The 72,089-nt window shown below is 42.0% G+C and overlaps 1 protein-coding gene across 5 annotated transcripts; it reads right to left on the bottom strand.

Moving 5' to 3' along the window:
* Positions 1–24,456: 24,456 nt before the first annotated feature.
* On the bottom strand, positions 24,457–71,428 carry scn8aa (sodium channel, voltage gated, type VIII, alpha subunit a; the record flags this gene model as incomplete). 5 transcript variants are annotated; one of them, XM_080534903.1, is made up of 26 exons in its annotated part: positions 24,457–25,610; positions 25,918–26,188; positions 26,478–26,582; positions 26,784–26,921; positions 27,045–27,098; positions 27,460–27,744; positions 32,352–32,474; positions 37,546–37,719; positions 38,512–38,666; positions 38,814–38,931; positions 39,595–40,053; positions 40,229–40,585; positions 40,869–41,042; positions 42,478–42,716; positions 42,965–43,100; positions 44,702–45,016; positions 47,527–47,814; positions 48,544–48,762; positions 51,303–51,444; positions 51,587–51,650; positions 52,005–52,226; positions 55,285–55,376; positions 58,411–58,539; positions 58,755–58,835; positions 59,937–60,070; positions 71,150–71,428. In XM_080534903.1, 26 exons carry the CDS (start codon positions 71,426–71,428, stop codon positions 24,457–24,459), a joined length of 5,907 nt encoding a protein of 1,968 aa, XP_080391029.1. The 5 variants fall into 5 exon arrangements, with proteins under 5 accessions (XP_080391029.1, XP_080391030.1, XP_080391031.1 ...); XM_080534904.1 differs by having other exon boundaries at positions 48,556–48,762; XM_080534905.1 differs by having other exon boundaries at positions 42,965–43,097; positions 48,556–48,762.
* Between the last annotated feature and the right edge of the window lie 661 nt (positions 71,429–72,089).

The following is a 72,089-nucleotide window of genomic DNA, read 5'->3' as shown; positions in this document are numbered from 1 at the left end:
TCCATGGGTGTCCCCCATCTTCCAGGACTGGGAGTTTTTCGATCACTTCAGACAGATCTGTATGACCCCAAGGACGATATTCTATCTTGTTATCTCGAATCAGCACCGGGAAGTTCCCCTGAATTTCCTCTTCCTCCGATGCCTTCCCTCTTGGTCTTAGGCCATAATTGCTTACTAGTGGCTTCGTTTTTTCGTCCCGCCTTGGTGTCGCTGTAGACCTTGGGAGGTTCGGCTGGGATGTATGATGTGATGTCACTTGAGCTACCTGTTCTTCCAGTTCCTCTATCTGTCGTCTGTGACTTTCCTCCTCTCTTAGGATTCTCTTATGGAGTTTTCTTGCCTTCTTTCTTAACTCCTCCTCATCCTTTTTCACCCTTTCTTCCTCCTCTTTCTTCTTCTCTATCTTCAGAGACTCCTGCTCATCTTCAGAACCACTTTCTTCTTTTCCCTTTTTATAGCGTCTTGTCCCTCCCTGTTTTTCGGCCCTGGCTATTAGTTTTCTGATCTGAGCACTGTAACCTCCCTGTGCATTGCTGTCAGCACCTGAACATTCGCCATCACCTCCACTGCCATCTTCACTGTCATCTGTCTTGTTCTCTGGTTCGAAATCCACGGTCACTTTCGCTCTTCCCCTCTCTAGTACATTATCACCCTCATCTTTGATAGTGAAGGCTCCGTTCGTACTTAGGACGGGGACCTGAGGGTAGATCCGCTGAGAATTGTCCTCCAGTATCTTGGCATAGGGAGGAGGACTGGAGATTGGAGCTGTGTGTGAGAATGGAATGTTCACTTTCTCTTCCATTGCTTTGGCCAATTCATCTCTTTTTTCTGGATCCATGTGAGCTGTTTTCTCATTCCAAGCTAATGCTACTTTCTGCCCCTCTACCTTGAAGAGGTCTAAAATAGCTAACTCTAACCTGCGTTTCTCTGATCTAATCTTTCCTTTTTGATGCGCCTTATGTGCATTGATAAGTATCTCCAATGTTGCAATTAATTGTAAGTCAAAGGTGCCCTCTTCTGGCCATGGTTGTTCAATGTCTGCCCAACGAATATTCCATTTCGTTGACATTTTGCTAATCTCCTTAACAAGAGGATTCATTTTTTCCACTATAGCCACAGGGGATGAATTTGCTAATATTCCCTTATCTGTATTAACAGCCCTCACAATTTTACTGGATGCGGCTCCCATGCTGATTGATTTATACTGCTCAATATGCTGAAAGTATGCTATAAGGTGTACTTTTCTTACAACCCACCTTCTGTTGCCGTATCTGCTAAACAGATGCTAGTCCAACTTTTAACTGTGTCAACTGTCTACACAGAACATTACAATTCAGAACAACGGATTGTTTCAGTGGTATTGTGTATTATTGACTTAAATGTAATCTATGTGTGTGTGTTTTAATCTAAATGTTTTTCCCTTATTGTGTATGAATGTGTGTCACTTAATTGCTCAATCAATACTAATTATAGTTCAGGTCAACTTAATTATTAAACTACAAAGGCTGTTCAACACAATTATCAAATTACAAAGGCAGGTCACGCTCTAAGTCTTTCTGATCCACAAACCCTTGATTGATCAATCCTCAGATAGAAACTGTTCTGCTATTCTTTAATCAAAAACTGTGAAAAAGAACTTAACTTGACATAAAAAAGATGTAAAACACGAATATTAATTACAACCTGTAAAGAAATCGACTTGTTATTTGGAAGGAATAAAATGATTAATTATTAATTACAATCTGTAAAGAAATCGACTTGTTATTTGGAAGGAATAAAATGATTAATTATTAATTACAATCTGTAAAGAAATCGACTTGTTATTTGAAAGGAATGCATAATTAATTAGACTTAGTCATTGACACTTCATTGATGTAAACCTGTGAAAGAAAACGTTATCATTGGACTATTACAATCTGTCCACTAGATGGCGGCAAGCAACCGAAAATGTCTTATCGTGTTCTGTCCACTAGATGGCGGCAAGCAACCGAAAATGTCTTATCGTGTTCCGTCCACTAGATGGCGGCAAGCAACCGAAAATGTCTTATCGTGTTCCGTCCACTAGATGGCGGCAAGCAACCGACTTGCGTATCGATTGCGCATGCGCCAGCTCCTCCGTGTAAAATGGAGTCTATGAATGTTTTAACCGTAATTCTAAACTATTTAAAATACCCCGCTGATCAATTCACTTTATCTCTAACTTTATAAATACTACAATCTATGTGTAATGGATTCAACCTTATCCCATGAGATGAGCAATGCAATCGATCAAATTCAGCTTCCCTTGTAGTAGAAAGGATTTTCAGCTCTGTGTGTGTCCGCTTTTGCAGAGCAGGAAGGGGGGGGCTCTATTGTTCTTGAAAACCCACGGCTGTGTTGGGGCCTGCTTAAAACAATCTCTTTAACACAACTTGTTTTCATAAACAATTACTTTTCACGACACAGCAATATCAAGATTATCTTTCAATGCAGTTAAACGTATTATTTACCAAATGTTTCATTCTAATATTCTCTAATGCCTTTTTTCCACGGCCTCTCTCTCAAGAGGGACCTGAGCGCCTGCAGGCGTAAGGCTCGTCTGTAAGACGGCACTAAAGCAATTAGCTCCGCTCACAAGGACAATGGTCCTCTTGTCTTCTCATTCTAATATTTTCTAATGCCCATGCTTTCCACGTTTTCTCCGTGTTCTCAAGACAATGGACAATGGAGAACCTTAGAATGGGGTATTTTTCCTGCTTGCAATCCGGACTCCACAGTCCAACTACACTCTATCAAATTCTCATTCCATACATACAATAACACAATTATCAGACTCTCTTCTGATTTATCACAAGATATCAGCCCACTGTGAGAACGTCTTCCACGCAGTATTCTACTGACAGCGCATTCGCAAAACCCGCACTGAAGCAATTCATCCTTTGCTCCACAACACACACACGATACTTCTACAATATCGTACAATTAAACATATATTTACAATTACAGATTTCAAAATCCGGCTCTTTAATTCAATCCAATTGTAATTATCTTATATTTCTAACAGATACTCAACACAAATCAAGATTCTTTTGTTTATAGCTTAAGACCATTTATTACAAAAGTACATCAAAGCTGGACGCTGGTCTGGCAGAGAGAGAGAGACAGAGAGAGCAGAGAGAGGGGGAGGGGGAGCAGCTGCTGGGACTGTGGGACTGGGTCAGGCACAGAGAGAGAGAGAGAGAAAGAGAGAGAGGGAATGGTACTTACCTCCAGGCGCTGAATGAAGAGATGCAAAAATTGACGGTCACTATAATCACTATAAGCTATATATATTTACTCGTGGACTAGGCTCGCCATTATTTCGTATATTTTGGTATCTGTTACTGCTAAAAATGAAGAAGAGTTCTTGAGCAAATTTAAGACTGTTTATTCAAAAAAGCAGGTTACACAGCATGGCCCCTCAATGGAGCTGGTCATCCGAATCGGTCACAGGATATGAAGAAAAAGAGAAAGCATCAATGTGTGTACAGGATTTTATACCCCCCCTGTCACTGTCGCTGAGCCAATCAAAACAGAGATATGGTCTTGTTAACATCTGGTAATGATCAGTCCACGTCATTTTAATTTGGTCAGATACAAAGTTTGCCAGTGAAGTCATAGTAGTTTTCTGTCCTGTAAATAGGATGTTATTATCTTATTATCTTATTATCAGGGGCCATCCTAAGGATTCTTTGGGTTCATGCTGTGTATTATCTGCCATACACTTGGTTTAATGCAATTCACCCTATGGTCTAATACAATTCTAATGCAATTTATGCTATGGGCGTCTTGCTGGCTCGGGCCCTAATGCAATTATATCTACCCATGATGATATTACAGCCTCTGCACATGCTGGTCAAAAGGCCATTGTGTGTATTAGAGGGCCATTGCTATGGTTACAGAGCATGAAATACACGACACTAGCGGGACAAGTCAATCATAATTCACGGCGTTCTAGCCCATGTACAGCCCATGGCACTGTACCTAACCTCCCTGGACGTGGACGGAAGAGAAAAATGTATTAAAGATTGCAACGAAGGATTGTTCGAATATTAGATTAAAAAAACTAAATCAACTTCCAAACAAATTCAAGCTGACCTGCAAACCCAGGGAACAAAGTGACAGCTCGCACTATCCGTCGCCATCTGAATGAAATGGGACGCTATGGTAGGAGACCCAGAAGGACCCCACTGCTGATACAGAGACATAAAAAAGCCAGACCGGAGTTTGCCAAATCTTACCTGGGGAAGCCAAAATCATTCTGGGAGAACGTCCTGTGTCAGATGAGACCAAAATAGAGTTTTTTGGTAACGCACATCATTGTAGAGTTTACAGAATATGAAATTAGGCCTTCAAAGACAGTCAAACATGGTGGAGGTTCACAGATGTTTTGGGGTTGCTTTGCTGCTTCTGGCACCAGATGCCTTGAATGTGTGCATAGTATCATGAAATCTGAAGAATTTTGGGACGCAATGTAGGGCCCAGTGTCAGAAAGCTGGGTCCCTGTCAGAGGTTATGGGTCGTCCAGCAAGACAATGACCCAAAGCATAGGCACGGCAAGCTTATTTGTATAGCACATTTCATACAACAGGGGCAGTTCAAAGTGCTTTACATAAAAACAAATACAGAAAAAGGAGGATAGTAAGAAAATAAAAAAGAATGATGGTTTACCATGTTTTGTTTTCACTCTTGGAATGATTAGCTGATTAGTCTCAGCTGACCTTGGAGGGGCCTTGCTGGAATATAGGGTAGGAGGAGATCTGTATGTATTTTGGTCCAAGACCATTTTGTGATTTGTATGTAATTAGGAGTATTTTGAATTCAATTCACTAAGAGACTGGTAGCCAGAGTAGGGATCTCAGGATTGGTGTAATGTGTTCAAACTTCTTTGTTTTTGTTAGGACCCAGGCAGAGGCGTTTTGGATGAGCTGCAATTTACAAACAGCTCCTTTAGATAGTAGACCATTACAATAATCAAGTCTACTCAAAACAAATGCATGGATGAGTTTTTCACGGTCTTGCTTGGACATGAAACCTCTCATTCTTGTTATGTTTTTCAGGTGAGAGTAGGCTGATTTAGTTATCGAGTTTATGTGGCTGTTGAAGTTTAGATCGGAGTCTAGAATTACAACAAGACTTTGGACCTGTTTTTTAGTTTGAAGAGAGAGAGAGAATCAAGTTTTGCACTGACTTTCAATCTTTTATCAGGTGCACCGAAAATAACTATCTCTGTTTTGTCCTTGTTTAGTTGGAGGACGTTTTGTGTCATCCAGGTGTTTATTTGTTCAATACAATTACAGAGATTGTCGATGGGACTATAGTTTGGTGAGAGGGCTATGTAGATTTGAGTGTCATCCACATAGTGTGGTAGGCAATTTTGTTCTTTTTTATGATGTGTCCCAATGGAAGCATGTAGAGATTGAATAGAAGGGGGCTAAGGATTGATCCTTGGGGAACCCCACATATTAATTTGGTCAGACAAAAAGTTGCCAATGGAGACATAATAGCTTCTGTCCTGTAGGTAGGATCTAAACCAGTTTAGAGCAGTGCCGAAAGTCCTACCCAAGTTTTTAGTCTATCTATTAGAATGTCGTGGTCTACAGTGTCAAAGGCAGCACTAAGATCTAGTAGTCCCAAAACTGAGATCTTTCCAGTGTCTGTGTGTATACAAATATACACAAAAATACACATTAAGGACCTTAATAAGGGCCGTTTTAGTGCTATGTAGGGGGGGGAAGCCTGATTGAAAGTCATGGAAGAAATCATTTAGGGACAAATAATTGCTAGTTGTTCATGGGCAATTATTTTTCCTGTACAGGAAAGGATTGATATGAGTCTGTAGTTCTTTAGTAAAACATAGTTTTTTAGTAAAGGCTTGATAACCACAGTTTTCAGGGCTTCAGGTAAAATTCCTGATGAAAGGGATGTGTTAATTATTTGTATTAGTTCGCCTGCCATGCAGCTAAATATGTTTTTTAAAAAGCATGTTGGCAGGACATCAAGGGCACAGGTGGATGGTTTAAGACGTGACATGATTTTATCTAGGGTCTTGTAGTCGATGGTATTAAATTGTGACATGGTTGTTATGTCAGCCCTATTTGGGAGTGTTAATGGAGACATGTTTTTCATGCCTGACACAGAAGAGCTAATGCCTTGTCTAATGGTTTCTAATTTATTGTTAAAAAAGGATGCAATTCCTGAGCAATTCCTGAGCAATGGGTGTTGGGGGATTTGTTAGTCTGTCAACAATTTTGAAGGATGCAGGCATTATTGATATTATTGTTTATCATCTTAGAGAAAAAAGATTGCCTGGCACTTCTTATTTCTAATTTATAGTTTTGAAGATTCTCTTTAGATATCATAGTGGACTTGAAGGTTTGTTTTTCTCCATCTGCGCTCTGCTTTACGACATTCTCTTTTTTGGGTCTTTACGGATGGGGCAGTTCTCCCAAGAGCTTTTTGCTTACCAGAGATTGATTTGGATCTAATGGGTGCAATACCATCAATGGTTTTTGTGATTTTTTAAAAGTTGAAATCGTGTAGAAGGTCATTTACTGAGGTTGAAATAGAAGTTTTGCGGGGGGCTAGGTAAAAGGCCTGTATGAACAGAGCATTGGTGTTTTCATTGATAAATCGTTTGGAAATAGTTTTAGACATAGTTTGAATAACAGGGAAGATAGATATAGGCGGTACAGGCGGTACAGGACCATGGCCGCAAGGACAAACAGACTGAAGCTCAGCTTCTACCCCAGGGCCATCCAGGCCCTGAACACAGCAAAGACCTAGGTTCTGGGCCCCGGACAGTCTGGACGGATTGATGGCAGCTGCTGGATTGAAAAAATCAGGTGTAGTGCTGAGGCACAAATGTGTACATTTCAAGCCTGCAAACTGCGACACTTTAAATGAATGTGCAATAACACTATGTGCAATATGACAACCCTAGTCGTCTTATCTGTACAGTATAGTATAGTGGATAGTGTACATAGCCTTTATTTATGTAAACCAGCTCCTTTCCCTTCTTGTTTTTTTTTCTTTTTTTTTTCTCTCTTTCCTAGCACCAGGGGAGCCACCCCTCCCAAATTTCGTTGTTTGGTACCTGTACTATAGCAATGACAATAAAGACCATTCATTCATCATTCATTCATCATATGTTGAAGAATATCCAACAATGGTCAGATAGGGCAATGTCAGTTACCATAACATTTGAAATAAGGCCTTTGGTGATGAGAAGGTCCAGAGTATGACCTCGATTATGAGAGGGTTGAGGGGAGAGAACGTCTAATCAGGAGAGGAGTGGTTTTGATGTCCTTCTGTGTTGAGTCGCAGAACTGTGGAGAGACCAGGAACTTATCCAGTGTGAACAATTCAGTTGACTGTGCTGAGTCTGAGGAATCCTGCGATGTAGTGCAGAGTGAAGAGTATATTGCTTGTTAGGTTGTATTCTCACGATCTGTTAAAGCATACTTCAAAAGCACCCAGAAATGTTTTAAGACAATGCGTTGGAGAGTTCTGAAGTGGCCAGCAATGAGTCCAGATCTATATCCCATAGAACATCTGTGGACCGATCTCAAAACAGCAGTTGAGAGAAGGCACCCTTCAAATGTGAGCGACCTGGAGCAGTTGGCAAAAGAAGAGTGATCCAAAATTCCAGTAGAGAGGTGTAAGAAACTCATTCATGGTTACAGAAAGCGATTGATTTCAGTTATTTTTTCCAAAGGGTTAAACTCAAACCACCAATCACACAATCACACTCCTCATATGGGCAAACACCTATTGCTTTTGAATTAGCAATCATAGTGTTATGGATCCGATAGAAACCCAAGCACAGACACAGACCAGAGACAGTTTAAAGTAAAACCCCAATGGGGTGTATTTATTAAAGGGAGGAGGCAGATAGGATGGTCGCAGGCAAGCGGGGGGGTCTAGGCAGGGGGAGTAGTCGGCAGGCAGGCAGGAGGTTAGGCAGGGAGAGTAGTCGGCAGGCAGGCAGGGGGTTAGGCAGGAGGAGTAGTCGTTAGGCAGGCAGGGGTCAGGCTGATAGGGCAGTCAGGCAGGAGGGCAGGCAGGCAGGAGGGCAGGTAGGGCAGCCAGGCAGGAGGGCAGGTAGGGCAGGCAGGTAGGTAGCGGGACTGGTAGGGCAGGCAAGCAGGAGGGCAGGTAGGGCAGGCAGGCAGGAGGGCAGGTAGCAGGAGTCAGGTCGGGGTCCTGGGGGTAAAGGCAAAACAGGGGGGTAAATGGAGACAGGTACTGGCGGGACAGTAATAGCTAAGGGAGCTAGAAGTGTGACTCAACGGTAAGCAGAAGCTACGATCTGGCAGAGTAGTGAAGGCTGGACCGGGTCTTTATGGAGGACTAATGAGTGGTGATGTAGAGCAGCTGAGCCTGACTCCCGCACACCTGACAACACTCCTGCTGATTAGAGAGAGAGAGGGAGAAGGAGAGAGAGAGAGAGAGAGAGAGAGAGAGAGAGAGAGAGACACTGCCCGCTACCTCGAGGTAGAGTGCGTGACAGTACCCCCCCCTCTACGAGCGCCACCTGGCGCACATCTAGGGTGGTCTGGGTGCTCCCTGTGGAAGGAGGTGATGAGAGTTGGATCCAGGATCTGACCGCGAGGTATCCAACTGCGCTCCTCAGGACCGTACCCCTCCCAATCCAACAGGTACTGGCAGCCCCGACCACGTCGGCGCACGGAGTGGAGCAGGGTGGTCCGTGCCTTCCTCCAGGTCTGGCGACAACGGCGGATAAAATGTTGGGCCGAGGGTACCCCGACCTCTTCCCCCTGGTCAGGAAAGAGAGGGGGCTGGTGACCGAGGGCGCACTGGAAGGGTGAGAGGAGTGTGGAGGAGCTGGGAAGGGAATTGTGAGCGTACTCCACCCAGGGTAATTGCTGACTCCAGGTAGTAGGATTGGAGGAGGACAGGCAGCGCAAGGCGGTCTCCAGATCTTTGACTGTCCATTGGACTGGGGATGGAAACCCGACGACAGGCTGAGGGTGGATCCAATGAGGGCACAGAAGGCCTTCCAGAATTGTGAGGTGAATTGTGGGCCCCGGTCCGACACAATGTCTGATGGTAGTCCATGGATGCGGAAAACGTGCAGGACCATCAGTTGAGCTGTCTCCTTAGCCGAGGGCAATTTAGGCAGGGGGATAAAATAGGCAGATTTGGAGAAGCGATCCACCACTGTCAAGATGGTAGTGTTGCCCTCAGACAGTGGCAGCCCAGTGACGAAATCCATAGAGATGTGGGACCAGGGGCGACGGGGAACCGGGGGCTGAAGGAGACCAGTGGGAGGCAGGTGCGGGGTCTTGTTTTGGGCACAGACAGTGCAGGCCGAGACGAACTCCCGGGTGTTCCCCCTCATAGTTGGCTACCAAAAATGTTGCCGAAGGAAGGCCAGGGTGCGGTTGACACCCGGGTGGCAGGCTAGGCGGTTGCTGTGGTCCCACTGTAGGACCTGAGAGCGAGCAGCGTCTGGAACGAACAGGCGGTTCTCTGGACTGTTGCCAGGATCAGCCTGGTCACGCTGCGCATGGCGCACCAGGGATTGGATTTCCCAGGTAACAGCCGCAACATGGCACGTGGGAGGTAGAATGGGTTCCGGGTCAGAGCAGGCCTCGTCTACTGTGAACTGATGGGACAGTGCATTGGGCTTGACATTGTGGGACCCAGGTAGGTTAGACTGAAGTTGAAGCGCCCGAAGAAGAGGGCCCACCTGGCTTGCCGGGAGTTCAGCCGTTTGGCTGACTGAATATAAGATAAGTTCTGGTCTGGGTCACCACTGGGCACCGCTGGACTGGCCATACAATCTTTCTGCCCGCTGGCAGATGGGCCGCGCTAGTTTTGGGCCGGTCGGGCCGCCTGACCCCCCCCCCCAAAAAAAAAAATAAAAAAATAAAATAAAATAGCTTGGCCCAAAATAGCGCGGCATCAACTAACGCTGAATCAAGCGGCGGCCCCCGTTTATACTAACACATGGGCTGGCCCAATCACATGCTTAGGCCCTGCTGTCCATCGGCCCCCTCCCCCACTCTGATCCCTCGGCCGACAACCCAAGTACAGTGTCATAGATAGATAGATAGACTTTATTTGTCATTGCTACAGTACAGGTACCAAACAACGAAATTTAGGAGGGGAGGCTCCCCTGGTGTTTAGGAAAGGAAAAAGAAACACATTTTAGAAAAAGCATAGATGCATAAAATCACAAGAAGGTAAGGAGCTGGTTTACATCAATAAAGGCTATGTACACAATCCACTGTACTATACTGCACAGATAGTCAACTAGGGTTGTCATATTGCACAAGAAAGTCTTTTTTCACATTATTTTAAAGTGTCACAGTTTGCAGGCTTGAAAATGTACATGTTTGTGCCTCAGCACTAGCTGCCATACAATCCGTCCGGACTGTCCTGGGCCCAGAACTTAGGCCTTTTCTGTGTTCAGGGCCTTGACGGCCCTGTGGTAGAAGCTGTTCTTCAGTCTGTTTGTCTTAGCGGCCGGGGTCCTGTACCTCCTGTTCGAGGGCAGCTTGACAAAGTGTTCGTGCCCAGGGTGGGTCGGGTCCTTGGAGATCTTGGAGGCCCTCCTGAGACAGCGTGTTTTGTACAGCTCCTCCAGAGAGGGGAGGGGGGCGCCGGTGATCTTCTGTGATGTTCTCACGACTCTCTGTAGCTCGTTTCTCTCCGCTGTTGTGCAGCTGTGGAACCAGTTGGAGATGCCGAAGGTGAGGATGCTCTCCACTGCGCCGTGGTAGAAGGCCACCAGTATCTCCTTCTTGTTGTGTTGTTTCCTGAGGCATCTCAGGGTGTATAGCCGCTGTTGTGCCCTCTTGATGGTGCCTTTAGTGTTGTCCTTCCAGGCCAGGTCATCCCGCATGTTGTGTCCCAGGAATCGGAGGGTTGAGACTATCTCCACGCTCTCTCCGTCGATGAGCAGGGGCAGGATCTCAGACTTTTTCCTCCTGAAGTCTACGATGAATTCCTGGGTCTTTGACTTGTTTAGCAGCAGGTTGTTAACCTTGCACAGCTTGCTCAATTGCTCTACCTCATGTTCGTAGATAAGATAGTGAAAGGGGGTGCCCAGAAAATTAGGGAGAAAAAAAGTAAGAAGCTAGCAGAGGATGCCTCAAAATGTCAGAAACTGACAGATATGTTCTCTGCATCGACTGTGGGGGCTAGGCCTACTACAGCTGCGGCTGCCACAGCAACATCTTTACCGCTAACTAACGTTAGCACTGATGTGCCGTTAGCAATTGAGGAGGAGACAGAGGACACAGCTAGAGAGGTAAGCAATGTTGTTACTTGGTTTTACAAAAGCAAAGTTATGTTAGTCGCTTGCATTGGCCAGATTAAGGGAGCAGCAGCAGAGAATGTCTTATGACTTATGCTAACCCGTACAGGCAGCATGATTGCATTGCGCTTCACCAGGACTTGGCTGGAATTCATGCACACACAATGATCTCTCTCGTGGTGTAACGTTAGTGCTGCTTGGCTGTGGACTCTATAGCTAACGTTAGATGGGGGTGTTCTGCATTTTGTTGCTAGCTAGCAAGTTGAGGTATCACTGTCACTGACATAAATGCAATACCAACAATGGGTGTTAATAATACTTTTTATTTGGAAAAAAAAGATATAAAAAAAAAATCTACACTAGCCTAGTTCAGAACTAATGAATGCTTTTTATTGCATGGAGAAATAAAACTCATGCAGTCTGCAACCCAATAATGTTGTCTTGCAACCTTCCATTTGAAATGACTGGGCTTCTGGTGTAACATAATGCAATCATGCAGCCTGTGTGTACATGTAAATGAGAACTTTGCTGATTTTGACAACCAGTTAGTTTACTTCTCTGTCCATGTCTTGTTGAACCAGGTTGAGCTGCTGCTGCCCTCCCCAGAAAAGCAGAGTGTCAGGGAAAGAGAGGAAAAGGAGAGAGAAAAATATGAAACAGAGGAAACAGAGTGCCACGTTCAGGACTTCAATTACTTTGCCTGTCCTGAGCCTTCCATGCTAGATCACTTTTTAGATTAGGTCGATAGATTTTTAGATTATTAGTCTTTCAGACTGCCAGCATGTTGATCGGCGGTGTCGGACCGATTGTGTTGGGCCGGTCTGAGCCACATGGCAGGGCCTAATTTTTGTCCCAGTCCAGCCCTGCCACTGGGTGACCGCGGTGACCTTGGTGGGGTCCATCTGAACCTCTCCCTGGGCAATGATGTAGCCCAGGAAGGAAACCGAGGGGACATGGAATTCACACTTCTCTGCCTTGGCGAACAGGCGGTTCTCCATCAGCCGCTGAAGGACTTGGCGGACGTGTTGCTGGTGGGTGGCAAGGTCTTTCGAAAAAATAAGAATGTTGTCTAGATAGACAAAAACAAATAGCCCAATCTTATCCCGAGGACGTCATTAATGAGGTTTTGAAAAAACGGCGGGGGCGTTGGTGAGGCCAAAAGGCATAACTAAATACTCAAAATGCCCTAGCGGGGTGTTGAAAGCCGTCTTCCATTCATCCCCCTCACGGATGCGGACCAGGTGGTAAGCGTTGCGCCGGTCTAGTTTGGTGAAGATGGTGGAGCCGTGAAGGAGGGCGAAGGCAGAGCTAATGAGAGGTAAAGGGTACTTGTTAAAGAACGTTTTTCAGCTTGGTGTTAGAAGGTATATGAATGCAGGCCCCATGAGCACATACCCCTTCTACACGAAATGGAGGACGCATGGTGATATAGCTGCTGAAGTATATCAGGGCTGGATTCGTCATGCCAGGTGATACTTTCCCCGCTGCTTAGCCAGGAAGAACATTGCCTGTGATGTTGATAAGGTCCTGTGGCCAGGCAGAAACGAAAGGCAGAATGCAGCCAAATGTTCTTTTTCTCTACACTGTCTACAGTATATGGAGAAGGCTTATTTTCTTTTTTCTATTGTCTGTTTTGTATAAAGAACATTTTACAAATCCAACTCAGAATAAAAAGAAGACATAACATTATTTTGAATGCAGTGTTTGCCTTTGCAAGAGATTTGTGGAGTTTAGGGTTTGTGTGTGAGTTTTTGGATATGTGTTTAGAGTTGAGAGAAAAATGAGCCATGCTTTCAGAAAACGTGTGGAAGAGATAGAGAAAAACTGTAAAATGTTTACAGGTCCCTGGGATTTCTTTCTAAGACTACACCCCATGAGACAGCCAATCACCCAGCCTGGAATGGTAAGTTGCAAATGGTAATGCCAGTTGTGCCGACTCAGGCGTTGGTCGAGTTTGAGGTACCCAGGGGGCAGGAAGAATGGGGGGAGAATGTAGAGGAGTATTAGCTGAGCACTGACAGCACCTCTTCATCTCACTGTTTGTGGTCATCACCCTGTGCATATGCACAGCAGACTGAGGTGTGGAAACCACAGGCATCTGGGTTGACTCAGATCCCAATTACTGCTGTGGGGTGTGTGGCCTGCTGCAGTGGTGCGTCATGTGATGGGCACCAGGCCTGACCCCATCTGACCTCTGACATCACAGGCCCAACCCTGGGGTCATAGCCAGGAGTCTAATGAGTGACAGACAGTGGAGAGTCACAGCCGCAAGGCAGCTGAGAGACCACAGGGAGACGTCATACACATCTCTCTTTTTTCAATAGGCAATGAGCACAGATTATTTCAAAGGAATACTGAATTCAGTATGTACTTCACATTCACATATAAAATGTAAATGTCAATTGTGACAAATGAAACATCATTTGAGAATACCAGGGTACATTTCCTTCCTTACATGCCCCTACATCTCAAAGACTCAATAACCGTTAAATGTTAAGCATTTGTGTGAGTGGCAGCTGTGCCTAGAGCAAATTATAATAAATGCACTCATTTACAGAGGCTAAAACGAATGTCTTAACAAAACAATTATTTAAAGGGACAATCTTGGGTTGGTACATCCAATTTTGGATTTGCAGTAAATTAATTATATATAGCCCTTGATTCTTGAAGAATATAATTGATAAATGCTTTACAAGCTTAGTTCAACTGTCTTACCCCAATCGAACCTAACATATAAACTTGTTTTACTCCATTGTTTGTAAACAATGTTAATTGTATAGTTTCAATACATAGTTAAAACTATCATTTTGATCTCATTGATGGTCAGTCATTGATTGATTGATTGATTGAAAACCTTTATTGTCCCCAATGGGGACATTTTGTTGTCAAACAGCTCAGTTAGGGCAGAAAACATTCAATACAGAAAACAGAAAACATTCAATAAAATACATAAAACAGTGCAGGCTCAATAAGTAAAAAGTTCCAAGTTCCAAAGTTCCAGCTCCAGGTCTCCCCCACCCTGCAGGGCCTGGTTGTAGAGTCGGAGTGCAGCTGGAACAAAGGACTGTCCAAATATTTTTGTACTTTGACGGGGGAGAACAAATCTGTGGCTGAACTTGCTCCTCATCCCCGCCAGCTCGCAGTACATCGGGTGGGAGGGATTGGCCAGCATGGCCGCCAGTTTTTTCCCCATCCTCTGTTCTGCCACCACCTCTAGGCTGTCCAGCCCGGTCCCCACCACAGAGCTGGCCTTCTTCACCAGTTTGTTTAGCTTCGCAGCATCCCTGGCACAGATGTTTCCACCCCAGCAGGCCACGGTGAAGAACAGAACGCTGGCAACCACCGACTGATAAAACATTTGCAGCAGCTTGTTGCAGACACCGAAAGACCTCAGCCTTCTCAGGAAAAACAGTCTGCTCTGCCCTTTCCTGAGAAGAGCCTTGGTGTTGTCAGTCCAGTCCAGTTTGTTATTAATTTGTACTCCCAGGTACCTGTAGGAGTCCACCCTCTCGACTTCCACCCCCTTGATGGTGATGGGGGCTGGGGTCCTTCTCTTCCTCCTAAAATCCACCACCAACTCCTTTGTTTTGCTGGTGTTAAGCAAAAGGTAGTTGGTGTCGCACCACTATCCACCATCCATACCTCCATCTATACATTTAAGAGTGGTTACTTTCTCCAGCCACATCCTTCAGCTGTTTACAAAAAAGGTGGTGGGGAGGATGCTTGGTGATTGTTTGAATCCGAGATTGCCCCTTTAAACATAAATTACACTATTTTCATTTCTCCATTGCCAACTAACATTCCACTTTATATCATCCAGATATACTGTATAAAGGAGTGGACATACAGTATTTAGTATAAAAGGAGTCAGTAAATCTTTCACATGACTCTTCTAAACCACTGTGCTACATCCTGATTATGCTCCATCATGCTCTCTGGTCCTTTTTGTATAAGCCAGACATCATCAGATTCAGATGATGCCTGTGCACACCTGCTACAGCTACATTGTCACTGACGCAACTCTCTGACCCCCCACCCTCTGCCCTGTGGAGAGTTCACCACAATCTGGCCTAAATAACTTCAGTTATAGCCCAGACCACCATAATGAGAGATCAGTCAGTCATCAGAGTAGCATGTGGACCAAACAGTGTGGGAGGTGACCCGCCTGTCACAGAAGGACACCTTCTGTCTTTATAAAATGCCAGGGACCATCAGAGCCCAAGCAGTCTGCTGTGAAGCCCCTCTTCTCTCAAAGCATCATCAAGGGTGTATAGTACTCTTCAGCTTTAGGCTAGAAAGACCGCCTCTGAGGACGTCTGAAGCGTTGAAACTTCTGCTGAACAATCTCAAGGTCAATCTTCTCATCTATTTATTAATACTTATTCATGAAGACTGCATGATCAGCCATATATTGAAATATACCAAACATTTCCTGTCAAAATGCTTGTCTCTGTCCAAGATGTCTCTTGGTTTTAGATGGGAGCCATGGCCATGGTCTGTGCTCCGGTGGCGGGTGTTTTTTTTATTTGTTATTGTCTCTGTGTACTATAGTTGTGGATCTCCAGTGAGGGATGTGTGGAGCTGTGTGGTGTCTGCTGCTCCTGCTGCTCTGCCGTGGCAGTCTGGAGATGGTTGTAGAGAACCAATCCAGTCATTCCCGGTAAGAACTGAACTCTAAATGCGTATCTACTGTATGTTGTCAAACTGTAGGGTTGAGCTGTTCTATCTCTATGATAAAGGCTATACTGTAGGTTTATGTTTTCAGAAGATTCTGACTGGCTGATTTGGTGGTAGTAACATTGTCTTATTACTGATAAACTGTATCATAACACTTTGTATATTCAGCCTCTTTGCTTCAGTTTGAAGTCTTAAACAATCTAAAACTGTCTAGAAAGTGACTTTTCATTTAATCTAACACCAACATTGACAACACCTTTTCTTGCTTTGTCTAAGCATAGCATAGCAACAAGGCAGCTCATGTGGCCAATCATAACCCCTGTTTCTCTCAGGTGGCATACATATGAGCTGGAAAAAGGACAGAACATTCTCAAAAACTTCAAAAGGCACTCTGATGGGACGTTCACTAGCGACTTCACTCACTACCTGGACAAGATCAAGGCTAAAGACTTTGTACAGTGGCTGGTCAGAACCAAACATGAGGGGTAAGTATGTGCTTTAAACTTCTATAACTATTGTCATACCATACAGGCTGAGGTGAGGTTATACTGCTGTGACTAAAGGTAATAGAGAACCTTTAATGTCATAGCACTTGGTACACTTTCTACTAAATGACCAGAAGGGTTATCGCATCTCAAGTATCTGGAAAATGTGCTTTGATGTTTTGATTGACAATTGATAGTTCCTATCAGTTCTGGCATAGCTATTTGTAGGCTACATACTATATTAAATATGGAAGTCTACCCATGGAAAAGGGGAATGGATGATCTTGATTCAGAAAAGAAAAGAAAAAAGGTAAAAAAAAGAGTCCATTACAGAAAGTTGCTCTTTGGGCAGTTGTGAGTAAAGTCAACATTTTGAAAAAGTAGTTCTATCTGCGCAGACCCATTTGAACTTATAAAGATCTATCTGCTGTCCAATCATATGCCTGGGCACTTCTGGGTTGCCAATCAAAGAAAAGCATTATAAAACCACTATGATGTTAGTTATCAAAAACATGGTAAAACGACTAAATTTGTAAAAATATATATATATATTACATTTAATATGTGTATATAATATATACATCTATTCAATGTAAACATTCATAAATCATATGATTTTATATATATGTTTGTATGTTTGTATGTTTGTATGTGGCTGTTTGTATGTTTTTGACATCCCTTGGTTCCATTTGACCTGCAGATGCAGTGATCACAAGTAGAAGGGGTGTGAGTGGAGCCAGAAGCCACATCAAGCACTGCAAGGAGGTTCCTTATCATAAAACAGTTTCATAAAACAGGACTTGTTACCAATTAACAATAAAAAAGGCGTCCTATCATTGGTTTATGATTGGTATGAAACATCAATACTGCCCTGGATGTAATTGTTAAGCTGTATGAGTCTGTTCTGGCATTCTACAGGTTTGTTTTAGGTTAACATCATCTGTATCAGTGCCTTTGTAATCAAGCAAACAAGTTCAAGTGAAATGTCATTTAAACATAATGATAAATGGAATTTTAGCTCTGAAGGTATTTTTTTCCCACAATGTCAAAAAGCCATCTTTGTTTTCTGGGGGGACCCTCTACCAGAATCAATATCAATCTAATAAAAGTCTATTGAAAATGTTTATATAAAGGGTTTATGCCTACAGTATGTTTGATGATGATACAAGTAATACATGTAATACAGTATATCCACAATGAAGCCATTGCAGTGTTTTATTTGAAGCATGAACTTCTAAACATCTGCATCCATAAATAAATCTGAATAGTTGTACTAGTGTACACTCTAGTTTTGAAATTGTACATACAGTTGTTGACTATATACATTAGCAGCATTATAGGGAATGCATTGAGTGCTGGTAGTGGAACAGTTAGTTTACTGAAAGCCAACACAGCATATTTGCATCTGACCAGTAGTGGGCACCCTTGTTCTGTTCTGTAAAGTACAAGACACCAAAAAGTCAGCTCATCACAGACATGTTGGGTGGGGGAACTAAAACAGTGTGTGGGCATAAACACATATGTTCTGCAGGCACACATAAATAGAAACTGCTTATTTGCATAGCCAAGCATAACTATGTGATAACATATATATGTGAATTACACACTGGATACATTAGTTGATAGTCACATGTGACTCCATTATGCCATATGTAGAAAAGGAAATTACTAAGGAAATAACGTTTTTTTTTTTTTTTACTGTATTAGCCACTGAGGGAGGGGCTAGGTGGGGGACTGTGTGGAGGGGGGAGGGGGGTAACAGCTCAGTTATGTGTCTGTCTCTCATTGAGAAATGTGAGCAGTGAGAGAATGTTGCTCTGGAAAGAGGGAGGGAGGTGCCCCTGGCTGCTGGCCACTGCTGTAAGGGTGAACCCCCTCCCCCTGCATGGTTCCCTGGGGAGAAAGGCCAGAGGAGGAGGCAGTGATGGCCAGCCAGCAATATACCAACAGCAGCCCTCTCTCCATATCAGGATAGGTGATTACATGGGGTCTTAATAGGGGCAGCTTGTGGCAATTGATTACACAAAGTTCCTATATTTGATAGATCAATTATGTCATTAGAGAGCACACCCGTCCTTACATGATAGTTTAACATATTTAACCAAGCACAAGCTATTTTTGGCCTAAATCAATTAGAGATTAATTAATAAGAGATTCCTCTAAATGGTTGATTATTGTGAAGGAAATTTTATGCTATTGTTAACCAGAACAATTGTCCCAATTCAGAGAGATTCAGAGAGGAGGCACATGTTATGTAGCTAAAGACATTTGAGCGAGAGGGGATGGGGTGGGGGATGAGAAAGAGAGACAGAGAAAGAGGGGGTGGTATAGGTAGGTGTGGCTGTGTATCGGGCTGTACGCCTCCCTGCTCAGACTAAACACATTTCCATGGCTGGGCTCAGGCTCTGCCGACAAGTCCAGTTCCCCTCCCACCGACCCCAGAGAGAACAGAACACCGAAGCCATCCGTCCGCACTCTGATGATCAGCACCATGGACAGCTCCACAGAACACCACACATTGAGACCAAACATCAATGTTATCCCCTAAAATACACATCCGTCTCTAACCAAAATTAGGATGTTATATATGGATATAAATCCAAAATGAATATTGGGGTTTTGTTTGGTTTTGTTTGTGAGCCTTTACAACGCATTTCCCAGTGCTGTGGTTGGGCGCGGGCTGATGCAGGCACTGGGCCAAACTGGGAGTGTGCTGCTGACTCAGCCTCGACTGCTGCATTAATTTATCTGCACTGCAGTGCTCCACCGCTCCCTTCTTCCTTCCCTCCCCCTCCCTCTCTCTTTCCCTCTCCCTCTCTCCACCTCACTGCACTCACACAGCCATCCCGAGCCGAGCCGAGCCAGGGAGAGGCGAAGAGGAGACAGTCAATAGAAGATAAGGACCAGGTCCCACACGCATAATTGTCTGGATGAATGGATAAGATAGAGAAAAACATTCCATATAAAAGAACCTAGGAGACAGAGGAGAAGGGAGTGGGGGAAGAGAAGAGAGATGCTGGGAGAGCAGAGAGCAGTCCATGTGACTTGAAGAGATAGCCAGGGCGAAAAAATCCTGTGATGATGAAAAAAGGGAGAGGGAGAGGGAGAGGGAGAAGAAGGAGATGTGACGGAAGGGAGAGGTTTTCAGGAGAGTACAATCTACACATATAATGAGAGCGTGTATGTGTGTGTGGACAACTCATTTTCACTTATCATTTTCATACAATTCTATCCCCCTCCTCTAGAAGTGCCCTCTCTCTATTTCTCCTCTTTTTTCATATGATGAGAGAAACACCCTGATCAATATCATTCAGCACTGCTAGCTCAGACCTATTCACGTTGGGTCATAAGGTTATGAGGGGTGATAGTGATATCATACCCTTAGGCTATCTACTTTAAGGAGAACCACATTACTTTACAGATGGACTCCGCAATACAATGGTCTATGGTCAGCTGTATTTCGTGGCTGAGGGGGATGTTAACATGGTGCTTTTAACAAATTCAATACAGCCATTATATTTGAAAGTTTTGCTTTCAGCAAGACTATGCTACCATAGGACACTCTGCTCCATTTCATGTGATGTACTCTGCAATACAATACCATCCACAGCAGGCACTAGAAACATAAGCGAATGCACACAAAATGGTGACAGGGTGCGAGTCAGCACTTAAAGTGACATAACAATGGTTGATGATGTGAAAGTGTCAACATACGGTCTAAAGGAATTCATATCCAAATACGCATCAAATGTGTTCTTCAGATGTACTAAGAACTAAAATAACTCATTTTCACTGTATTTGTCCTCTTAATCCCAATATATGTCCTGCTTAATCCCAATCAATTCTTAAATAAACTCACACAAAAACATGTAACTGGAAGGCTGCTTTATTGGTAATAAAAAGGTTCGTGCTCAAATGAAGACAATCTTTCGTAAGTTCTTACTAAGAGTCCAAGTGGTTGTGCAACACACCATCATACTGTACTGTATATCCTCTCTCATCACGGTGTCAAATGATAACAACAGTTTGAAAAGCACTTTTTAATTTTTCAGCAAAAAGAAAAAGCCTATAATAAACCATGCTAAAAAATGAGTCCCATAATTAAATATTGATACAAAAATAAATTTCAGATGGAAAGAACAGAAATATAGAAGGCAAGCTGCTTTTTCACAAGCCAAGTGGGTGACACACATACAGTAGCACAAGAACAGAACATTTGAGTTAGCTGTTTAGTAACATCACATTGTTGAATATCTAGATGAAGTGGGGTGTTTGGAATGATCCTCAGGCAGTATTTTTGACTCCTTGTGTAGACTCAAGTCCCTGATTTACATTGTGCTCCATTTCAACCCCCCCACCCCCACCCCCCACCCCACAGATTTGAACATTTAGTGTGGCATCTTCCAAATTTCACAGAAAAAGCAGAAAAAGGCACATGCCATTGAGTGGAATAATATTACAAACAAACCATTCAAAGTAAATGTGAAGATGAGAAGCACAAACTATCAGATGACTGTTGAACTGTAACGGCACTGATGTGTATGGGTAGGCCTTGGGATAGGTGCAGTCTTCAGTGGAAGAGGCAGCCACACCAACTGACTTAACTGACAAATAACTGGTTAGGTTGGTGAGTAGAGAGTTTTTTTTCTGTGTAAGAGTGTGCACATGTACAGTATGTGTGTATGAGTGTGTGTGTCTGTGTGTGTATGTTTTGTGCAGGTGAAAGGTATGACAACTTTGCAGAAAGTGAGAAATGTGCTGGTAGCATAATCCTCTTATCATATCAGGCTACAATCCATGGTAAGCAGTAAAATCGCACATGAGCTATTCCCCAACACATACGGTGCTGGACCAACCAGTTTTAAACATCCACTGAACGTGTTGCACATAAATCAAATGTGACAAACAGTGTTCTTTTGTATATGTACTGTATATACATATAGACATATATATGTATACATGTATATATCTTTTGTATTATATAATATCTATATTTCATTCAATTTCCGTCAACAAAGTGAAAAGTGTCTCAAAAAATCCAAAAGGTAACAAATGTGACAAAGGGCATAGCTGGAAGCCATTCTATATTATTGTTATTATTCATTTTAGATTATTAGTAGTAACTTTTTAAAATTCCGTATTTACAAAAAACACAACAAAGCATGCCAATAAAATAAAATAATATAATACATTATTTATAGTTTCTCTCAAAAAGTTCATTCTTTTTCAGCGATTGTGCCATTTACATCATAGCCTGCACTGTACATATATTTGTTTTTGTTTTCTCAAAGAAGTGTGAATGCATCATTACATCCAAGATGAGCATGGGGAAAATTGGATGGCATTATTTGCTCCTGTGGTTCTCATTGGGAATGTATTTGGTTTAAGTGTGCAGCAGCCAAACTGATATGGAGACTTCATATTGTAAACAGACCTCAGGTATTATTACAGACAGGGGATCAGGTACAGGCAGTGTTAAACACACCAAATGGCTTCAGTGGTGTGTCCGTAGATGCGAGGTGTGTCCAGGCATCAGTTTGTAAATAGGACCATCACTCCTGTGTAGAAAAAACAGCAGATACCTAAAGAGGAAGTTATGTCTCACCTACCACTTACAGAGAGACCTGACTCTGGCCTGCAATCTCACCTGAGCCATAGAGTATCTTCAGGGTTATATTTAATAGCCCCACAGATGATTCTATTCTACTTTGAATCCAAGTCGATGTGAGGCCTACTAATATACATCTTCTGAAGAGACAATGCGAGATCTCTGTTGTTAAACATGCCACTTGGACCTCCATCCCAGGTGACAAAATAATAGCCTGCTAGCACATGACATGATGGTGCAAGCTTGGGTCCAACACCACAGTGTTAAAGAAGTCCCACAAAGCGCAATGATACACTGACAGACATGGGACTTTCAGCACTCGAATGAAGACAAAAGCACTATTCTCTCGATGCTGCTCTGGCTCACTGTCTTTCTGATTCTCATGGCAGTCAATCTAGAACTTTAGAGGGAGTGGCTCTACTCTCTCTCTCTATTGGTCCCCACATGATCCTTCCACCTCCCTGAATTAGCAAACAAGATCCCTTTTTTTCCAACACTCAAAACCTCAAGTTCTTCATGGCCTTCCTACTGTACTATTATGCCCGGAGTGACAAAGCATGTCCTGATGACTCTCTTCTATGTCTGCTGCTTTATATGGTCAATGCTACACTCTCACTAGTCAACCCCTTTTCTGAGAATGATTGCATTGCAAGGACATCAGAGAAGGACATCTTTAAAAAAATAAAAATAAAAATAAAAAAAGAATTCAGCAACCTAAATCTACCACAAGACTCTGTGAGAAATATTCTAATAGGGAACTGACAGAAGAAAAATATGTAATATATGAAAGGAATTGATGAAAGCGATACATCTTTAGTACATTTCAAAGAGCTGTTAATCACACATCTTCCCCTACAACTGTTGTCAACTGTTGTCCCTTCTCTGTCCAAAAACAAAGCATTTGAGATTTCAAATGACACTTAAGCTCGCTACACCCTCAATGGTGAAAGATATGGACTCCATGGCATCAGACATCACCTACTCTCACTGCCACAACAACAGGGAGTTAGGTACCACAGTAAGGAAAGTAACTGTTGGATGCAAAAGGTAAACAAATGTATGAAAGCCCCAGATTTGGTTTTAGGACGACTGGAATGTTTCTCCAAATCTGTGCATCCTCGTTCTGAGGATATTCTCTTCAAATAACTCTGTGCCCATATCCCTTCCCCACTCACAAAATTCAGAGCAGCAAAAACACCTTTCTAGTTTGTGTTTTTAAATGTGCCACAATTGAACATTTCCTCTGAGTGCTTACATCCTCTGTTCACATCTAATCCCAATGGGCTTGATAAAAAGATCTGCCAGTTGAAAAGCAACGTTAGTGAGGGGTAGGATCATATCACCTTTATTCCCCAATATTGTATATATATGTCATATTATCAATCATAATTTCCAGTTACATTTCTCATAATTTCTTCAGTGAACAGCCTCAAACTTATGGTCAAGCCACTGTAGTGATTTGAGAATTTGTGTCTTGTGGACTATGATTACTCATGCATGATTCCTGATCAAAACATGCCTTCATGCAAGTCATTTTTATGCATTGAACGAGCACAATAATGATTCATTATCTGGAACTCGGTCTGAGAAAGTCCCCTTCAGCCAAGTGAAAACAATGACTAATGCCCCCTACCCGGTCAGTGTGAAAGCCCATGTAGAAAATGTCTGTTTCAATGTCAGTATAACAAAGAGAAGATGAAAAGACTAGTGACATGGGCTAAACGTTATTTTTTCTTTTTTTTTTGCTGCTCAAATAATGGAAAGATGCAAGTGTATTCGGCACAAACATACAAAAAACCCTTGTCTACTGTTCTGGGTTTTTCCTTTCTCTAGTGTTCCTTCCTATTTAAACTTGCTTTGTTGATTATTGTTTTTCCTTGATAAGGACAGTAAACTCAACATGACAGAGTCCCCTCAGACTGCTAAGACAGTTCTAATGGGACCTCTAGGCTCCATTCTGGCAGGGGAAATCCCTAGTGGTAGTAGAGCTTTGCTGCGAGGGGGTCCACACATGGTGGTGGCAGGAATATTTCCGTTTTCCATCTTTTTGCAGATATTTCTGTCACTTGGCAGTAGGTCCCCAAGAAATATGTGTGCCATTGGCTTGCACTCATTTTAGTCATTATTTCTTGAGGTTCCTTCTCATTCTATTTCCACGAAATTGGTCACTATGCAGCAAAGTTCCACGGTAAACTGATTGTGTTGGATTTGGATGTCTTTAAAGACGTAAGAAATCACGTTGCCTCATCATGTGTAAACATTTTTTTGTGTTTTTTTTTGTTTTGTTTTTTACTTGCAAATGATATTTTTGTACATTTGTCAGGGTTGTGCTCAGAGTCTCTTCTCACTGTGTCATATTGGATTATGACAGTCACTGAACCCTAACACTTCGATTCCCTTTCGTCTTTTTGGTTTCTGTCTTTCTCTTTCCTTCCTCCCTCGTTCTCCTCCAGTTTTTCCTTGTCAGGTTTGGTCACACTGTCATAGGAGGGGAGCGAGGCAGTGGAGGGTGTGCTCTCTTTCTTCTCTTGGTTGGTCCCTCCATTCTCCAGCTTGTTATTTATCCGAGATCGGCGCTTGTGTTTGAAGCCACGTCTGAGGAGGTGGCCCCGGTAGGCATTCTGGATGATCTTGGCTGAGACGTCCTCCTGCTTGCGGCGAAGCGTGGTGGTGATGGGCTCATAGGAGACCTTCGAGGGGTTAGCCGCCACAAAGCGCTCCTCCATCTGTGTCCTCAGCATGTCCAGCTCTCCGCTATCACCCAGCACACGCTTGGTGAAGGCAAACAGGATGTCCAGGCAGTGGATGCGGTCACCACTGACCATGGGCATGTCCATGGCAATCAGCTCGATGGTGTTGGGCTTGGGCAAACGGAGCGGGTGCTCCAGCGTATCGGCAAAGTCAGACAGCTTGGCGAAGGTGATGAACTGAGAGGCAGTGGGGTCGAACTTCTCCCAGATCTCGTAGAAGGTCTCGAAGTCGTCCTCACTGAGCGGGTCAGCACTCTCCTCTGTGGCCACACTGAAGTTCTCCAGGATGATGGCGATGTACATGTTGACCACGATGAGGAAGGAGATGATGATGTACATGACAAAGAAGAAGATGCCCACTGAGGGGTTGCCACAGTCACCCTTCACATTAGTGCCAGGGTTCTCATGCAGGGGGTTGCAGTCCGGTGGGTAGTTGAGAATGGGCAGAAGTAGACCGTCCCAGCCAGCAGACGTTGTGATCATGAACAGGCAGATCATACTGTTCCCAAAGGTCTCAAAGTTGTACAAGTCGTCTACCCCAGCCCCGTGTTTGACGTAGCCAAAGTTAGACATGCCGAAGATGGAGAAGATGAACATGACCAGGAAGAGCAGTAGCCCAATGTTGAACAGGGCTGGCAGTGACATCATCAGGGCGAAGAGTAAAGTTCGTATGCCCTTGGCTCCTTTGATCAAACGCAGGATACGGCCGATTCGAGCCAGTCTAATGACCCGGAACAGAGTAGGTGACACAAAGTACTTCTCAATAATGTCAGCCAGGAACATACCTGGATAACGGGGTAGAAGAGACAAGGAGAAAAAGATGAGTTGACAAGACTGAACCACATCATTAATTTCTTTGAGTGAGCATTTCAATCTAAAGAGGGCAGACTAGATTTCAGACTATTTCAGACTAAATGGGGCCGATTGAAGTCAATTGCATACAGTATCAGATGCAGCTTTCTGGGGCATATACTGTATATAGTATTACAAAATCAGAAATTCTAAATAAATTAGAATAAATTAGAAAACTGCACTCATCTCCCATGACGGCCAAGTCCCTCCATACTGCAACCTTTGTTCTCCCTCACTTACCCACTATAGAAAGGATGACCACCACCACGTCAAAGATGTTCCAGCCATTGGTGAAGTAGTAGTGGCGCAGGGCGAAGAGCTTCAGCACAAACTCAGTGGTGAAGGCTACGATGAAGATAAAGTTGACCCAGTAGAGGATGTAGTCTGTCTCATCTGACTGGTCATCTGTCTCCACCATCATGGTGACCATGTTGAGGCAGATGAGGATCATGATGGATATGTCAAAGACCTGCTGTGTCACAAAGTCAAACACCATCCCCTGGATGAAGTTCTGCAGAGGAAACAAACACAACAACACACACCATTGAGTTGGAGATTCATCCAAAGATGACACTGTCAATCAAGGACCCCAATTGAAATAAGCCAGTGGCTTTCTTGGGTTTTTATCCTGTTAGTTGACCTTGTATGTAATATGTACTTTCATGTACCTACTTCTGCAAATCTCCTAATAAAGTTTTTCAATCAATCAATCACTGTGACAGGACTGGAATCAGTGTTATTGACTATCCTATATAAGAACACTGTACCATAAGGTTACAATAAAGAGAGAGAGAGCAAACCTGTGGTCGAGGAATAGGTTTCTGAGGTTTCTTTGAACCTAGTTTCTTCATAGCGTTGTAGTACTTCTTCTGCTCCTCTGTCATGAAGATATCCTGACCCCCAAAGTAAGGAGATACACAACGATTTGGTTACAACCTACTCCAACCTCACCCTATGTATCCTCTGGCCAGAAACATATACAGTATATCTAAAGTATAATATCCCAAAGTAGTAATGGATCACAAGCCCATTATCCATATTTTGATAAAACATTTGCATTATAGCATTCAGTGTATGAAGAGGCATAGGAGAAAGAAAAGCCTTATCTTTTTCTTCTGCTGGTTGAAGTTGTCAATGATGACACCGATGAAGAGATTAAGGGTGAAGAAGGAGCCAAAGATGATGAAGATGACAAAGTAGATGTACATGTAGATGTTGTCTTCATAAATGGGCTGGTCTCCCACCTGAGGAGAAGTACAGTATACAGGAGACAGTCAGACAGGGACTGTACCTCTAGACAAATATATAACATTTATTTGCGGAAAAATATTGCTTAAAGATTATAATTTTTTAGAATGTTATAGTACCCTTCTTGAGTCAACAGCTGCATACATAATGTCCATCCATCCTTTAAATGTAGCCTTTCAAACAAAGAGATATAATTAAGTATGATGACCATAACCCTAAAACAAATACTTCAAATCAAAGTCTCATTCATGGAAAAAACCCACAAAAAACTCAAACTCAAACCCAAATGTGATGAGTGTCCTTTAGAAGAGCTTGTTGTACATGGAAAGACATGAAGAAATGAGAAAAGTGTACAGAAAAGTAATTGTGATGAAATGGGTAATAAGGAGAGCCAGAGAGCCTGTGAAAGAGGATGGAAGAGAGTAAAACATGCCTAGTGAGAGAAAGTTTAGAGTAATAGCATAAGGAAATGGGATACAAATAGCAAACAGGTGAAGTAAGAGAGCAAGAGGGGAAGAGGAGGGACACTCTCACCACTTGCAGCAGAGCCAGGTAGCCGGCGCCAACATTGTCAAAGTTGATCTTGACATTCTTCCACCTGACCTCAGTAAAGTTTTGTTGCATAAGGTACAGGCATTCTGATTTGTTGTTGACCACATCTGCTAGGAAGGATGCCTCCGCTGTCTCGTTATAACAGTAGTAGTACTTGCCGGCAAACAAGTTAACCCCCATGATACTGAAAATCAGCCAAAAGATGAGGCAAACCAGCAACACATTCATAATGGAAGGTATGGCACCCACCAAGGCGTTGACTACCACCTAGACCAGACGAGGGAAGACAGGATATGACAGTGTAAGAGGCTGTAAAGGATACTCTATTGCACCAACCCCAATAAGAGCAGCTGCATACTGCTATGGCTTCATACTTGCTATATAATACACTGTATTTGAATAAAGCGCAGGTGTTATTCTGTTGAGTGATATTAGAAATATCTGCTTTTAAAATTATGTGAATCTTTGTGACATAGTGAGCAGAAATCTTGCAATGAACGTGTGTTACAGTATCTAATAGAGAAAGAGCAGTGCCAGTTCTTTTTTTTTATTACCAAAGCACTTATGTGACTGTACTACTCTTTGCTCTGATCAAACTCGTGGCTAAGACAGCCTTAGGGGTGGGAGCTGCACATATGCACACAGCCACAGACGCGCACAGCCACACACACACACACACACACACACACACACACACACACACACACACACACACTCCACTTCCCTTCCCCTAGATTACAGTATAAATGTCAGAAATTAATTGAACTATGTGTGACTGCCATACCAGTATGCAGCATCAACTCTATAGCACCCCACTCTTCTAAATACAATCAACACCCTTTGTCCCTTTTTCTAAAACAGATCTACAGACCCCCTCCCAGACTAATTGTTTTGTACATAAAACATAAATGAAGCTGGAGCAGATATAACCATTCTGACCCATACTTCCCAACACCCCCAAATCTAGCTCCATTTCTACCCAGCATTCAGACCTCCCATACACTCATTGGCAATAAGCTCAGCGCATAGTGGACCGCTCACTAACAGTGTTAGGCAGGCCGACCAGCAGCTCTCAGGCAGACAGCTGAGCATGCATGTCTTTCGCAGACTCGTTTGTGAAGCCATATTCCCTCCTCATATGGACCGACAGGGGCGAGCTCTGGAGCAGGATTCTCTCTCAGCATGTGCAAGACCTTATGTATTGTTTAAGGGAGGTGTAACTTGCATACATATTCCTCTTTCTATCTCGATTTCTCGAATGGTTGCTATAAAAAGTATTTGAATAATACTACTGACTGCCATTGTGGTGTTGGATGAACACCAAATGGCTAGGATGGCGCTACAGTGTAATATCAATATACAGTACTACACTTACAAAATAAAAAGGGCTTCAGCACTTGTTGTGCTCAGACCATGCATAACAAATGTGTAAATCTATAAAAAGAAATTAGAGATGTAAAGGCTACCCTTTTGAAAACGACAATGCTAAAAGAGTTAACAGCACATTGCATCTAGTACATAATTATCACCTCTGACTTACATATATCTCTGCACTTGCTGAGAGAAACACTGCTTGCTCTAGCTGAGGTCAAATTGATCTTGTTTCAAAAGATTCAAGGTGTTTCAAATAGATTTGGCTATTAGATATTAGATATCCAAAATATTCTCAAAAAGAGGGAAAATGGCTTTCAAAAGTGCATAATGTGCATCGGCAATTAGATAGTACATGCGTGTTACATGGCATTGTTGTGAAATCTCAAAAACCGTTCAAATCAATAAATAAATAGATAGAGAAATGTGTGGATAGAGAGATAAAGATACAGTATAATGGCCAAAACATTGCTTGTGTATCTGATTAGGTTATTTGACACTGGTGTATGGGCTGCTGGTGTATAAGACACACAACTACAGCATCATGGATGTTGTACAGTAGTTTTTAGACCCTCTGTTTAATGGTTATAAGAGTTGAGTCTGTCTGGGTGCCATTGGTATGTAACTCAGATGTGTCTACTACTGATGATCTTTAACATTGTGCAGTAAGAAGGGTCATTTGCATTGACTATAACTAGGGCTCAGAGTTATTATTCAATGGCCCAGTGCTGATGTTAAAATGGCAATATCCATTATGTCTAGTTTGACAGTCTGTTGAAGGTAACGAAACAAATACTGGAATATTGTCATTACTAAAACATTAAAATGCAACCAAAGACTAGAGCAAGCCAATCAGAATAATCAGGAAAAAAGATAGTGATACCAACATAAAAATGACTAGTGACCGTGTCATTCTTGTACATTGCATTGCTCAAAAAAGTAAGAATGCGATTACAAAGCAGCATAAGAGAGAGCATTTAACAAAGAGTACGTCGTCAGAACAGCCCATGATCATTGCATGTTAAGCAGTGCAATGGGTTGAATTCAAGCTGCAATGCTCGGCGCTTGAGTTGCATTGGTCTTCATGTTCCAACGTGCCAGAAAACTCAAGTCAGCAAATTGTAAAGGTTCTCAACCTTCTAACTTTCCAGAATCTCTTTCATATGGTGTCATCATATGGTGTCCTCATCTCTCCATTCGCGTACTTCCCTATCCATTTATTTATCACTTTGACCTCAATTTTAATTTCAGTTCAAACAAAATGGCAAATAAATTGATGAACATACGACATTGTAGTAAATTGGTTACGGCAGGATCAAATTCTTCTGTGTCTTTCACTTCTACATGTATTACTGGGCCACCCTCACTTCAAACCACATGCACCCAATGGATGTGGTTATTCATAGGGACATGACGGGTTAACTAAGACATTGTTTAGAAATGTACCATGATTATTTTCACCCCAAAAATGACTTAATCATTTGGACCAGTAGTTGTCTAATCCCTGAGCAATGTAAACAAACATAAATCTACCATTATACATTTTTGTGGACATATTCATAAGAACATCCATAAAGCCTATCCAGGGTCTAAAACCTTTGATGTCTGTTCATATCTGCAACTTCATCATATTTTAGCCGCTGGATATCTAGTATGAATGGGGACTTCAGTATTAATGGAATTTTTCAAATTGATGATTAAGCTCTGTGAATGTGTTCGCCTGGTCTGTCATTTTTGGGACATTATGTAGAGGGGAGACACATGCTCTGTCTGGGGGTTTAGAGAGGTGTCCTACTGCTGTCATGATAGAAAATGCCCCCCAGAACCCGCCCCGCCCCAACCCACTCCTCTAAGACATAGCTCCACTGTGCCCAATGTTGCCTCCCAGTTTCACTTCCTGTGGGAGTGGAAGGCAACAGGAAGCTCAGACCTGCAGTAAGCGTTGTGCTGTGCCATGACATGAGAAGAATAATGCTTTGTGTGAGATGGCAGCCTGGTATATTTCCTAAGCTTCTGCCTAAGGTCAAGACACAAAACAGAGATAATGGACCTGGTCTGTGTGCATGAATGGACAAATGTCCAAGTATTTACTGCACAGTTCTGTTCCAAACGTTATTTCCAGATAGTCAAGTTTGAAATACATGACTTAGCAGATCTCTGAAATCGACCATTAACAAGTCATTGACACTGGCAGAAGCTTAACAAATATTTTCCTATTTTCCAAACCCACAACAATGCGAGTGTGTGGTTTCTTTCTCAGTCCCTGATGCAGATCCTAGACAAGCAGGAAAAGAGTGCAGTGACCCTCCAGTGGGCAGGCCCAGCAGAACTGAGCCAAAATGGAGTGAGCAGTGGAGGAAGAGGGGTAGAGGTGGAGAGGGAGGGGGGGTGCTGCACAGTGCTGCACACTTGGGGCTGGGTAGAGGGGAGGGGGGCGGACTAGGGACTGAAGTGAAGAGGGGAAGCTCAAACTAGAAGACAAGGCAACCAGTCCAAGGATAGAGAGGATAGAGGGACTACAGGTGACAACAACCAGGCGCAACCTTTTACTACCACAAAGAGGTCACAAAGAGGACCAATTAGATAATTCCATACAGATAGCTGAAACAACCTGAGATACAACTAGGGGCCAAAGGTTGGCCACTTCTGAATAAACCATTTAAACAGCATAGGACAGCAAGATGACACCTTATGCTGTAAATGGTTTAGACTACATTCAGAATAACTGATTTCTGTTATTTTAAATGTCACAGATTCCTCTGAATGGTTGTTTTGCAGCCATCCTCTTTGAGCAGGTTTGGTGTGATTTGTAGGGTAGGGGGGTTAGGCGTGCTGGTTCCTGCTGGTTGTTCTCAGTGCCAGATGCAGTAGGGGATGGGTGAGTTGGGGGGAGTGGGGAGGGGGGTTTAGGGGAGCAGGGGACAGGTGGAGGGAAGGGGGTTCTCGATTAAAAGCAGTGGTTCAGAATCAGGCCAAATGAACAGCCAATTGTTGATTCAAATGTTCTATGAAATGGCATGTAGTTGGATTATTTTTTTTTTAACTTATTTATCATTAACATCTCTCGAGGGCAATCAAAACAAAACAACAGAAGATGAAATCATTCATGTTTCTAGTTGCTATGTGATGAGGCAGCTTTGTGACAAATCCCTCTATTTTACAGTTTCTTTTTTTGTTCTATAAAGATAATTCTGAAAATATCAATTAGAGATTTTGAAAAAGATTCAATTGAAACCAGGGAAATAATTCTGCTGGTAATATTAATTTGTAGCATTACGTAATCTCCCAGCTGCATCATGACTTATTCTTTTGCAGATAAAGTATGGTACAGGATTTGTGTGCATGGAAAGGTGACGTCTTGTCTTTAGTTTTCCTATTTTAAAAAATCCCCCAATATGATATTGGATTTTTTTCTTTGGTTTGGTACTTTTGGATCAGTTCTAGCATGCTTAAACTGTTGAATGGGCATGCGGAAGGATCAGCTGCTTAGCTTTGGATCTTACCCTCATCCCTTCAAAACGTGACAAGGCTCTGAGGGGTCTCAAGGCCCTTAGTGTCCTGAGTGATTTAATGGGCCCTAGATCGGAGTAGCCCAGCGCATTAGCTACAAGGCTGACTATAGACACCTACACAAAAACAGAGAAGCAAAAGAGGTTCCAAACTGTTAGAAGTGAGAATATTCACTAGGGAAGAGACGGCCCTGGCATAGGAGAGTTGCTTGACATACACACATAAATCTATGCATGTATATACATGTATAATATTGCATTTATATATGTATATACATTGAGAGAGAAGGTCATGTTTAGTATAGGTTTTATGTGCGTAGTATTTTAGTAGCAGTAGTAGGCCGCAGGGGTTTTTTCTGTTATTTTAGGGCAGTTGGCAAGATGCGAAAACTCCTTTGTACCTGCAAAGAAACTTGTGATTGAGAGAGAGAGAGAGAGAGAGAGAGAGAGAGAAAGAGAGGAGAGAGAGAGAGGCATAAGACTCAAACAAAGGGAAAATTAGGCAGAAAAGTGTGCCACATGACTGATTTAGTACAGATACAGACGGAGGGGTTGGATTTGCGGGGGAAGGGGGGTTGGGGAGGGAGGGAAGGAGAGTGGTTACCCTGTAGAAGTTAATAAAAACCCAACAGACTTGAGAGCCTTACCCTTGCCCCTCTAACATTGTCTCTCCATGTCGCTCTTGGCTGAGGTATAAAATCCCATATAATTTAAGACAGACAAACTAACGGAACCTAAGAGAAAGAATACAGGTAAATATGTACAAGTATGTCATTTTTGCCATTTTCGACATTGATAAATAGCAATTTCAGCATTCAGCAATTTTAGCATTAGAATTAAATAGGAGAGCCACATTCACATAAACCACACACAGAAGAGGGGGGGGTGGATCAGCTAGTTATTTGCACTGGACGGCACTGAAAGGACGGAATGACACTGAGTACAGTGGAATTACACACAGAACAGCACACAACCTCAAAGAAACTGGTGCATCCCCCACTCTCACAGCGTCCGCCAAGCCAAGGCATCACTGCCACCTAACAACGCCACTCACAATCGAGTATGCATGACTTGGAAAGTTCAACGATGACAAAGCAACAAGGATTTCAATGGTCTTTGAATAAAGCTTCATTGAAATCTTTTTTTGGGTCCTCTATTTAATATACAATATATTCAATGTTAAATGATCATGGTCACAAATAAGGAATCAATGGGTCTAAATGGAGTAAGTTATGGTTTGGTAATTGTTAGAATGTGCCATTTAGCAGAATTTGCCATTTAGCAGACGCTTTTAATCCAAAGTGATTTACAATTACAGATTACAGGGACATTCCCCCTGGAGTAACTGAGGGCTAAGTGCCTTACTCAAAGGCACACTAGTGGTGGTGTTTCAGGCGGGATTTTAACTCACAACCTTACGATCACCAGTCCAACTCACTATCCACTAGACCACCACTACCCCTTGTGAAGCCCCTATGGTCCAGTGCCATACTGTATAGTTCACCTAAGCTAAACACATATCGTTAACGGAGGAGGAAATGGAGTTAAGGGAGTGTGGTCGATAAGCTGCATGGAGGGAAAGTGTGAGTGAGCAACGGAACTGTTGAGGAAAGATGAGGTCATCTCAACCAAGCAAAGCCAGCCATTAGAGGGGGGAGGACAGATAGAGGGGTTTGGGGTTGAATACTGCTATGGTAAGTAAACCTACAGAAATACTGACAACAGGGAAGACCGGGTGTGTGTGTACTAGACTCAATTTCCCTGACTATTGTTGCATGGGTGGTGAAACTGAGAGAGAGAGCACCAGTTCCTTAAGAAAGGGATATAAACAGTAAGACATCTGAAAGCACCTCCAACCAGCCACCGACAAGTACTGGTCAAACTCACCGCAAAAGTACACAACATCCAAAGCTGACCAGAGTCACAGAGGGGGGTTCTAATAAAGGCAACATCTTTATTTTGATTGGGGCCATTTATGTCCTTCATGATGGGAGATATACAAAGTCGCAATCGTGGTTCTAGCGGATTTGGCCAAGGATACAGTAGTTGTGAGCATTGTGATATGTAGCACATAACTGGGTTCATTTTCGTATGTGTCCTGGATCTCAAGGACTTATACATATGTCCTATACATAGAATGTATAGTACCTATGATTCCTTCTGCCAGGTTTTAATCATGGAGTCTGTTAACTCCTTAAGAAGCTGTCTGATAACCATAGGACTTCTCTACAGGCTTTTACGACGTGGTGGGGAAGCAAAAAATAAAGATTTTGCCTTCATCTACTGTTACAGTATTTGGGGTAGTTGTCACCTTCAGCCTGAGCCTGACCCCTTGGAGTGCCCCCCCTTAGGGGGCGCGACCCCCCCTGGGCCTGCTGTGTTGGTGCCCTCAGCGCCTCGTCCCTCTCTCAGAGCTCTGCAAGGCAAGGCCAATGACATCTGTGGCTGTGATCCCATGAGGACAGCAAAACAGAACAGAAACAGAAACAAAAAACAGAACACAACTAAAACCAAAGAAAACCACGACAAAATGTAATGAAAAAATCTAATTATAAATAAAAGGATGGAGGATGAATCCAGCAATCCTCACACATTGAACTATACTGTACTAGGATGATTTTCAATTACCTTTTTAGATTCTATTTTATAACAATATGATGTGTACTATACTATCTTAAATAAGGAAACAGGAAGCCTTGTACTATACAAAAACAAGCGTGGATGTGCTGTAACTGAATATCTGATTAAATTAAGTTTGGACCAAAGACTGGCATACTATACGTATGTTGAAACAAAGGACAGGCCCAATGCATTCTATCTTCACCATGAATATCACATACACTGTATAGTAAACTGCCATTTTCCTACCATTTTAATGCATTGTATTAATTCTGCTGTGTCACATTTGCTACATTCTAGCAACATTTCTCAAATGTAAACTTAATTAAAATACAAATAAACAGAAAGATATCAAAACACAAAAGGGATGTAAACACGGACACACAGACACACACACACACACACTCAGAGAAATGCATGCTGGTCTAATAATGATGGTGTCCCCCCTTCAGAGCCCACAGACATGGTTAAGAGCACAGCACAGGACGGCAGAGGCACAGGCCACAGGCCAACACACAACCCAGACCAGAGCCACTGAGCACAGCATTAAAGGGAGGGACCACTTGTCAGGACCAAACTTACCGCTGGCTGGCCTGCCTGTCCCCACCATCATTACATCTCAGGACAATGTCAAACATTCCTGGGGTAAGAGGAGGTTGAACACTTCAAGGAGGAAGAGGGTTGGGGAGGGGCGAGGGGGGTGGTGGGTAGAACAGTTGTTGTCACACATAAGCTGCTTGGGAAATGTAGGCCTTTGTATTGTCCCAAGTGTTGCTTTAACACGCTTCAACTCATCACAACCCTTGCTCTGGCTGAAGCAGGGGTTGGTGGAAAGTGGGGTGGGGAAGGAGGGCAGGGTTTGGGATACATTACAGTCAGTCCAGAGTGGACAGTATGAGTGAGTATAGATGTAATGTACACATGTAAATATTTATATAATTTGTTGTAGTAAAATCAACCCATAATATCATAGTATCAATGTCTTACGGGTACCGGTAACCTAATTCCCCATTATTTTAAGTTTAAGTTTCAAATAAAAATTCAATTAAATTCATACTTTATTTTTTATCAACGATTAACAGTAGAGTTAATATGAATAGGAACAATAGCTGGAACCAGCTGTATATTTGGGTAGTCTATAATCATGTCATTAAAATGGATAATGTATTAGTAAATATAATTCAGAACAGTAAAATGGCACGGAGTGAATGGTTGCTGTGTATTTATCAGTATTTGATTACCAGTTCTCATCCTTTATCATACCTAGTACTGCCATGAGTGGCTCTCCTGTCAGAGCTACTGTATTTTGTCTGCATCAGCACATAGGATATGTAGGATACTGTTGAGAGTTGGTTAGTTCAAGGACAAGGTCAGAACAGAGATTCTTCAAATCTGCCTATCAAAGCAGACAAGCACACGTCACATAATCACAGGGGATCAATTCTCCTCCCAACTTAACTTAAACATAATAATTGTAATAATTAATTAATCATTATATAAATAAACATCCAAGTATGCAACAACCCCCTCCCCCCTAACCCTAATTTAAATATAATATTGAAAGATCCTGTATTCATTAAAGTACATGTACAGAATGGAATGCATCATTTCCCCAATTCAAAGACTTTCAAAGTTGTCTCACAGAGCGGGGGCAGAGAATGAGAAACACTAAGAAATAGAAGGACAGAGACACAGATTAAACTTTGAATAAGTCAGGGACACATTAGAGGACATTTTACACAAAGACAAGATTTGACACATAATATCCTGTTGGGGTGAGCATGGCTTGAATATGCTGATCAATAATCTTTGTCATTGATGGACTGATTCTAATTTGTAATGTCATTCACATTCCAATATCAATGTTAGCAAATTTGAATCATTTGTCTTACTTAGAACTTAGAACAATAGAATTGGTGTCTATTTGCACATAATGGGAAACAGAGAACACCATTCCTTGCCTGTCCCACACTTAAGGCACAACATCACAAGCAGAGAATTGCCTTTGATATTCAAGCATCTCACATCCATGATCATACAGAGATATTGCTTCATGGAGATGTAAAAGGTGATAGGCATCGGCACACTTCATATGGATGGAAGCCATACTGTAGTATATAAACAGTAGAATCTTACTGTTTTTGCTAGTGTGACCACCTTCTCACCCATTCCATACCATGAAGCTGCAGTTCATTCTTCTATCCTATCTTTGCCCTCCCAGTCCCCCACCTAACCACACCCTGTTAAGCAACAATAGGAGCAACACTACAGTAGGTAGAATGTATAAACATCAGTCTCCAAAGACAGGGTACTTCCATACCAATATGCAAGGTGTGTTTTATATCAAAATGTGTGTTTTCACAGTGCAAGATCATAGTCATTACATAATTATTCTTTTCTGCGGTTTACTGTTCCTATCCCTCCACATTACAGGAAGTCTTGTAGGGTCTACTGTAGCTGTATGCAGTAAGTTGAAGCTTTAACAGCATGTGATTGAGGGTCAATAACACTCCTAGCTGCTACTAACTCTACCAGATCTAGGGTAAAGACACAGGAAATGTGTACTTACATCCACAATGAAGAAGTCCAGCCAGCACCACGCGTTAGTAAAGTACTTCTTGAAGCCATAGGCCACCCACTTTAGCAACATCTCCAGGATGAAGATGTAGGTGAACACCCTGTCTGCGTACTCGAGAACGATCCGGATAGTCTTCCTCTGTTCAATGTACACATCCTCAAAGGCCTGGGAGGAGGTAATCAATCAATAAATCAATCAGACTGTATTTGCATAGGACATTTCATAAACCCCCTTTAAAGGAAATATAAATTAAAACAAATGTGCAAGAGTTTGAGTTTGATGAATACATGCTTGGTAATTCACATGTAAACTAATGAAAATGTATCTACAACAGTGCTCAATCATGACTGATAGCTAACATTATTTATAATACAAAAAAACACTTGTGAATATTTCAATATATATGTCCATTAACGTAAACGTCGGCCTCAGCTCTTATTTTAGTACTATTTGACATGGCTGAGAACATGGCCCTCCTGACACCAGAAATAGATCCCCTATGTGATAAATGGTCCCAGTCCATTAATCACACAGTCCCGCTCTGACGCTCCAGGCCCCTCCCCTCACCATCTACAGCATAGAGCACAGGGGACGGGCCCAAATGCACCACTCCATGTCTACTTCTATTTCCTCACTGCCAAAGACAGCTCCTCAAGCAGCCAGGCTTCTCCTCTGTACTGCTTCTCACCTGTGTACTCTGTACTCAATATGAAATACACCACAAAGCTTTGCCATTAAGAGAGTTTGTATCTCAATTTAAACAGCATCATTGTTCCATATATACATATTCCTATAATATATATACTAACATAAATAGAAATGTTTCTACAGTTGAGGTTTTCTTCCCCATTGATAATCATTAGTTTTTCATTTAGCAGGTACATAATGTGCTGTACTGTACAGTATGTGTGTTTGTGTGTATAGGTGTGAGGTGCAGGTTGCTGCATCCATCCTTACCAAGGCCCCACTACTGAGCAGAATCATGAAGATGATGAGGGTCTCAAACCAGTTGTGTTCCACAATGAGATAGCAGGTCTTCCTCAGGAACCACCATGGTTTCCCCCAGCCGTGAGTGATGGGCACGTCACAGCACTTATACTTGGCAATACAACCTGACAAACAAGAGGACAGGCGGTACAATGAATTTCAATCACTCTCAAATAGCGATAATAAAATCAGTCAATTGGAATATGGGTTACAAAGGCGAGCAGATGAGAGTAACTGTTTGACTGTATCAAAGCCAGCCGGTCCTGTCCTACCATCCGTCCAGCAGGCGTCTGGGTCCAGGTACTCCTCCACTGTCTCCACCACCACCTCCTCCACCACGTCAGGCTTGATGTCTATGGTGCTGCCCTCAGACGAGCTGGTGTCGTCCAGCTACACACAAAGACAGACAGAGAGATGGGTCATAGTCATTCTACTGCTGCATTCATCCCAGAACTGTAACATTTGTGACCTACTACCAATAGTCAATGTAGAACATTCATACATAATATCATTAATAGAGAACTACTGACCTGTGTGTAATTAACCATGACTTTAATACATTCAAAGACTGCTGCCTACCAAGAGCAATCATAAGGCTTAACTGGATGGAATATCAAATAGCAAACTATCTACTCTAACATGCTCCTATCTACTCCTACTCTAAATCCTAAATGTCTTTGCACAGTTAAACATTTCTTTTTTTCAAAAACACAGATGAGCAGATATCTGTTTCATGCCCAGCTACAAAAATGATAAGTGAGTGTATTGAGTAATGGAGTTACTTCAGTGCCTTGGCAGTGAAAACACAGCAACGAAACAACAACAATGGAGTAAAGTATTACAAGAAACAACAAATCAACTATCTTTTGATACTGCACAGTACATGCATGTATGCGAAAGACACACTCTAACATCTACTACTATAGGCCTATATTGAAATTATTGAAATTTACGAAGCAAATAGGTCTTCCTCTAGCCTTTACATGCTTTTAAACATGCCGATGTATATCATTGTGCTCAGGAGAAACTAGTTCTATCTCTTCCGTCTCTCACCTCTTTACTGTTCTCGTTTTCCGACTCGCTGCTGAAGTCCTCTGTGTTGAGGTTCTCAAAGTCAGATTCGCCCACGGCGATGGGAACGCACACGGTCAGGTTGGGGTTGTGGATGAAAGACATGTGGTCCTCGTCGATCATGTACTTGCCTACGCTGCTGCCGATGCCGCTGGTGGTGCCGTTACCATTCTTGTAGTCCAGGTCACGGTTGATGTCTACGCCCGTGTGGTTGGCAATGCAGTTTAGCTTCTTGTCGTACATGTCGTCCAGAGGCTTCTGTTCGTCCTCTATCAGTGGCTTCTTCGTAATCTCTCGCATCTTGGCCTTGAACCAGGCAACGCCCTTCTTGATCCGGATAACTGAGATCTGCAGGTTGTTCATCTCACCGTCATCATCGGTGGCTGCCAGGTTGTCTGCACTGAACGAGCTCAGCAACAAGGCAAGGAACAGGTTCAACACCTAATAGAGAGACACACACAGAGGACAGGCTTCAGCTTCTCTCACCAGCCACAAGACTACTGTATTTATCAGCAGCAGCAACTAATGCCTCTCCCTCTGGTAAACTAGTACAACAGCCTGTTGTAGCAAGCCTCAAAGCCTACTTGGAGTTCACACAGCTCTATCTGATACTCACCACCAGGTTGCCAATGACCATGACCATCATGAAGACGATGAGGCACATGCCCTGTCCGGCCACCTCCATACAGTCCCACATGGTCTCAATCCACTCTCCACATAGCACCCGAAAAACGATCAGGAAGGAGTGGAAGAAGTCGTTCATGTGCCAGCGAGGCAGCTCGCAGTCCAGGGCAATCTTACACACACAGTCCTTGTAGCTCTTGCCGAACAGCTGCATGCCCACCACGGCAAAGATGAAGACAATGATGGCCAGCACCAGGGTCAGGTTTCCCAGAGCGCCCACAGAGTTACCGATGATCTTGATCAGCATGTTAAGGGTGGGCCACGACTTGGCCAACTTGAACACTCTCAGCTGAGATTGGGGAGGGAGAGAGTGACAGGACAGGCATCAGAGGAATACAAACATCATTAGCATGGCATCTTGTGAGCAGCAGCAATAGTTGGAGAAACAGCTGTTGATGAATTAGTTGGAGTAACAGCTGTTGATGAATTAGTAACTGCTATAGTGGTAATAGTAGACATAGCAGTTGTAGTAATAATATGTACAGAATTCTGGCCAGAGTAGTAGTACATAGTACATAAGTAATAGATATATATGTGATTTGTGTACACATAGGGGTTGGAAAAGTGTTTACCAATCGGAATGATCTGAGCACTGACAACCCCTCCACGTCAGCCAAAGCCAGCTCCACTAAACTCAGGGTGACAATGAAGCCATCAAAGCAGTTCCAGCCCTCCTGGAAGTAGTAGTAGGGATCCATGGCCACCAGCTTGGCAAACATCTCCACTGCAAAGATCCCTGTGAACACCTGTCAGCGACAAACACAGGTATGAGGAGATGTTTGTGCAAAATTAACTTGAGAGAAATATCCCCATTCAATAGCACACTTTGTTTAGGTGATATTTGGTGTGACGCCTCACCTTTCAACGTTGTTGAAAATCAATGTCACACTCGCTAGTCAACTAACAAAGGTTGTTTTGTGAGCCTGCTAACAATGTAAAGTAGTGTTATAGACTTATAGTTAACTAGGTAGTAGTGGGGATTACTCACCGACTCCATTGCATTGCAATATGTTGGCTTGACTAACGAGTGTGTCATTGATTTATTTACATTTTTCAGAATAGAAGTCAGTACAATTTGATTGTTCCCGGTTTCACTAGCTGCCGTCACATTTGAGTATGTTCAGTTGAGCTAATTAGGAGATGACTGTCCATTCTAGTCATTCAAGCAACTTCTGAAAAAAGGTGAATAATTTCATACAAACAATAGTAACATTTTTGTTTTGTTTGTCTGTTTGTTTTTTGCATTGGCCAGGAAATAAGACAATTATTCAAAAGGTGAGTGCTACCTTGCAATGACTATGTGCAGGTCTAATTAATAACTGAAGGTCATCTTTAAATCACCGAGCTGACAATGTGTGTGTCCATAGATCAAGGCGTGGCAGGAGGAGTCTGTGTGTGCAGTCCCTTGTTCAGGGAAGATTACTCATAATGCATTAAGGTTACCCAGAAACTCCCTCTAACAGAGTGTGCACTGCACAATGCTCACCATCAATTCTCACAATTCAAGTGACACTTTTAACTGCCCGGCAAGACACCCTTAGTGACACCCTTCAAGGTCCCAGCATGGGCAGGATCAAACTACTGATGGCAATATCCATGTCAACACAGCGAGAGTCTGCACCGCTCAAATGTACTTAGTTTCTCTAGAAATGCTAATGGAGAAAATGTACAGGTTGGGTTTTCTGAGCTGTGATTCAGGCACCATTTTAGAGCTGCTCATCGATCAGCCTGCATGAAATATTAATGCAGACCTCCCACAAGCCAGCACCCAGTGCCTGGGCCGAGGAAACAGCAGTACGGGAGAGAGAGTGAGAGACAGAGAAAGAGGGAGCCACATGGGGGGGGGGGGGGGGGAAACATAGGGGGGCTGGGAATGTTTTAATTTAGCTTTGAATTGGCAATTAAATAACTGCCAAATATGAGTACAAAAATAACACAGCTATTAAGAGATATTAAGATATTAATAAGAGTATCAACCCTGCAATCCATGCCATGATATTGCACCATCAAGAGGGAACAGAGATTGTGAATAGAGATTGTGAATAGAGATTGTGAATAGAGATTGTGAATAGAGATTGTGAATAGAGATTGTGAATAGAGATTGTGAAGAGAGATTGTGAATAGAGATTGTGAAGAGAGATTGTGAATAGAGATTGTGAATAGAGATTGCATGATGCTCACCAGGTTGCCAACTGACAGCACCCCCTGAAACTGCTCAGTCATGGGGTAGTGCTCCATGGCCATGAAGAGGGTGTTGAGAACGATACAGATGGTGATGGCCAGGTCCACGAAGGGGTCCATAACAATCAGGTTGACGATCTCTTTGATCTTCAGCCACACAGGACAGCACTCCCAGATCAGGAATGTGTTTGAGAACTTATACCAGCACGGAGGGCAACTGCGCTGAGACTCCTCCAGTTCTGAGGACAAGGGGAAGCGAGGAAGAGGCATCAAAATCCTAATGGGTTGCCAACTGTCACACTATAACATAATATAGTGTGACAGAGCTGCCACATGCTAACTGTTATGTAGACAATAATACTAGATAGCATTTGCATTATTGTTAGCATAACATCTGACATTGTTTGATATACAAGGCTGATCAGCAGGAGTTATAGGTAAAACTATGCAGCATGAGATTAGCTGGGGGAAATGAGAGAGGCAGTACCCTCCACTAGCGTGTTGGTAATGACGCTCATGACACTGTTGGCCCGCTCTTTCCGCCCAAAGGAGGTATTGAGCTGGTCCACAGACACCATCAGGGAGCCCGACAGCTTCTTCTTCACCTCAACCTCAGTAGTGGGCTGTCAGGAGGAGAGGAAGAATCAAGCACTGATGGAACAGACATGAACACCATCCCACAGCACCACCGGTGGCCGGGGGAGGGAAGTGCACTGCAGGGCGAGATTGGTGGGATAGAGGGATTGGTGGGATAGATAGAGGTTGGTTTTCTTTGGCACGCTTCATTCTTTACAGCATGTCATGGTAATGCTGGCTTTGAGTTCAACGCAGGAACATGCAGTCTCAGCCACAGTGGGAGCCTTGGCATTGGGATAGTTGACCTCATTGTGATAAATAATATGTAATAATCTCATTGCACATTATTTTAATAATATTTAAATGTCCAAATATTGAGAGGAGAGATTATTTTTGCATGACACGTATGCAATTATAGTGCTGGGGCAATAGCTAATTATGCTCAACTTGTAAAATAGGTCCCAATCATACAGTATAGGCTATACACCCATTGAACATTTTGGGTTAGGGTTAGACTTTATTTTACCTATAATAAGCAACTTCTTCTATCCATAACCTCATACCTTATCTGACCTTATTCCCATATCAACCATGAAGTCATCATAGCACTAGGAGAAAGAAGGGGGAACAGCAATTGGGTTGAGATTGTTGAAGTTGTCATGCATGAGCATGCACCAAGTCAAAGACGAGGAGAGGAAATTATACCATAGCCATTATTTTGTTATCATGCTGTGTCAGAAATACAGGCCCTGTATTCAGATTGATGGTCTCAAATTGTCTAACTGGCATTAGAAATATCATTGTGTATATGATTTTGTTCAGTGGGGTTTGTTTGAAAAGGAAGGTGGTTAGCCTTAAAATCTAGACAAATCTAGACAAATCTAGACAAATCTAGACAAAAGAAGATTATGTTGGTGACACTGGTGTGAGTGAAGACATGAGACAATGTCGGAAAGCAGTGAGGGGCATATGACTACAGTGATTAGTGTCCTCTGTTTCATCCTCCCACCACACAGACACAACCATAGCCTAGCACAAGCCCTGTCTGTCTGGAGGAGAAATATCTGATCACTCCCAAACTGAAGCCTCTCTTCCACCAGCGGTACACCATACAGCTAGGGATTGTTTTGGACATCATTATTAGCAGTGAGAGGAAAAATATGATTATAAAGATTGGTGATGGTGCGTTATAAACTTAACAGTATAATGAATATATTTGGTGTACTTTATACAGTGTAGTGTGTCATAGCAGCCTAGGCTATTTGAAAGATAAGAATACTGTATCCATGGACAATGGAAAACATACAAATGCATATATTGTTGTATCATTTGTGAATGTTCAGTATTATTGTGCTACAATGTGGATGGACAATATATTACGCTAAAAACTAATTCCAAATATGAGACCAATAATCTGGAAGTCACTGAATGACCCAGTAAGACCCTTCTACAGTCAATGTGAAGTTTCTCTGTTTGATTCTTTGGTTAGTGTTGGAGGGCAGCATACACTACAGGAGCAGGAGGGGAACGAGCGCTTAGCGTAGATACATACGGACTTGCAGAAGAAGAAGGTTGAGAAAGAGAGAGAGTCCGAAAGAAAGAAAGAGAGGGGCCATGCCTAGACGGGCCTACTTATTAACTTCCTTACACTGTCGTCAGTAGCTGCCTTATCTATTTTCACCTCGGGCAATAGGCGTCCACCAGACCCGGGGCCGATCAGAGACACCACGCCGTTGCAGTCCACTGTGCTGTTCCTCTTGCCGTGGTAGCCGCTGTAGCTGCTCCGCCGGTACGGGCTGAAGAGGGAGCCCCGCCGCTCCTCGCACTCTTCCACCGTGCTATGCTCATCGTCGGCAAACTCGTTCTCCGAGCCCACGTCCTTGGAGCGGCCCTTGAAGCTGAAGATGCTGCTCTTGCTGTTGTGGCGCGAGAGGAAAGGGGATCCTGGGATACTCAGGAGGGACTGGAGGACAAGGACAAGGCAGGAAGGGAGAGACAGGCCAGGTGAATAAGTTAGATTGATGGAGGAGTGAGGGTGTTTATGAGTTTACATCGATTGCGCCATCATTCTGGTCGTCTTTGTCATCAATTCTGGGGTCATAATGAAAGACAACATCTGTGGGCTACTGGATGAATTTAGAGCAGCGTGTGTGGATTTCCCTTAGGGAGCATATTCTGATGGAGTGATCATGTGACTTAATGAACAGAGGGAAATGCAAAATTAGGTCACTGATATTCTACACCAGCAAGGTCAAACACAGGACAGGAACACAGCTGAGTCCTCACTGAGGGAAAGATGAGCTGGACATGCATGAATCTGGACTTTACTACTGTATTGATCCTGTTACCACATTATACAATATACAATATACAGTGCCTATAGAAAGTCATCATACCCCTTCTTCACCTTTTCCACATTTTGTTGTGTTATAGACTCAATTTAAAATGTATTAAATTAAAATAAAATCATCAATCCACACACAATAGGCTACCACATAATGACAAAGTGAAAACAACTTTTTAGACATTTCTGCTAATTTATTCAAATTGAAACACAGAAATACCTCATGTGCATAAGTATTCATGCCCTTTGCAATGACACACTTGAAATGAGCTCAAATGCAAAAATGTCATCAACAAATCACTCAATAAGTTCAATTGAGTCCATTTTAATGCAAGGATAATAGTTTATGTAATTTTGGAATCAATATCTTTGTTTTTATAGGGTCAATGATTTGCATAGGAATCAATTACACACTGTGTGGTTCAGGTTGTCTTTACAAACTGAGCAAATGGAGAGGAACAAAACTGCTCAGGGACGCTCAATGCGAGCCTGTGGCCTGGGGAGACTTACAAAAATCTACAAAGTTGAATGGTGGAGAGGAAAAACCGCAGTCGATGGAACAACATCATCTCAGTCACTCTACAAAATGGTCTATAACCAAGTGGCCAATTAATGGAAAATAATCTATCTCATATCAATAATTGTGTTTGCAACAATGAATTCAAGTGATACAGCAAAGAAAGTGGCTGGAAATGTGTTTATTTAGTTTTAGGGTTAGGGTTACAAAGCATTAAGTTTAGTGCGAATCGAGCACATGCAATGCAGCTTCTACACCATCTCTCGTGTGAAGAATAGTGGTAGCTGCATTAAGTTATGGGTATTTGTCACTGGCAGGGACTGAGGAGTTTGTCCGGATCGAGAGAAAATTATCAAATATGCTGAGTTGGTAGTGACTACCTAATTCACATAGTGTGTAATTGATTCCTGTGCAATTCAGAGACCCTATAAACAAAGATATTCATTCCAAAAAAACAACTACCGTAACTATTATCCTTGCATTAAGATGGACTCAATTAATCTTATTGAGTAAGTTGTTGATGACATTTGTGTTTCAATTTTAATACATTTGCAGAAATCTCTAAAAACGTTCACTTTGTCATGTGTGTGGATTGATGACAATTGTTTTTTATTTAATCAATTTGAAATTGAGTCTATAACACAATGTGGGAAAAGTGAAGGGGTATGATGACTTTCTATAGGCACTGTATGTTCACAAAGGATATTTGATAAACTTTTGATCCCTAGCTTATTTCTTACTGGTAAAAGCATATTCACTATAATGGTCACCATCTCTAACACCATAGCCTAGCGCTAATGCCACTAGCATTCACATGTACACTATTGCTGTTCAAGATATTTCTCGATAGTTTATCATTGTGATAGTTTATCACTGTCAAAGGTTTGAATGCTCAATGTATCAATGCAGTCAATCAATACATATTATTAGTGTAGCATCTTTACTCATGCTATAAGCCCCTTGACTTGTCTTGTTGAACAGATACAGTACAATATGAAGGACACCATAAAGAGTGAGGAGGAAACAAAGCTGTATGACTGCTCTCACTGAAACATTAATGTAATCACAGTTAATAATTCAAACCTTGAACACATGCTACTGTATCTTTAGCTACAACAAATACACCCTGAGGTATAAACTCCAGCCAGATGCTGTTGCAAAGCTCAAACTTCACAAGTGTATCAATCAAGGCAGAACCATTGACATTGGACAGTCCACTAGGAGATATTTTACTTACTGTGTTTCATGCATAAACCTCTATGTTCTGCTGTTTCAATTTTGTCAGACAAGCTGGCTGGTCTGACAAAATTGTGGCATATTATATATGCTGACGCATATATCCAAAACGACTTACAGTACAGTGAGTGCATGTATTTTTTGTATAATAACCATATATTATATGGTCGCAACAGGAATCTAACTCAAAACATTAGCGTTGCTAGCACCATGCTCCACCAACTTAGGACTTATCTGTATTCACATAATATGGCCTGTACTTCAATGTTATTTCCCAAAAATACAACCAAGCCCAAATTCTTCTCAGCTGCCCAGCCCCAGAATGCATTACGTGGTGGCAAACTGCAGGCAAAGGCCATGACCCTTGTCTTCTCACCTGGTTCATGATGGACGACTTGCGGCCTAGACGGTTGTCCGGAAACCGAAAGCGGCTCCTCTTGCTGCCGTCGTCTGACTCAGACTTGACAAACTTCTCACTGTCTCCCTTCTCCTCGCCCCTGGACTGCTCTTTCTGTCTCCACTTCTTTTTGCGGTTGCGTCGCTCCTTGGCACTCTTGGAGCTGAGCTTGGACATTTCTGACGAGCTGCAAGACATGTGTCCCCCACCATCGTCCTCCACTGCATCCTCAGACACTGTGCCCGCCGAGGTCGCCATGGCAGCAGCCTGAGAGACAGACACACACACACACACACACACACACACAAACACACACACACACAAACACACACACACACACACACACACACACACACAAACACACACACACACACAAACACACACACACACACACACACACACACACACACCAAGGAGGTGCAGGAGGTGTTCAATGGTAGGCTATACTATGCTCATGCGTGACGTTAGAATTACAAGGTTCTATCTCAATTTTTGGTCAAAATTTAGTTTTTTACATAATCTGATCCATTAAGTGTTTATTAATGCCTGTGTGGTGTTATTTTTAAAATGTTGACATTTTTAAATTAGTAATTAATCAAATACAAAGGTTCCATCTCACAAAACATAATGGAATGTAAAAACGTTGACGCTCAATATCTCTGAACTACCCTAAACTGAGATAGAACCATATAATTCTAAGCTCACGCATGGTCTATGTGAGAGGACTGGTTCCCAGGTATGGTGCGTGACTTTGCTAGTTTCAGAGTGCTGTAGTTAGCTACTGCATTGCCTGCTTTAGGTCCATCTGTCACCAGACAGCATCCAGCTAATGTGATGGGACAGAAGTGTCTGACTATCTATCATATTACACATTAAAGGTAATTGACTGAGGTTGATATATTATGTACTGTATAACATCATATTATAATAATGCACACACACACACACACACACACACACACACACACACACACACAAATGCAGTGTTTATAGTGCCTTTGTGCTGACCTGAGCATCTTCCTGCTGTCTCTTCAGCACCTCCAACATGGCTTTAAACTCCGCCTCCTTCTGCTCGGCCTCCTCCATGGTGGCTTGGTTCTGCTCCTCATAGGCCATGGCCACCACAGCCAGGATCAGGTTCACCAGGTAAAAGGAGCCCACGAAGATCACCAGTACAAAGAAGATCATGTAGGTCTTCCCTGCTGCCCTCAGGGTCTATAGCAGAAAGGAGCAGAGCATAGGGTTCAGACACTGACACATGGGCTCTGACCCCAACCCAGCTCAGAAATGATGTCACAGCTCAAAGGATCCAGTTATCAGGGTGAATGGAAAGCTACGAAAGCTATATCATCTGTGCAGGAGGAACAGATTGATTTATGCCCGACTTCTGTATGCTGTATAGACATAAAGAACTGGATGAGCAAAGAATGTCAAGAATGTTAAGTAGAAATCTAAAATTGTGGGTGGCAACACTTTCATACATTAAATGCAGTATGATTACATTTTTACATTTACATTTTTGGCATTTAGCAGATGCCTTATTCCAAAGCGACTTACAATCAATACAATTGAATACTAAGCAAGTGAATCATCAATCCACCAGTCGTAGCAGGAAGAGTAATCCAGCTCAGGCCCGGGGCCATTGATAGAAGGAAAAACCTTCTCCTATCACCTTCTTCTAAACCTTTTTATTTATTTATTTTACACTGGAGAAACAGAGAAACCGTACAAGGGGGGCAATAGACGTTTTTAGGGACACAGTAGAGGGGAAAGCGGGTGTCTTTCGGAGACGCAGTGCTGAGGGGCAGAAGATGTCTCAGGAGGAGCAGTTAAGGTGTATGATAAAAACAAACTACTATACTTGTATTTTCTGCTTTCACATGATTTCACATGATTTGAATTTTCTGCATATGCATTACTGTATGTGAAATGGTAATAATGGTTTGGTATTGATTTGACACAAACAATGCACAACAAATATTTCATACACTGCATTTCCTTGGATTCCCAGCATGGTCACAAGTTAGTGTCATTCATCAAACAAAGCCTCCAGATCTGCATTTTGACCTACTTTTACATGTACACCACACCAGTGAGCACACAACCAATTTACTGTAGATTGAGGAACTATCCTCTGTGGAGACAACATGTAAGGAGACGTGTATCAAAAATAATGTATTACATGATCATAACATCATCAATTCAAGTATGTGCTAAAATCTCTTTCTGTCAGTTATATTCCAGAGGCAATTTAGGGTTTTGAAGTGTAACAAAACCAGTGCAGGCAAAGCTCCAAATGAAGACTTTTCCCATCAGGAACATCCCTTGGTCCCTCCTTCAAAAACAGGGTGTATTGTCTGCAGGGAGCAGATTTGAGCAGGGAGGACTTCCTGGGATAGGGCACAGCAATTCCCTCACACATCAATTATGAATGTAGTTTACATGCAGTGCTGGAAAGAATATCCAACACAACACACTGCGACACAAAAAGCACAAAAAAAAATGCAAAAAAAAATCTGCAAAAAACTGGAAGTACCCCCCCCCACACACACACACACACACACACACACACACACACACACACACACACACACACACACACACACACACACACACACACACACATACACATACCTCAGATTCCATGATAATATAATCTGTAGATGTGCAGCAAATTATTTACTGAAACATTAAAAGCCACTCATGTTTGAGCAGGCAATGCATGAATGCAAGCACAACTGTTCACAATGCTGGGTTAAACTAGATAATAAAAGAGTGTCTGATCTGATAACCCTATGATAACCCCCAACATTTCTAACCAATGCACACCATATTTAGATTTTAAAAAGGTAGTAAAGATGTCATTAAGCAGGAGAGAAGTTTGGAGGGAGTTCCCATAATATGAAGATAGGCTAATACGGAAACATAGATTTTGAGATATGACCAAAAATAGGGTACAGCTCTGAAGCTCCCATCTGAGAGTCCTGTCTCATCTCCCTAATTGCCCATACTGTAATCCTGAGGTAAATATTTAATGCTTCCCTCCATCCGCCCCTGTACAAAGAGGAAGCCTTAGTGCTTCCACCATTACAGAGGCTGAGGATATTCTGCTGAGCTGCAAGACAACAGTATTGAGTCAAGCCACAGTATGCAAATGCAGCTTGAGGATGGGGAGTTATTATTGATGGTGGGAAGGTAGTCTTTTTAAAAATTGTTTACTGATTTATTGCCATGCAATCAACTTGTCAGTCAATTGTTGGAATTTGGTATTTTTGATCTAGGCACAGGGTGTAAGCACAGGGTCAGCAATAAGGGGTTAAGTGCAGCAATTAAGGGCACATGCACGCCCCCTGATGCGGGGATCAAACCAGCGACCTTCCGATTACTAGCCAATGCTAGTAAACATCTGTGGAGATATCGCCATATTTTAGGTACATGGGATCTCATGGTCGCACACTGTGCTGTAAAGGTGACATGTATTGTGTTAAAGCAAATCTCAATAAAATAACACACAAAAATGAATGATAAGCAGCATTTTTAAAGTTTGGGGCTGACTCCTGCCAATCATATTCCTGATCAGCAAACAAGCATACATTTCACTCAGTGAATGTCTGAGAAGGAACTGTAATGTGATAGAAAGGGCATAGCAGCAAAGTGTTTGCCAGCAAAGTTATATTTTGCATTTGACATAAACTAAATAAAAACTGATGTGCTAGAATTGTGTAGAGGTTCAACATGGGAAACAACAGCCTTACCAGCATGTACAGGTTCTCCCAAAAGTCCTGTGTCATGAGTCGAAAGAGAGCCAGGAAGGCCCAACCGAAGCTGTCGAAGCTGGTGTAGCCGTAGTTAGGATTCCTCCCAGCTTTCATGCATGTGTAGCCCTCGGGGCAACGACTGAAGGGAGAAGAGGCACACAACCCATAAGTGACTCAGCATTATCTACACACAAGCAAATGTGGCTCCAGTCATCTGTGTTAATAATACGACAATGACACTGGGCCTTTAACAGCAGCCGCAGGAGGAGGAGGACACTCACCCAGAATCGGAGCTGTTACCACATAAAAGGGCATCCAGTTGTCCGGGAATGAAGTAGAAATTTGCTGGTGAAACAAAATAAACAAAAAGAGAATCTTAGAAAAGAATATTGTTCATTTAGTGTCAAAAGTAGATTTTAGCGGTCTACAGTGCACACATATGCCCATGTCAGCATGGGTTCGAATCCAGCCCATGCCCTGCTGACATGCCCTTTCTTACTTTCCTGTCTGTCTTCACTATATCTGTCCAATAAAATAAAATGAAAAAATGAAAAAAATGAAAACAAATTTGTGGGACTTCCCCACTCAGAAAAGTGGATCTTATATTTGGCTTTTACACATGAGCTGAATCCAATTCCCATTCAAGTCACTGCCAGCTCATCAGGGGTAGTATTATGTTGGCGTGTTGTGACTACTCACTGTCGTTCATGCTGTACTCTTCCCAGTCAAAGCCCTTGCTGCCATTGGCCAGGTAGTTCTCTGTGGCGTTGATTGGCCAGATAACACACTTCTGGCGCAGGTTACCCATGAAGAGCTGGAGGCCGATGAGGGCAAAGACACTCAGGCAGAAGACGGTGAGGATCATCACATCGGACAGCTTCTTCACTGACTGGATCAAGGCGCCCACAATGGTCTTCAGGCCTTCACGCACGCACGCACGCACGCACGCACGCACACACGCACACACGCACACACGCACACACACACACACACACACACACACACACACACACACACACACACACACACACACACACACACACCAAGGAGGTGATGCAGGAGATGTTCAATAGTAGGCTATAATATGCTCATGGTCTATGTGAGAGGATTGGTTCCCAGGTATGGTGTGTGACTCAGTGCTGTATTGCCTGTTTTAAGTCCATCTGTCACCAGACAGCATCCAACTAATATGATCACTATGGTTAGGGGCTAACCCTAACCCTAACCCTAACCCAAACCCTAACCCTATCATACTATAAATTAAAGGTAATGACTGAGGTTGATATAATATATAACTGTATAACATCATATTATAATAATTAAACTGTAACAGTATACTGTACATCAGGCATGATAATTAGCCATGTTGCACAATAGAATCATGTCAATAAGATTAACACAGATATCCCAGTCAAGATTTTCATTATTTGAAAGTAGTTAAACATCTTTACACACAATTGAAAAAACAGACATACAAAACATTAATTTGATACACAAACAAGAAATATTTAAGAGCCATTCCCCTCCTTACAGATCTATTGAGACACTGGCTATATGATACAGAGAAAAATATGACATGAAAGTAACATATGACTATTAGACCAGGAGGAGGAAGACACTGCCTTACTGATTTGCGCTGCATTGCCAGTGATGGATTACTGAACAAGAGGGGGAGGGCTCAGAACAACAGTGAGAGGAAATCCATAAAAACAAACCACAGCAGCACAAAGAAGGGCAATGAGAAAGGGACAGAAGGCACAGGCAGGGGGACAGAAACCACATGCAGGTCATTTAAACGCCAAGGCTGACCATCGCTAACTCAGGCGTTCTCTTAAAAAAAAAGAGCCTTGTATTTTTGTGTCATTAGAAAAGCACAGACTCCCCTTTACCCCAACCCTATAATCTCACCTACATCTTTAATGAAGACAAAATCATTTACCTTCAGGACAGGCATCCTCTCAGCACTCACTTTGTATGGATCCATTGAAAGCGGGAGGAACTCAAACAAGGAACTGGAAAGTCCCTCACCCACAAGGGGACTTGTGTTTTCCTCTACATGTACAGCAGGCATATATGTATCTACAGTACAGTACTATCACTCCTTGTCAAACATCCTCTAAATATGGACTTAATATCTAGGGATTTCACTTGTGGCTTAAAACAAGAATACCTTTACTCCAAATCATGAACTATTGTCCTGATTTACCATAATCATAAGAACGTTTACTTGAAATAGGAGTTGGTGAGAAGCACACACTTCCAATAATTAACAAAGTCAAGACTGCTAAATCTTTGAGATACTGATAAAACATCTTATACACTGAATATCATTAGAGGACCAATAAATGTTGATCATATAAGGTCCCTCTAATTCTACCAGGCATAACAAAGAGGGGGTCTTTTAAAAACCACTGTTCCAACACTCCTTTTTCAATGCTGACTAAAATGTGTCCAACAGCTCATTACAAAAACAATTAAATATACTGTTATAATGCGGTATTAACTGTATTGTGAACTAAAATCATCGCGTTTCTGTAAACATGTATATGTTATAACGCCACATTTTACAGAAATTAAATAAAGTCCCTTTTTGTGCATTTTAGTCCCTGAGGAATTTCTCCATCACAATTATGCAGAATTGTTGTTTATTTTTTCAGTGAGATTGATAGTTGAACATCCTCTATCATGAGATATGATATGCGGAGTAATTTGTTCATCATGTCCAAAACCTCAACAATGTTAGCAGAAATGCTCTTTCTTTTTCTGTGATGCATCATTCAAGTAGGTCATATAAAGAAATATCAAATAATCAAAAATAAACAAAACAAAACGGGCAAAATAAACTTTTCAATGCCATTTGTCAGCCAAGCTCTTAATAGGCTAATATTGTAAAGCAAGTGACTCAAAAGCATCATGCAGCATAAAGTATGTTCACAAACTAGGCTTGGCAGTCTTCATAAATAGACAATGGGTAGATTCTGTGGGATCTTACTAAGACCTAAGCCATTTTTTATCTGGACATCAGCATTCTGTACCATACGTTTCTTTGAGTCTGGTAGAATACAATTCACAAAGGTCATTCTTTCACCTGAAATAAGGTATTTTTTAAAAACATCATGAAGAATTCATTTAATCTATTATGATCAAATCACCATCGTCTTTGAGCACAGTACAGTGAATCATAAAAGGCTATTTAATAATAGCTATAGCATATTACAGTATTATAACTACTGCACACTACTGGATTACATGTATACCACTGGAATAATTTACTACTGTACTGTATTGTATTGTATTTCATATCATCGTACTCTGCACAGCATTTTTGCACTATTGAAGCCACTGTAAAATCCATCACTTTATTACTTTATCAATGTAGGGTTACTTTTTTCTACTTACTTACGTTACTTAGTATTATTGTGTTATAATTGTGTTTTTGTATCTGAATGCTGTAATGTCAGTGTTGAGAAACCAAAGCCAAAGAATTTCACTCTTGTGTACTTGTACAGTAAGATGTAATAAAAGCGATTCTGATTCTGAGCTACTCAATATGTTAAAGAAAGATGAATCCCATATTCAATACACTTATGTTTATACTGCAGAGAATATTCAAGCGCACTGGTAATGTCACAGTTTCCTGTGTTTTAGAGGTGGGATTTTGCCTATTCCAAATCCTAGTCATACTGGAGGGAGTGGGTTAAAGCTATTTCTGAGGAGGAACACAGCTGCCTTGGAAACTAGTCTCATTTATAATGAGAGTTCTACTGGGGCAGAAGAGAGTGCAGACACTTTGGAGTGGATCCTAGAGTAGACTGCAAAGCCTATCAAAAATGTATTAGTACCATTTTTGATAATTTCAGAGAAAAAATAAATCAAAAAATGGTTATCTCCAATTATTTGTTGTTGCTTAAATAATAACAATAGTGAGTAGAAAAAAAAGGGTGAGAAGATCAGCCTTAGTGTTTAAACTGAGTCTCACCTGGAATGACAGAGATAGTTTTCAATGCTCGGAGAACTCTGAATGTTCTCAGCGCAGATACATTGCCCAGGTCCACAAACTCTGTTATATATCTGAAATAAGGGAGGATCACACACAAAACAAACACCAATGACAAAACCACACACGCAAGAGCACAACACCACCGACCAACCAGGAAGAACGCCACTCACAGAGCCTGTCCACTGAGGAGGGGGAGAGGAAAAGGAAAGAAAAACACAGACACCTAACATCGACCCCGCCCCCATCCCCCCATCCTGTCTTACCTGGAATTACAGATATAGTTTTCAATGCCCTCAACACTCTGAACGTGCGCAGAGCTGAGACATTGCCTAGGTTTACAAACTCTGTTATATACCTGCAGAATCAAACCAAAGTTACAAAGTCTTGTTATTTACATGCTGAAATGAAATGAAACATTTTCAGAAATGAAGGACCCTAAACTTAGGAGGCTAAGCTACATATCATATCATTCTACATATGATCATCACAAATATAATGATGAGGTACTGTTAATAATTATTTTTTATTACATTTCTAGAGCATTTATAATACTAGTACTTACATCTACACATGCAATATCTAAAAAGCAACCTAAGCCTAAACAGAATCCTGATGTCTCCAACAGATTGGAAGAGAACAAGTAAACAAGAGAGAGTGAGTAGGAAAGAGAAATGGTGCTTTTCCACTATCGGCCCGGCTCGGCTCGGCTCGGCTCGGCTCGGCACGCTTCGGCACGCTTTTGAACAGTTCTGGTTTTCCACTATACACAAGAGACCAGGAACTAGTAGGAGGAGTAGGAGATAGTAGGCGGAGTTACGCGTCATAAAAGCGCGCCATGGTGGTGACGTATATTTTCACGAGACACAATACAGCCACAACAATAGCGACATGGAGGAACTTGAAGCTATCGTATACTTTCTCCTCGGCATGTGGTATATTATTAACCGTGGTTTTTTGGAGAGAAAGAGAAAGAGAGAGAGGAAGCTATGTACACATAATAAAGTCATGTTTTTTGAACCCTTAAAACCACTGCCTTCACTTGTCTGCTTTATGAACTGTAGTATCATTGTGTGCCGTGTTATTCACGGGCAAACACGGTGCCCGGAGGCACCCTTTGCGGGTTAATAACTGTGATTTACCGTGGGTTAGGATAACAATTCCCTGTCCTCTCCCCTATCGTGTCCGGATAGGGGAGAGGACAGGGAATCCAGAACCATTTGAATGGTGTCGATACGACACTGCTATCACGGTCGACACAGCGCGGAGCGAATTCCCTGTTAAAACTTTTCTCTCGCCCCGCTGTCAACGGGAGTTTCAACCAGCTGGCGCGGTGCTGCAGGCACAGGTTCATTGAGTTTACGGTTAAAAGCAGTGAGGTGATACGCAGGACTACGCCGTATACCCACTAGGAAAGCCAAGGATTTCCATATACCCACTTAAAAATGTGTGAGGATACGTAACAGCGTTTTGTGACAGAACTTTCACTTTCATTCATAAAATTCACCCCGTCTGTGTTACGAAGCACTTGACTTTTGGACCATTGAGACTGACTATAGCGTCATATACCATCAACGGGGAGAGATGCGACATGAAATATGTCAAAATGCAGCACTATCTATCATGCACAGATCAGCCTTATAACATGTCATTTATATATATATAACGTTAGACAGGGAGCACATTTTTATGGCGTTCCGAAATGAACAATATGAGGCTGGGAGGGAAAAATCACAGTATACCCACTAGAAAAAACTAGACTACACCACTGGTTAAAAGCATATCTTCTCGGGGTGTCAGTGCGGTGGTTAAGGGCTCAAAATGACCGTATACCGATGGTGAAGTTAGCAAAGTAGTATTGTGTTTGTACCACCTCCATAGCCGGTGTTATTCACAGGCAAACACGGTGCCCTTTGCGGGTTAATAACTGTGATTTACCGTGGGTTAGGATAACAATTAAAACGTGTCCGGATAGGGGAGAGGACAGGGAATCTGAAACCATTTGAATGGTGTCGATACGACACTGCTATCACGGTCGACACAGCGCGGAGCGAATTCCCTGGTAAAACTTTTCTCTCCCCCCGCTGTCAACAGGAGTTTCATCCAGCAGCAAGCGGTGCTGCGAGCAGCAGCGGGTGAACTCCCGGTTCATTGAGTTTACAGCATAACTTCTCGGGGTGTCAGCGCGGTGGTTAAGGGCTCAAAATGACCGTATACCGATGGTGAAGTTAGCAAAGGAGTATTGTGTTTGTACCACCTTCACAGCCGGTGTTATTCACGGGCAAAGACGGTGCATAATAGCGATTTTTGTGTTATGCTTGTTGTAAATAAAATGATGCATTGAAATGACATTAAACTAAGATAATACGATGGTCAGCATAATTTTTTTTCGAATCTTTATTAATAAGCTATTACAGAAACTGTAGTGACATTTTCCAAGAGCGAATGTGGTATTTAAAGATGGCGGTTAGCGAAGAAATCTATGAACATGGGATGACGATTTCCATTGACCAATCAACGGTGTGCAGCATCACACGTCACACGCAGCCTGGCAAAAAGGTTCCCGGTCTCAAAAAGGTTCCTGCCCTCGAAGGGTAGCTAAAGAAGCGACCCGACCCGACCCGACCCGACCCAGGCCGACAAATGGAAAAGCGCCAAAGAAGCAGGCCAGCCCGGGCTGACCCGGGTCAGCCCTCTAGTGGAAAAGCCCCAATAGATGAAGAGAGAAGGAGGGAGAGAAAGACAAGGCAGCAACACAACTAAGTTTGAGGCAACTGTGTGGGTAAACAAGCCCAGTCAGAGGCCTCAAAATGTCTGATGGGGCCATTCATTCCCAAAGTGAACTCCCAAGTAACGTCTCAGAAACAAAAGAGAGAAATAAAGAATAAAAGGATAAAAGAAAGAATCATCTAAATATCAACGGTATACTTTGATGTTCAGCTGTCATCCGATGGTAACATCTCCATTCTGGACAGTCAAAATAACTTAAGGCTGGCTCATGTCCAAATGTTTTATTTAATTAATTTAATTTAATTTCTAAGTGGTCTCAGACAGTAATGGTAGGGTTCTTATAAAAAGGGACAGGTATTCATATAGTCTGATACTTACGCCATAGAAATGACCATGAAATCCAGCCAGTTCCATGGGTCCCTAAGGAATGTAAACCCGTCTATACAGAATCCTCGAGCGACGATTTTTACAAGAGATTCAAACGTATAAATTCCTGTGAAAGTGTACCTAAAAGACGAAAAGCATGGTTAGAGTTAGTGTGCTGTTTATTAACACATGCCAGAAATATGTATAGGAAATGTATACAAATAACTGCAATAAACTTTTCAGAAAACTATGCTTGTGTACAAATCACCAGGTTTTTATCCATTGAACTGGTAGTAAAAATACACAACTTGTATTATAAAACTGATGTTATGTATGTCAAATAAAGGTGTACTTACTCTACTTGTTTCGACCACTCAGGAGGATCACTAAAAGTCATGAATATACAGTTGGTCAAAATAGTACACATGATGATCATGCTGAAAAGAGTGGGGAAAAGTCAAGGAAAATTACCACACCGAGGGGAAAAAACGAATGTAACCCAAAACAGTTCACAATCACATTAGATGTTCATTATTCCGACTTCATCTTTCCAATGTAAGTCAATGTTGATACATTTTCACTAACTCTCATTTAAATATTACTACTGCTGCATAAGGGAAATAAGACAATTAGCCATATCATAATGACAATTCCATAATAAATGAACTTAACAGCACTTAATCCCTGCAGTTAGCATTTATAAGTATTACAAGTGTGTCCACTGGTATCATGGGTTCCCTCTCAAATGCCTTTATGTTTCCCACAAAATATTTATCTAATGTACGGTGTGGATGGATGGCTCATTCTCAATACCAACATGACCAACACTCAGCTTTGCAAGACAACAAGGCTTTACTACAGAAAACACAGATATACTTTATGTTTAGCAAACCACAACTTCAGCATTACAGCCAGGCTCAGGAGCCCCAGATTGCCCTGAGAGCTTGGGAATGGTACTACTGAGAGGAAACATCCAGAGGTGATTGACAGGATGAAACTACTCAAGACAGGATTAACCTTGAGCATTGCACACATGCATCAGAGGATTGCAATGCGAAGAATCTTCAGGAATTATGTGACTGTTGGAATAGCCTTTGGGTGAATGGGTTGTGTGTGTGTGTGTGTGTGTGTGTGTGTGTGTGTGTGTGTGTGTGAGTGTGTGTGTGTGTGTGTGTGTGTGTGTGTGTGAGTGTGTGTGTGTGTGTGCGTGCGTGCGTGCGTGCGTGCGTGCGTGCGTGCGTGCGTGCGTGCGTGTGTGTGTGTGTGTGTGGGCTCACTAGACTAAGTAGGTCTATGCAAAGTCTTGAGAAAAGCCATCATTGTTTTCTTGTCGTATCCATTTGTTCTTCCCATTGCAATCGACTGTCTTGCTGATCCTTGCAGCTTCTTACTGATGCTATGGTCTCTCCCTAACCATATGACATATAATATATCCTACACTGTGATAGACAAACATCAATAACAGTGGCAACATCAGCAACATCATCGTAAATAATGAAAATGAACAGGAAACACTTTTGTCTCTCCAGTTCAGTCACCATTTGAAAGGATATGCATGTATCAAAATTTTTATAGCTATTCGCCTGAAAATATTAAAAGGGGGTATGAAGTACAAGGCAGGGTTGGCACTAAAGCGGAAGATTGTCTTCCCGCTATTTAGCACTATAAATGTCTGTGGAGAGAAGAAAGAGAGAGAGAGAGAGAAAAGGAAGGTAAATATGGACATACAGTAATATCTTATGCACAATAAAAAATAGCTGTGGGTACTGCATATCATGCACTCATACAATACATTGTCTATTTACAATAAGAAGCCTTTAAGATATCATTATAGATATATCATTTGTAGAGAAAATGTAAAAACATTAATTAATTTCAAGCAAAATAAATCTCTTTCCTGCAAACATACTAGTGTGCCTAGTAGGGCCTAGTAGGGCCTACGTTAATTCAGAGTACATTGAATGTTTTATATCTCAACATCTATAATAGGTGACATAAGATTACACATTCTAAACACAATATAACATTCAGAAAATGGCCGCCAAACTATCTTGAGGCAGGCAGTCTCTAATGTTTTTCCCATCAGTCCCTCTCAACCAATCATTGTGGTGTTTCCTTATCCACAGGAAATGTGCAGTGTGTAAGAATGTCCTGTGCTAATGTTCAGCTAGCTGCCTTGTGCCTGCGATGGCTATGGTGGTTTTGAAAGGATGGAAGCGAGGCCGAGAGGGGTTTGTAAGCCTCTTTCAGCGGATAACCTCATAATTGTTTAAATAAAACATGGCGATTTGCATGAAACTTTAATGAGACTCTGTGTGCATTTGCAAAAGTGATATGTACCCTTATGCTTTTAACCAGGCATCCCTGCATTAAGCCCTGTAGAGCCTGTGCTCCAGTGCTACGGCCCAGAGACAGCTGCGCCAGGAGAGAGAGGAGAGAGGGGGAGATGGGAGTGTTAAGAGTGCCTTAGCCCCATGGGGAGGCCTTAAACTGGGATCTAGATCTAGCGCCTGACTGAGGAAAGGCACCGTAGGCACACTATTGTCAGGGAACATATCATCCTTAACTGACATGCTTTTACTTGCGGTTGTGTTTTTCCTACACATACTGTACAGTTTATCTATAGACAATATGTAGTGTCATGAAAAGTAAAGTGGGATTTCTTGTTAACTTGACATAAACATTTCTCAATATGGGGAAAAATGCTGTGTAAGATAATGATACAGTACATGCGCCACTCTGTCACGTGGCCATTTGACGGAAATATGCAGAAACTTCAAATAAGGGGTTGAGTAATGTTGATTATACTTAATCTAGTTAAGCTATTTAGGTCAGAATAGCCTAGATCAGGATCTAGATCATTAATGCTATGATATATGAACATTTCATGCCAGCAGTACCATATCACCATTTATAGTGTGATACACTTGGACATACTACCAATTGCCATTTAGATTGGCCAAGAATGCCAGGACGACATTTCAGCTGAAAGGAGCTTGCACACACACACATGCTGTGTGTCCATATGTGCAACCCTAGCACATACAGAATAAGAACTGCCAAATTTCTAAAGATATTTACACTCTCTCTCTCTCTCTCTCTCTCTCTCTCTCTCTCTCTCTCTCTCTCTCTCTCTCTCTCTCTCTCACTCACACACACACATGCACGCACGCACAAACTCACACACTAACGCACACATATATGCACACACGCGCACACACAGGCCTGCATGCAGGAGTCCTTTCTGTAATGCCTGACTACACTGCTGCAAAGCTACTGAAATTTTTATAATCCAGAGCAGAAAGGCAGAGAGAGGCAAGGAGAGGCAGGAAGGCAGGCTAGGAGCAACTGCAGCAGCACTAGACTGGTGAGAGGCAGGGCGGAGGGAGAGAGAGGAGGAGGGGGATGGGTGGGAGACAGAGAAAGCAGCTCAAACACTGAAGCTCAAGTCATCAGGCAGGGTTGCAGCAGCATCTGCATCCTAAGGACTGCCGTGGCCATTTCAACTAAGTGCTTTACTGTAGATCCTCAAATCTCTTCTCTAATCAATCCCCATATACTACCCACTGTCTTTGTCATCGTCTCTTTTTCTTTATCTCAATAGCCAGTTATTTTGAAATCCACCTAATTCCATTGTGGTCATCTCTATATCAACAATAGCACTGTGCAACACACAGCATCAATAGTTTGTTATTAGTAAATAAATAGAATGATTATTATAATTATTATTACCATTACATAAAGTGACAAATTAAGCCTAGTGTATTTTGGACCTAGTGCAACTGTTCTGTAGCCAACAAATAATCTGGATCAAAAAAGGACACCAATAATATGATATTAATATATCAATTCAGTAATCTTGAGTGTACCTTAAAGGTTCTTTACAGCGAAACACATTTCAATAACATGGGCTTGGATGCATCTAAGAGGAAAGCGACGCCGCTCACGCATCCTTGCACACGTCTCCCATTTCGCCCCTGTCCTCACCTCATCCCCCTCCCCCCCACTCATTCTCTGCCATTCTATTCACTCTGCCTGAGAAAGACCCATTTCACTGGGCTTGTATACAATGCCACACCTAGCACCTAGCCCAACCTAGCCTAGCCCAGCCCCCAATAAGGCTGGGGGAGAGTGCTGCGTCATCATCCAGCCAGCCGGCAGGCCTTATTCTCAGAGGAGAGCCACTACTGAAATGTATCACGCAGTGCTGTCAGTGGAGAGACCAATGGGGAAGCAGCATCCTCCACACTTATGAATCCCCACATCCGCCCCCCTACCACAACACCCTGACATAACCACAGTACAGTATCACCTGCAGTGTCTGAGCACAGAGAAGCCTTTCAAAAACTGAGAAAGTTTAATTCCCTTTTTTGGAGCTATCAAGATGCAAGAACTTGAGGCCAGCATGCCTTCCATTTGCTAGTAAAATTGGCTAAGACCTACTCAATAACCATAATCAAATTTCCCTGGCACTTTTGTTGAAAGAGATGTTGTTGAAGGCGGGGCTGGAGAGACTGCCAAGACACAGTGAATAAAAACAGAGAGCATCTCCTTGCATAGTAGTACATGCATTCATGTGAGAGACGCATGAACAGAGTGGTGGGGTGTGTGAAATATGCATTAGTAGGTCATGTTTTTTATTTTTTGATATTATTATCAAAAGTACATTTTACAAGTTCTATTTGATAATTATTTACACTATTCACAAATCATAAAGACATGACATAAAAGTGTCCCAATGACACATTGGGACAAAACAGCACAATTGTGGGATGGACATAAACCCCCCCAAAAATAAAAATAAAACAAAGACCAAGTGACATACCAGGTTTTACATTTGCCTGGCAGCCCTTGGTCAAATCAGAGAAATCATAAACATAATATAACAGTGTGACTGAAACAAAAACCGATAAAATAACAAATCCACAAATAACAAAATGTTTTTTTCTTTTTTATACAAAAACACATCAAAATAATATGTTCTGTGTCTTCTGATACCAAACAGCACATAGAGGAGTAGGGGTGAGTTTCCATTTGTGCAGGTTTGACATGTTTGGAAGATTTCCATGTAATATTTTAAAATTAAATTCTGGTATTTTTCTCTCTGGAGGGTTTTATTGTTTGTAGCTGCGATACATTACTCTACTTGATGGTTGCTTGGTCAACTAACAGCCTAACTATTAGCCTTTCTAATAATAAATGATTCACTTATCCAGTTGCTTTTATCCTGGAGCTTTGGCTTATCTTTACCAAACAGATCTTTAATGCAAGTTATACCAGAATCAATCCAATGCCTATAAAATAGAGAGTTTCCTCCTTTAACACTATTATTACACGCAGATCCCCAAATGATAATGGTTCCTGACCTCGTCTCCTGTACATGGCTCCTTTACTGTTCCCCACTCTGCTTTATGCCAGCTTTGAATCATACATTGATAGAAACTAGGGATCGCTGTCAAATCGGGGCAGTGCTTTTTCTCTTTAAAATGCATTCTTAGAATGAGGAAGTCTTTCCCCAATCTATTCAAGTTTAGGCAGTATCTTCCAGTCACCAGATGATTGATCCATAATGCGCTTCACCCACCCAGCATGAAGTGCTTCTATGTGAGATACAGTATCTAACAGTTTTACACCCCCTGTCTCATAACCCCCAATGATGAGAGATCTTTTAATTCTATCGCTCTTTCCAGACCAAAGACATTTTAAAAACAGAGTTTTCAATCTGACAACAACATTCTGTGGCACAGCACTCACAGTTGCCCAGTACAGAAATCTGGCTACAATCAGGGATTTAAGAATAGTTAATTTACCACATATAATGTGAGATGTCTCCATAAATGTAGAATATTCTCTCTGTTCTTGATTTCATATATCTCTTGATTTCTTGATCTCATTCCATTGGTTTATTTCACTTAGATGTTTGTCATACCCAAAGTATACACCAAGTGATTTTACAGGGCCAGTTGGCCACCTTATCCCATCAACTTCTTTGCGCCTGAATTTCCAGCAACCAATCCAGATTGCTTCAGTTTTGTTTAAATTCAGCTCAGATGATAGCATTTCCAATGCTGTAAGTAATGACTTTTCATCACCAAGGAGCAGAGTAGTATGATCTGCTACTTGTGAGGTTTTGACCTCGTTGGTAGAACTTCCATCTGATAGATTGATACCTCTAATGCTTTCATTTTGATTAATATACAGTGCTAGAATCTCCATAGCGAAAAGAAATACGATTGCAGACAAAGGGAAACCCTTTCTAATACCATGACTAACTTCCCTGTTCTCTGAGGAACATAAGGCTGCGACTATCTACCTCCATCTGGTCCTATCCTTTGTAGTGTGTTGTGTCTCACTCCAGGTCAGGTTCGCCGTTTTCAGCTCCGAGGTCACAGTTCTCCACCATACCACGACTAAGATGGAAGAATTCTGATGTCCATCCATTGTTAGATACTGCACTACTGATGTTTGTATAAATAGTTTTTACCCATCTAAGGAACACACTTCAGAAATTAAAATGCTCTACTGCTAATAAGAATGTCCACTATATACTGTCAAACATACCTTTTTAGTCTAAGTCTAAAAAAAATATTATGCCGGGAATTTGTATTTCCTCTGTATAGTTGATAACATCTGTAATAAGGCGTATATTCTGACCAATGAACCTGCCTTTTACATAAGCGATGTGGTTCTCATTTATTATTATTATATACTTGGTAGCAGTGGTTTTAGCCTATTTTCTAACACATGAGCAAAGATTTTAAAATCTGTATTTACACTGAACAAAAATATAAACGCAATATTAGATTTTTTTATCACAGTTCTATCACACAGCACAATGCCACAGATGTCGCGTTTTGAGAGAGCGTGCAATTGGGAGGAATGTCCACCAGAGCTGTTGCCCGTGAATTGAATGTTAATTTCTCTACCATAAGCCGTCTCCAAATACATTTCCGAGAATTGGAATGGGAAACGACTTTGGAGATGGCTTATGAATGAATGAATGAATGAATGAATGGTCTTTATTGTCATTGCTATAGTACAGGTACCAAACAACGACATTTAGGAGGGGTGGCTCCCCTGGTGCTAGGAAAGAAAAAAAAAAAGAAAAGAAAAAAAAGAAAAAAAAGAAGGTAGTGGTATGGTAGTGAAATTAACATTCAATTCACAGGCAACAGCTCTGGTGGTCATTCCTGGAGTCAGCATGTCAATTGCAGTGGTGTGCCGTCAGGGCCAGCAAGGCCTTCTCTGCTGGCCTAAACATCATCAGAATATACATTTTATTTTAATATATATTTTCCACAAATATGTATTAATGATTCCCCATAGTCTATTCTCTTCTTTTCATAGCTTTCCTCTTGGTTGCGCTGCTTCCAGTCTCCGATTGAGATTTGGAGGGCTGGCCTTTATGTTAGAGCTTTTATCCAATCAAAATGTGTTGCTAGGGGGCTCAAAAATCTGCCCGCCTGCACATTAAACGGTGCCGCGGATTCGACCTGTAACTTAACGTTGGAACGAGAAAACCTGTGGCGTACCTAGTAAACCTACGTAGATGCGAGCAAAAGCAACAACGGCGCCTGCTGTAAGGCTCAATGATGTCAGCACCCAGCACGTCTTTTGATTGGATACACACTATTGCTACGCACTATTGATACGCACTATTGATATTCACTATTGAGATGCGGAACTATGCCGGTAGATGTGAAACTTTTGAAAGTGCGCAGGGAAACGGAGCCTCACAACGAAAGCTTTCGTTGACTGATCGATAATACTGATCGATTGTGTCCTGTTTTGGGGTAAACAATAACTTTCATTTAGGGGACACAATGAAAGCGCCAAGTCCACAAACAGAGGAAACTACGTTGAGCTTCTTTCTTTTCTGGCTGAAAACAACCCAGATTTACATTACCACCTGTCCACAAACAAAGTGTTTACTGGGACGTCAGGCAAAATACAAAACGACCTGATTTTTTGCTATTGCTGAAGTGATGGAAGAAGAGATCAAAATGGAGATTAAAAAGGCACCCTTTGTCGCTATTATGGTGGACGAGACGACAGACGTGGGTAATGTAGCGATCTTAAAGATGTTAGTTTAACACTCTTCATTGTAAATGCGGATTTATTGATTAAAAATGCTTCGGAAATATTAATATAACTCTGTTGTACTTGTCTGACTATGTTAAGGTGATGCAACGCCCGGTTATACTGTGTTTCTGTCTAGTTTCTAGAGCCATGGCGTCATAACGATGGTATTAAGAGGTAGAATAATTCAGGTAGGAATGTGTCGGACATCACTGAAGGCCTAGGTGTGAAATGCACCGCCCGCCACTGGTCAATTGCATGCAGTTGTGTGTGTGTGGTTGTGTTTGGCCTTTACTTTATTAGTGTTCCTACTACTACGTAGTTGTATGTTTTCTGTCCAGCCTTTTCAATTTGAACCCGAGCGCAGCAAGGAGGACAGCAGAGAAGACATTACACAAAATGTTGATCAAAATGAAGACGATCCGAGAGGTGAGGAGGCGCAAGTGGGACATAATCGCTGGTGTCTGTGCAGCAACTGTCAACCAATGCCAACCGAGATGGAGAGTGTAAACAAACTTTTTGTAAAGAGCACAGATTTCTGTCCGCAGCTGTTGAATGAATGAATGAATGAATGAATGAATGAATGGACTTTATTGTCATTGCTACAGTACAGGTACCAAACAACGAATTTTAGGAGGGGTGGCTCCCCTGGTGTTAGGAAAGAAAAAATAAAAAAACTTTAGTTGACGTTATCAAACTATTGTTTTATGATAAAGCATAGTCTTCTTACCTGTGAGCTCTTTCATTAGCGGTGGTCGATTAAATGCCTCCAATGCAACTTCGGAAAAGTGGCGAGAACAAAAACGCGCATCTTTTTTTGCAGTTGGGTTCGTCCACATGCATCTTCCCACTGCTTTCTCCTCTTCTGCTCATTCACTAACCTTGTCATTGCATCTATCCTGTATATTGATTCCATTCAGCTTAACATTATATATCGTTCACAAATAGCCTACACAGACAACTTCACTCTGGTTCATATCACTTAACATACTATATAAATATATTGAAAACATGTACCTCCCATGTCTGATTAACAATGCATCTTGGCACTACAATGTGTTACCATGTTGAAGCATTCCCAGATCTCAAAAAACAGGCTTTTGAAATTTGACCATCTTGGCTAAAAGCTAAGGCTAATCCTAATATAGCACTTTAAAACTCATCTTCTCATGACCGCTTTACCTGATTCAGTGAGATGGGGGTGGCATACTATGCTAGGCTTGCAGAATATAGTGTAAGCACATTATTAGTAGTGAAATGCTTGACATAAACTATACAACATGGTCATTAACTGGGGAAGGTTAATCCACAATGCATTTTCGTATTTACACTTAGTGTATATTATCATCATAGCATAGCAGCCTATGTATATCAGGCCATAATTAGGTGACTGGTACCTTACAGGCCTGTGGTCCTAGGGTACTTCATAATATCATAGCTAGGTATATCATGAGTTCAACTTGGTCCATATTAGGTGAGTGGTCTACCTCCCAGTCTGTAGGTCAACCCCTATCTGTCAATCTACAACCTGTCTGTAGGTCTACCCTGTGTCTGTCAATTACACCCCATTTATGGTTATGAATGAATGAATGAATGAATGAATGAATGAATGAATGAATGAATGAATGGTCTTTATTGTCATTGATATAGTACAGGTACCATACAACGAAATTTGGGAGGGGGGGCTCCCCTGGTGCTAGGAAAAAAAACTAAAAACAAGAAGGGAAAAGAGCTGGTTTACATGAATAAAGGCTATGTACACTATCCACTATACTATACTATACAAATAAAACACTGTGCTGTACTCTATGCTATGCTATAAGTATCCTAACATTTCCTATCTCTGAACCTTATGTACCCGAGGGTTGTCATATTGCACATAGTGTTATTGCACATTCATTTAAAGTGTCGCAGTTTGCAGGTTTGAAATGGGGGCATATCTGTTGGAACATGCTCCATTGCCGCTTGCGGTTATATTTTTACTTGTTACACTGTTCATCTAGCTATTAACTATCTAATTTACTTCACATTGCTCACTATATTCACATTGCTCATTATATTCTCCCGTCCATCTCTTGTTCTTTTTTTTACTTTTTTTTATTTATTATTGTTACTCCCCATATCCCCTGGATAATATTTGGTGATGTAAATAGAATACTTACACCCCTGCTGTGGTTGGTCCCCATATGCATAGCTTTTCCTTTCCATCCCTTATTCCTTTTTCCTAAAAGATCATCAGTAAGATATGTTTCTTGTAACATTATGACATGTGCGTGTTGTTTTCTAATCCAGGAAAAAATGTGCAATCTTTTGTCTTTACTACGAATTCCCCTGACATTCAGAGAGAGAACACACAGTCTGTAGGTAATATAATAAACTGGCCCACCTTTGCTAGCAATGTTTTTCAAATTTCATCAAGACAATGTAATTTCTTTCTTGTGCACTGAACTAGTTTGTTACATAACTGGCATGCACTACATAGAGAGAGGGAGGTAAGAGAACACAGACACACACACACACACATGCACGCACACACACACACACACACACACACACACACACACACACACACACACACACAAGCACACACCCAAACGCACCCAAACACACAGAAACTATAACAGAAACAGATCTAATATTGTTAACAAGTTAGGAATTTAAGATGTTATGGTTTCACAAATTAAGGAAATAAATGAACACACTGTTCTGTGAGTCCAAGGTTCAGAGAGGTTACTGTAACATTCCCCCTGACCGGGCCAAGAGAGTCAGGTTTCATTTTTTATTTAGACTTTGTAAGATATACTATACCCTGACAGTATAATTTGATCTCACTTACGGTGGGTAGCTATATTGTTCTACATTATCATTAAGGTAGGGTAGCCATCTTGAGAGAGGAGGGCACCATTGCCTCTGTTCAAGTTATCATTTATAGATCTTACAGGTCAAGTCAAATACTGAAATGTGGGAAAGTATTACGGTGTATTTTTTCCCCATAATTATGAGATGTCCATTTGGAGCCATGTACTCTATGACTGGTAGAGGTCCATAGTGAGAACAGCACTACAGCATCAACCACACAATAAAGCATGGCACTAAGATATTATCGTTCTCTCCAATTACTCCCTCCCACTGACCAGAAAGGTTCATCTCTTTTACATTGCATCACATGCAGTAAAACCACATGTAAGATGAAGTCTTCACAGAAAATGTGTTGTTTGACATGCAAGGCTTTGCTTCCCACACAAACTTGCCCAAAACATGGGCTAGTTTCACATTCCTTCCTTCAGTAATTGATGTATCAGAAGTAGGCCTATTATTTTGAGGCCAGGCCAAGACTGAGCCTATTCAATGACAAAAATGTTACTTCAATGGAGAGTTTCCATTGAAAGTATGATTTAGTCCAGACTCAAACTGTGTCCTGGAGTCTACCCTATGACGCCATCTTGAAAAGACAAATTAATAAATGTAGAGATCATCTTCAAGGTCACACAAATTCACAAAGTATCAAACACCCTTCTGAACTTAATCAAATCCCCCCCCAAAAAATCATTTATGATTGTGACCACTGCTCCTTTAAGACAGTGAGTGGCATCTCTGCTTGCTGCTTTTTTTCTACAAGATTATTTTTTGAACAATTAGAAAAGTCTGTCATCTGGAACAACAGTGTTTCAACAGTTTCTGATTCTGACCTTTTCCCCAAAGCCCTCTGAGCTATCAGATGCATGGAACAATCCTCTCAACATCTACTATTCTGCCCTCAAGCTCCCTAAAGCAGTAAGGCAGGAAGAAGAAAAAAGCACTACATTTTGCTAACCCAATAAGACAACATATTGTGTATGGCACAATCATAGGCCAAAGAACAACTACCGCAAAAGACATAGAGTCATGATAATTACTGATTCAAAAAGGAATTGGGGCATCACACATGAAACATGGGGGCCTAAATATCAGCTGCTGTATCCTATGATAGACAGACCCCTAATGTAAATGGTAAATGGACTGCACTTATATAGCGCCTTTTTTGCTGCTCCAAAGCTGCTCCAAAGTGCTTTACAACGGCCTCTCATTCACCCATTCACACACCCATTCACACACCAATGGCGGCAAGCTGCCATGCAAGGCGCTGGCCCGCTCACTCTGAGCAATTTTGGGGTTCAGTGTCTTGCCCAAGGACACTTCGACATGTGGCCAGCCGTGTCTCGAACCGCTGATCTGCCAACCTTGTGATCATTAGACGGCGACTCTACCTCCTGCCCCACAGCCGCCCCCTGCATGTAGCTTATCCTATGATAGACAGACCCCTAATGTAGCTTATCCTATGATAGACAGACCCCTAATGTAGCTTGATTACCAATGTCATGGCTGTAAATACAATCACCAACACCAACAATCATGTAGTATAGTATGTAGTAGTAGTAGTATGTATGTAGTATAGTATGACCCAAACATTACTTCATGACTTGGTTATTAGTGCATTTCCATGAAAATGTGGCAATATCAGATAATCATATCAATATCTAACTCTCAAAACCACCAAGCCACTGCTGCCAATGGGATTATGCTGCGTGCGTGCATGAGTGCATGCGTGCGTGTGTGTGTGTGTGTGTGTGTGTGTGTGTGTGTATGCGTGTGTGTATGTGTGTGTGTGTGTTTGTGTGTGTAGGGCACTTACTTTCTGATTCATGTAGAAAGGGTCCAAGTCCTCCAGTGGTACCGCACACATCCCCTTTGGGATGTCCCCGTAGATGTAGGGCAGACTCTTCCCAGCCTCCAGGTCACGGTTGGGCCTGGGTTGGTTCTCATCATCATCATCATCACGGTGACTGCTGTCCTGTTTAGGTGGCTTCTTGTTCTTCTCCTCATTGATACGGAACTCAATGTTAGCAATAGATTCAGGCTTAAAATACTTGAAGCTGCCAGGTCCTGGTGGTGCCATAATGGGTGCAGCCATGTTTTCATCCTGCAGCTACTTGATCTTTAGTTTTGTACCATCCACAGCTGCCAGCTCTGGGGGACAGCAAGGGTGGAGGAGAAAGCAAAATAAATGGTCAATGGACAAGATAAATTAATGCTCTCCTATGGTTGTAGGTATTGTACGTTTTTTCCTTTTATTTCAAGTGATCGGATATGCAAATGGTATTTGGATATCATCTGAAATACATTCATATCAAATCGTATTATAACAGGGATATATTCACTGGATTTCGAAACATGTAAAATCTTACTCAGCAATAGACATGCTTTGTTACAACAGAGGTGTCATAGAATGGTCTAGAACAGGCCAGTTTTTACTAGCATCCATAGACTCACAGTGAGATACTCTAAGGGTTTAAATGTGAGATCATCAAACTAAAAATACCACCTCAAACATCAAATAATGAAGTTGCTATATTGAGAACACATTGTAACGCGACAGACTAAATGGCTTTTTTTTCAATGGCTTTCATGTATGATAGATGACAAGTAGGTGAGACCATTAAGTGTGGAGGGTGACATTTGGTTTAAAATGGCTTCATGAATATTGCATTGGAACGAATTACTCATTTGCATCTTAGATATATTTTGCTTTCTATCAGTTATATATTATATACAAATATTGATTGTGTAACTTT

Source organism: Nansenia antarctica (assembly GCF_963989245.1).
Source record: "Nansenia antarctica genome assembly, chromosome: 6".
Classification (NCBI taxonomy): Eukaryota; Metazoa; Chordata; class Actinopteri; order Argentiniformes; family Microstomatidae; genus Nansenia; species Nansenia antarctica.
The sequence above is the reverse complement of the archived record's forward strand: the minus strand, read 5'-3'. Positions and strand labels throughout refer to the sequence as shown.